General features: G+C 31.2%; 8 protein-coding genes across 11 annotated transcripts; 4 read left to right on the forward strand and 4 right to left on the reverse strand.

Annotated features, from left to right (window-relative positions):
• Positions 1-2,338: 2,338 nt before the first annotated feature.
• LOC112637792 (28S ribosomal protein S5, mitochondrial-like) lies at positions 2,339-5,490 on the forward strand. Of its 3 annotated transcripts, none has more exons than XR_003122750.1 (5): positions 2,339-2,474; positions 2,565-2,908; positions 3,052-3,278; positions 3,354-3,536; positions 5,451-5,490. XR_003122750.1 is itself a non-coding variant. In XM_025408325.1 (4 exons), the coding sequence occupies exons 2-4, from the start codon at positions 2,680-2,682 to the stop codon at positions 3,387-3,389; spliced, it is 492 nt and encodes a 163-aa protein (XP_025264110.1). In that variant the 5' UTR covers positions 2,339-2,474; positions 2,565-2,679; the 3' UTR covers positions 3,390-3,578. The 3 variants fall into 3 exon arrangements, 1 of the variants encoding a protein (XP_025264110.1); XR_003122751.1 differs by lacking the exon at positions 5,451-5,490 and adding an exon at positions 5,042-5,053; XM_025408325.1 differs by lacking the exon at positions 5,451-5,490 and having other exon boundaries at positions 3,354-3,578.
• A 9,164-nt stretch (positions 5,491-14,654) lies between these two features.
• LOC105250600 (ribonuclease P protein subunit p30) lies at positions 14,655-16,321 on the forward strand. The gene is made up of 7 exons (XM_025408300.1): positions 14,655-14,757; positions 14,840-14,964; positions 15,325-15,393; positions 15,500-15,700; positions 15,879-15,946; positions 16,082-16,161; positions 16,227-16,321. The coding sequence occupies exons 1-7, from the start codon at positions 14,655-14,657 to the stop codon at positions 16,319-16,321; spliced, it is 741 nt and encodes a 246-aa protein (XP_025264085.1).
• On the forward strand, positions 16,227-23,319 carry LOC105250601. The gene is made up of 6 exons (XM_011256788.3): positions 16,227-16,338; positions 16,982-17,289; positions 17,527-20,778; positions 21,201-22,051; positions 22,145-22,288; positions 22,537-23,319. Exons 2-6 carry the CDS (start codon positions 17,046-17,048, stop codon positions 22,765-22,767), a joined length of 4,722 nt encoding a protein of 1,573 aa, XP_011255090.1. The 5' UTR covers positions 16,227-16,338; positions 16,982-17,045; the 3' UTR covers positions 22,768-23,319.
• A 753-nt stretch (positions 23,320-24,072) lies between these two features.
• Positions 24,073-27,715, forward strand: LOC105250602 (ralBP1-associated Eps domain-containing protein 1). The gene is made up of 5 exons (XM_011256789.3): positions 24,073-24,246; positions 25,290-26,562; positions 26,648-26,712; positions 26,785-26,998; positions 27,317-27,715. The coding sequence occupies exons 1-5, from the start codon at positions 24,073-24,075 to the stop codon at positions 27,496-27,498; spliced, it is 1,908 nt and encodes a 635-aa protein (XP_011255091.1). The 3' UTR covers positions 27,499-27,715.
• A 3,410-nt stretch (positions 27,716-31,125) lies between these two features.
• On the reverse strand, positions 31,126-34,854 carry LOC105250599 (glyceraldehyde-3-phosphate dehydrogenase 1). The gene is made up of 5 exons (XM_011256783.3): positions 34,730-34,854; positions 32,711-32,807; positions 32,394-32,633; positions 32,055-32,309; positions 31,126-31,964 (listed from the first exon to the last, which is right to left on the reverse strand). Exons 2-5 carry the CDS (start codon positions 32,786-32,788, stop codon positions 31,536-31,538), a joined length of 1,002 nt encoding a protein of 333 aa, XP_011255085.1. The 5' UTR covers positions 32,789-32,807; positions 34,730-34,854; the 3' UTR covers positions 31,126-31,535.
• Positions 34,855-35,513: 659 nt separating this feature from the next.
• LOC105250604 (glyceraldehyde-3-phosphate dehydrogenase) lies at positions 35,514-38,089 on the reverse strand. Its single transcript, XM_025408333.1, has 7 exons — positions 38,012-38,089; positions 37,819-37,942; positions 37,337-37,452; positions 36,790-37,047; positions 36,330-36,505; positions 35,869-36,063; positions 35,514-35,631 (listed from the first exon to the last, which is right to left on the reverse strand). Exons 1-7 carry the CDS (start codon positions 38,087-38,089, stop codon positions 35,514-35,516), a joined length of 1,065 nt encoding a protein of 354 aa, XP_025264118.1.
• A 656-nt stretch (positions 38,090-38,745) lies between these two features.
• Positions 38,746-42,533, reverse strand: LOC105250598 (probable hydroxyacid-oxoacid transhydrogenase, mitochondrial). The gene is made up of 8 exons (XM_011256782.3): positions 42,481-42,533; positions 41,904-42,012; positions 41,134-41,397; positions 40,531-40,763; positions 40,176-40,409; positions 39,560-39,722; positions 39,038-39,319; positions 38,746-38,893 (listed from the first exon to the last, which is right to left on the reverse strand). Exons 1-8 carry the CDS (start codon positions 42,531-42,533, stop codon positions 38,810-38,812), a joined length of 1,422 nt encoding a protein of 473 aa, XP_011255084.1. The 3' UTR covers positions 38,746-38,809.
• A 1,533-nt stretch (positions 42,534-44,066) lies between these two features.
• On the reverse strand, positions 44,067-60,437 carry LOC105250597. 2 transcript variants are annotated; one of them, XM_011256779.3, is made up of 9 exons: positions 60,187-60,437; positions 48,693-48,961; positions 48,119-48,420; positions 46,985-47,574; positions 46,435-46,777; positions 45,983-46,348; positions 45,576-45,749; positions 45,242-45,455; positions 44,067-45,078 (listed from the first exon to the last, which is right to left on the reverse strand). In XM_011256779.3, exons 2-9 carry the CDS (start codon positions 48,945-48,947, stop codon positions 44,674-44,676), a joined length of 2,649 nt encoding a protein of 882 aa, XP_011255081.1. In that variant the 5' UTR covers positions 48,948-48,961; positions 60,187-60,437; the 3' UTR covers positions 44,067-44,673. The 2 variants fall into 2 exon arrangements, with proteins under 2 accessions (XP_011255081.1, XP_011255082.1); XM_011256780.3 differs by lacking the exon at positions 60,187-60,437 and adding an exon at positions 50,250-50,503.
• Positions 60,438-65,871: the final 5,434 nt, after the last annotated feature.

Genomic DNA, 65,871 nt, shown 5'->3' on the forward strand with positions numbered 1-65,871 from the left:
CGCCGTGTTATTGTTCGTTCGTCATATCGAAATATATTGTATTATATTATATTATATTATATTTTATATTATAATATAATATAATAAATACAGCAAATAATTTTTCGATATTGATCGCGATCGCGTCTAGAAAAGGATTTAACGGAGCGTCTTGTATACCACTACTTTACTCTTTGAGTGTCGACGCGCGAATAATAACAGAACCGAAAAAGTTAGTCCGAAAGACCGTGTTATTATTATTTTTTTATCGAAACATTTTTCAAGACTATAGCATATAAACATTAGCGCGCTATTACGGCACCAAGGTCGGTTATTGTTTGTTCGTTAGCGAAATATTTTACGTATTTTAATATATACATATATGTATATATGGAATATATTTAAGTATATAACAGTATTTTAGATTACATAGATTTTTTAATTATAGGATTATTTATTAAAAGATTGATATATGGAGTCTTTCATTATGTTTAGATTCATGATTCAATTATTTTATTGTGCGTTCTCACAATTCAAAATATTTCAATGATTGAAAAATAAAGCATCGCAGATATATTGTATTTGACTCTATAAATATCTATAAATACTAAAGAAATAATTTCTGCTCGTAAAAATCGATTTCATATCGAAATAATAATTTATTATTTTAGATTTCTGTTACTATAATTCTTAGTTGATTAAATGAATAAATTACGATTAAATGCGATAGAGAATTTTTGTCGCGATTTGTATATAGATATTAATTATGTGTTATTTATAAAAGTTAATTAATCATATAGTTATAATAAATAATTTTCGGTGTTGATCGCGATCGCATCTAGAAAAGAAATTTAACGGCGTATCATTATATTACTCATTAAAAAATATTAGACAATAACATATAAAATTATATAAATATGAATAAATATGAAATTATATAAATATGAATAAATATGAAATTATATAAATCGTTTCATAATCGGCATGCAGATATTACAAATGCTATCTGCATCTGATTTATATAATATTTCATATGTCATTGTCTAATATTTTCGAATGTGTAATAATATTAATGTCATGTTGAAGGTAGATTAAAAGATAATCCGAAACGTTCGTATTTATTGTATGTATTGTGACGAGTAATTTGAAATATACTAATAATTTGAAATATAATAATAATTAAAAGAGAAAAGATTTTTCTTGTGCTCCAGTTATCGCGCTTTTTATTGGCTCTTAGTTATCAATTGTTTAATTAATTTTTAATTATTATTATTTGAACCAATTTTTTATTTTAATTTTTAATTCTTATATTATTTAATATTTAAAAATAATATTTAAAAATAAACTAGAATATTTTTTGTTATAATTTATTTTCAATGATGAACCGTTGTGATAAAGATCACGTAAAAATGGCGGTGACGATGGTGATGATGGATGATGTGTGATTAATATATTTTATCAAGGAATATATTAATAATTAATTATATTATTAATACAGGGAGAGAAAGACCACCCAAAACTTTAGATTTGTATTAAAAATTTAGCGTTTTGCATTATCGATACTTGTGTTACTGACGGAACAATCCAAAATAATGTTACCTACTGAAAACATTCATGATTTAGCTTCGTAGTTCATGTCCACGTTTTTATTTCAGAGTATTGCCTTTAGGAATTACCCAAGTGATCTATGATGTTTCTTATTCTTCTTTCTGATTGAAATTAATTGAGGCAAATATTTTTTTAATTAAACGGTAGTATATATTAAATTACATATAATAATGGCGATGGTGGTGATAGATAATGTGTGATTAATATATAATATAATATAATATCGGGTAATATATTTTAATAATTAATATATTTTAATAACTTGATAGATAGATAGATAGATAGATAGATAAATAGATAGAGAGAGAGAGATCACAAAACTTATTTATATTACAAATTTATTTAATATATACAAACGTTTTGCATTACTTATGTTATCGACATTTCGTGTATGAGGCAACAATCAATGGAATACAATCCGAAATTATGTTACCCATTGAAAACATTTGTAGATTTAACTACGTAGTTCATATTTATATTTTTTTGTTTATAGGATGCATTGCTTTCAGAGATCGCATAAAAGCAGACTATGACAAAACAGAGGGAAAACTATGAACAATTTTGTTGTTTGTTTTATAGATTTTAAAAATGGCTTGTCGTATGCTACATATTTGTAAAGTTGTAAATAATTTGATAAAAATGTTCAATCTGTAAACAATGGTAACGCAAATGAAATATATCATTGTCTCTAAATCATTATATGTAATTAACATATAATATGTATTTAAAATTAATTTATCAATTTAATTCTAATAAAATTATGAAATTTTTTTCAGATATATATTATTGTTTAATATTGTTTAATTTATTGCTTGTCAGTCATTCACATTTATTAAAAATAGTCACTTTATTAAATAATGTGAGAAACTCTATGTTCTTTGCGAATAGTAAGTAGAACTTTTATGGATATAGCATTTTGATAATAGTTTATATTTACAGTAGAAAATAGTTTGTATTTCACTGCTTTTGTTCTATAGGACCTGAAGATGAATTATGAAAGGGTATGACAAGTATCAGTAATGCAGGAAGACACAGAGGCAGAGCAAGAAGAGTAGTGAAAAGAGAGACCTAAATAAGGAGCAAATTATTGGCATGGGAAAAATTCCGATACAATTTCCTGGTCTAAACACTCCTGTGTTTAGAGGAAAAAAATTAATTCAACAGCAAAAACTGTTTGTAAATCTTGAAAGAAAGCAAAAACTTATGGAATTACCACAAAGTCAGACCAGATCAATGCAAATAAAATTATCGCCATTGGAATGTGGTTGGACGAGTGTTACAATGGATGGCAGAAGCATTGAATCAGATCTTATTGGAAAAGGTTAATATTTATGCTATTATTGGATTATAATGGTTAAATCACACACATACAAAAATCATGTGATACGATGTCTATTTTCAATTTTTTTTTTGATGTTTCTAAATATTAGAATCTTATATAATTAATATCTTTGTTTTCTGCAGATACATTTGAAAGTTTTGAAACCTGGATTTTGGAAAACAAAATGATAACTTGTATGACTAGTAATTTAGCACGTAAGACTAGAATCAGTTCATTTATAGTAACTGGAAATGGAAATGGATTAGCTGGATTTGCGTTATCAAAAGCCAAAGCATCCCTAAAGACGGTTAAAAATAGGGTTGGTCAAAAACTAATGTATATTCCTACATATAAGGAATATACATTACTGGTAAGAAAATAATTGTCAATACTATATAATATAAAATTTATTTCTTCTCTTTTAATGTCACTTTGTATTTTTCAGTGTTACATGATTTCTTTACACAGTTTGAGAATATAAAAATATTTGTAAAGAAAATTCATGAAGGATAATGGGCTTGTTTGTCATCATGCCATAAAAGCGTGTTGCGAGATAATTGATAAAGGATATGTATGCCAAAGTACAAGGAGGAATGTAAAAGCATTCTTTATTGGTTTATTGCAACAGGTATGTATATAAAGTATTTAAAGGCATATTATACTTTTTATTTAATTTATATTAGAAAGAAACATTTTTTACTTATAAAAATATATACAGGGTTGGGCAAAAGTCCGGAAACGGTCAAATATCTCGAAAAGGATCAACTATAGCGAAAAATTGTAAATAGCAAACTTGTAGGGCTTAAAAAAATGTACCTAATGATGACTAAAAATTTTACTTTGAGTGGAGGACGAAGATCATATAAAAGTCAAATTGAATTTTTTAAATGGAACCCCCTATTTTTCATTGCATATTCTTGTAGCTTATCTCGAGAGCTTTCCAAAACACTATAATTAAGTACCTTTTTATTAAGTACTTTTTGAGTTATAAGGCTTGAAATAATTTCTTAATTTTACATAAACCATAAAATATCTAGTAAACCATTCATTTTTCGATTATCTTACCTTCATACTTTTATGTACAAAATAATGAGAGGAATCAATTGGTGTAAAGAAAACATACAGTTGTTTTTAAGAAAAAATATTTAATTTAAAACTGTATGTTTTCTTTACACCAATTGATTCCTCTCATTATTTTGTACATAAAAGTATGAAGGTAAGATAATCGAAAAATGAATGGTTTACTAGATATTTTATGGTTTATGTAAAATTAAGAAATTATTTCAAGCCTTATAACTCAAAAAGTACTTAATAAAAAGGTACTTAATTATAGTGTTTTGGAAAGCTCTCGAGATAAGCTACAAGAATATGCAATGAAAAATAGGGGGTTCCATTTAAAAAATTCAATTTGACTTTTATATGATCTTCGTCCTCCACTCAAAGTAAAATTTTTAGTCATCATTAGGTACATTTTTTTAAGCCCTACAAGTTTGCTATTTACAATTTTTCGCTATAGTTGATCCTTTTCGAGATATTTGACCGTTTCCGGACTTTTGCCCAACCCTGTATACATATATATATATGTATATATATGTTAGACATAAAGCTAAAAAAAAACGTGGATTGTGTCGATTAATTAATTAATTGTTTTGTTTAATTATCAATTTATATATGTATATTATTAACAATAATTTTTTGTTTACTTAAACTGTATAAGGTTGTACATAAGAAACAATCTTTTTTATTTAGTATTTCAAGCATATTTTCATAGAACTTTAATTTAATTATTATATTATTAAAAATATTGAACAAAATAAAGAATTAAAACTGGCTTTCTCATGGCAGATTACATCAGAAATCATACTTTAATTATTGCAATATATCATGAAACAAATCATTCTCAAAATAATGGAAATATTTGCAGAAATATCAAATATGTAATGTAAATATTTTAATTTTTTTGTATGCGATCTATTTTTTATTCTATCGATGTTTTCATAGTGATGCACCTTGATCACTTTGCTTCATATGTTTGCAATAAAAATATATTAAAGCAAATTATTTTGCAAATTTATTATTCTAATTTTTATTTAGAAAGACTAAGATTAAAACAGACGTATGCATTTTTTTCAGATATTTCTATTGAAAAAAACGCATCAGATAAAACTTTCCTGTACATTTTAAATGTGCCAAAAGATTTGCTCTTTATTCCACTTACTGCAATAATGTACACTAAAAATGATAGATCTATATTAAAAATGATAGATCTATATTTAGTAGTTGGAAAGAAAGAGAGGAGAAATGAAAAGTATATCTAGAGAATTTAAAAGAATAAAAATCTAAAAATAATAATACATAAAAATTAATTTATTATGTATTTTTTTCATGAGGAATGTGGGGCGCACATTTATGCATTTATTTATTTAGACGAGATTTACTTTAGAGCACATTCAGTATTCAACTTTAATTTTATTTTCTCTTTCTTATGATATATAAGTATAACATAATTACCTGCAAATGCTATCACTTTGTGTGCTTACAGTGATACAGAAGCAACATTACAAGTACTATATTTACAGATAATATCTATATAATAAAAAAAGCACCAAAAATCTAATGATGAAAAAAGGATAAATATTGTAGACCAGGATAAGTATCAACCAATTATTCCACTGCTCTGTTTCATTAGAGTTGCAATTTTCTTTTATATCATAAATATTATAAATAAGATAAAGATTTCCATACGTTTCAAATAAATTTATATATTTTATGTATGTAATACTGCGCACACATATTAAAAGGTGATAATATCGCAGTTATAATAAGATACGATCCTGGCAATGTAGTGATTTTTGGATCCTACTTAAAATAATTTAATTTGATTTATTTTTGAGAAATGCGCACAATACTTGAGAACAAATTAATTTTGTGCCATATATTACCTTTGTAAAATTCCACACACAGTATCATATTGTCTACGATATATGAAAAGCTTCATCGATGAAATATGATTGAGATATAAGAAAAGTAATATAGTACTTGTAATGAATAACGTTAATGTGGAATACATAAATATTTTATATTTTAATTTCATGTAATCGAGATGAGATAAGACACTCATAATTATTTTAAAAATGTGTCCACAAATATTATGTAACTTCAATAGCTGCACATTCGTCAAATTAATCCTATTACGTTAAATGAATCACAGCAGCTTGTTTTAATTTAATCTAACCTAACCAATTATATTATATGCTCCTCATTAAAATGTGTAAAACTGTACGTCGCACATTTAATACGATTAATATACTACGTAATGAAATGTAATATACTAATGAAATAATTAAATATTATTTTTGAAAGCATGATAAAATCCAGGGAACATACGCTTATATTTACATTCGATATCCAAAGACACTGAGAGATTAGGTTAGGTTAGGTTAGGTTAGGTTAGGTTAGATCAAACAAATTTATCGTTAACAGTTGGCAGCCCTACGAGATAGGCTGTGCAGCACTGCGCGCACGTACAAAATAAATTTGAAATCGCTTCTAGCATAACCATCTTCACGCGATCGACTTTATTTGAATTGCACCGAATCGAATTATGATGCCGATTTGTCCGAATGTAATTCGGGACATCGCGATGCTGTATAAGCGTCGAATGAGCACAAATTATCACGCAAATGTGATAAATCAAATCTACTCACCGGCTGTTCCACAGGCCGCTCCTCCTCGGGACAGTTCGCTCGCCTCGGGACGTCCTATTCCGATCTTGATGCACACAAATCCACACGATATCATCAACGCGAACGCACGACACTTTATTCGGCACTCCCGATATTCGCTCGCATCCGATAATCATCATCAAGGGCGCGAATAACGCGACGCAACTTCGCTCCATCTTCGCAATGACGCCATTACTGAATATCGTTAAAAATCGCTGTCGCGCGTTTCCATCGACACACTATAAAAGTCGCGCGATCATCCTTCGACACTCTCGACGCTCGTTCACTCGCGATATTCATTTAAAAACGGTTAAAAGATGCGAAAAATGCGGACGTACGACGATCCGTGTAACTGCGTATGACTCCGATCACGCACAAACATGGCGGCCGTATGACGCGTTTGACGTAGCAGTGACGTAGCAGTGACGAAGCAGTCACGCGCCAACATGGCGGCCGAACCAGTGCGCATTCGTTTCTGCGTATGGCCATTCCTGCGCGCAACTTTGATTTCTGAATATTGTCTACGGCTTTAATTAATAGCACATAATGATAAATATATAAAGATGGAATCAATTAATCATATTGGTCATATATGTAGACTTGCCCAAAGAAATAGAAAAAAAATTGAGATATATTTTTAATTTCTTTTTCTTTTAGTAAAGGATGGAAATGTCTATTCATAGGCTTGTTCTTTTTTTCCTCTTTCGCGCAATTTCGATTCAATATATAACGTAGAAAATTCATAGTATATTATGCTAATGATATGAATTAAGAATGATTCAATTGTTTTATCGCGCTTTTCCAAAGTCAAATCTTATAATATTTAGTTTTGCATTTTAAAAGACTGAGAGCGATTCATATACAGAGTTTGAAGAGATATCCAATGCACGACAAATTATACTTGCGTTGATTAGTATTCATCAATACCGAACTGTTAATCGCGAATACGTACAATACTTTCACACATTTTTTTCGCAAAGAACGATATACGAAATGCAATATTTCGCGCCTCGCGTTTCACTCATGCAGCCATCTTTCTTTGCTGTTTAGTATCGCCATCTGCATTCGCGTTAAACGCCAGAATTACGTAGTCCAGATACTTCGACTGCCGGTAAAGTCATCATTTTGTGCATGTCGGTAAATTGTTAGAATCGCGTCGCGCAAGCATGATTTTTTTATTTGTAACATAACAAAATATGTAATTAAAAGTTCATGTAAAACACGTGTTTTTAATCAAATTACATATACTTATTCCGTTACTCTAATACTTGTACGTTAACAGATTTAAGTTACACACATTGCATAAAGCTTCCAGAGAAAAATATCCAGAGGCACAAATATTTTATTATTTAAACGAAAACCATGCGAAGATGAAACAATAGATTAAAGAAGCCGTATAATCATTGTACTTTTATGTATAAACGTTTCACAAAATAAAATCTTTATAAATGAAGTGTTACATTAAAAATATTAGTATAAAATTAAATATCCATGTGAGATTTAAAATTTCTTGTCCTTTTTTTTCTTTAGAATTTTTTTATTTTTTTTTCTAAAGATTCTTTAAGCGAGAACTGCTTCTTTCACAAGACTATTGAACAATTTGAATATTTGATATTTTTTTAGTAGTTTAAATTTCGTGAAAAAATTCGAGAGAAAATTAGATTTTACCGTATTACTGCACATATCGATTAAATGCTATATCAAATATGTAGTGTAAATATTTTAATTTTTTTGTATACGATCTATTTTTTATTCTATCGATGTTTTCATAGTGATGCACCTTGAGCACTTTGCTTCATATGTTTGCACTAAAAATATATTAAAGCAAATTATTTTGCAAATTTATTATTCTAATTTTTATTTAGAAAGACTAAGATTAAAAAAGACGTATGAATTTTTTCAGATATTTCTATTGAAAAAAACGCATCAGATAAAACTGACTTTCCTGTACATTTTAAATGTGCCAAAAGATTTGCTCTTTATTCCACTTACTGCAATAATGTACATTAAAAATGACAGATCTATATTAAAAATGATAGATCTATATTTAGTAGTTGGAAAGAAAGAAAGAAGAAAAGTGCATCTAGAGAATTTAAAAGAATAAAAAACAAATCTAAAAATAATAATACATAAAGATTAATATTATGTATTTTTTTCATGAGAAATGTGAGGCGCACATTTATGCATTTATTTATTTAGATGAGATTTACTTTAGAGCACATTCAGTATTCAACTTTAATTTTATTTTCTCTTTCTTATGATATATAAGTATAACATAATTACTTGCAAATGCTATCATTTTTGTGTGCTTACAGTGATACAGAAACAACATTATGAGTACTATATTTACAGATAACATCTGTATAATAAAAAAAGCACCAGTCTAATGGTGAAAAAAGGGTAAATATTGTAGACCAGCATAAGTATCAACCAATTATTTCACCGCTCTGTTTCATTAGAGTTGCAATTTTCTTTTATAATATCATAAATATTATAAATAAGATAGAGATTTCCATACGTTTCAAATAAATTTATATATTTTATGTATGTAATACTGCGCACACATATTAAAAGGTGATAATATCGCAGTTATAATAAGATACAATCCTGGCAATGTAGCGATGTTTGGATTCTGAAAATAATTTAATTTGATTTATTTTTGAGAAATGCGCACAATACTTGAGAGCAAATTATTTTTGTGCCATGTATTACCTGTGTTTCCAAACTTCCACACACAGTATCATATTGTCTGCGGTATATGAAAAGCTTCATCGATGAAATAAATGGTTGAATATGATTGAGATATAAGAAAAGTACTTGTAATGTAGTAATATAGTACTTGCAATGAATAACGTTAATGTGGAATACATAAATATTTTATATTTTAATTTCATATAATCGAGATGAGATAAGACACTCATGATTACTTTAAAAATGTGTCCACAAATATCATGTAACTTCAATAACTGCACATTCGTCAAATTAATCCTATTACGTTAAATAAATCACAGCAGCTTGTTTTAATTTAATTTAACCTAACCAATTATATTATATGCTCTTCATTAAAATGTGTAAAACTGTAGGTCGCACATTTAATACGATTAATATACTACGTAATGAAATGTAATACACTAATGAAATAATTAAATATTATTTTTTAAAGCATGATACAATCCAGGCAGCATATGCTTGTGTTTACATTCGATATCCAAAGACACTGAGAGGTTAGGTTAGGTTAGATCAAACAAATTTATCGTTTAACAGTTGGCAGCCCTACGAGATAGGCTGCCCTACGAGATGTGCAGCACTGCGCGCGCGTACAAAATAAATTTGAAATCGCTTCTAGCCGAACCATCTTCACGCGATCGACTTTATTTGAATTGCACGGCATAGCATCAAATTATGATGCGGCGCCGATTTGTTCGAACGTAATTCGAGACATCGCGATGCTGTATAAGCGTCAAATGAGCATGAATTGTCACGCAAATATGATAAATCAAATCTACTCACCGTTCACCGGCTGTTCCACAGGCCGCTCCACTCGCTCGCCTCGGGACGTCCCATTCCGATCTTGATGCACACGATATCATCAACGCGAACGCGCGACACTTTATTCGGCACTCCCGATACTCGCTCGCATCCGATAATCATCAAGGACGCGAATAACGCGACGCAACTTCGCTCCATCTTCGCGATGACGCCATCACTGAATATCGTCAAAAATCGCTGTCGCGCGTTTCCATCGACACACTATAAAAGTCGCGCGATCATCCTTGGACACTTTCGACGCTCGTTCACTCGCGATATTCGTTTAAAAACGGTTAAAAGACGCGAAAAATGCGGACGTACGACGATCCGTGTAACTGCGTACGACTCCGAGTCACGTATGACGCCTATGACGTAGCAATGACGCGTATGACGTCACGCGTCAACATGGCGGCCGAACCACTGCGCATTCGTTTCTGCTCATGGCCATTCCTGCGCGCAACGTTCGCACAACTTTGATTTCTGAAATATTGTTTACGGCTTTAATTAATAGCACATAATGATAAATATATAAAGATGGAATCAATTAATCATATTGGTCATATATGTAGACTTGCCTGAAGGAAGAGTAAAAATTGAGAGATATTTTTAATTTTTTTTTTTAATAAAAAATGGAAATGTCTATTCATAGGCTTGTTCTTCTTTTTCTCTTTTGTGCAATTTCGATTCAATATATAACGTAGAAAATTCATAGTATATTGCATTTATTTTTATATATTCACAACTATAATATTCGCGCGATCATTTTTTGACATTTACAATACTCGTGTACCTTATTGTTCTCGATGTTCATTTTTAAAGGAATAAAGAGAATTATATATAAATGTAAATAAATTGTCCGAAGAGAGAAAAAATTGAGGGATATTTTTAGTTTTTTTAGTAAAGGTTGGAAATGTCTATTCATGATAGAAATGCAAAGAAAGAAAATTATTATGTTTAAAATAATAATTTCATATGAAATACAAAATTAAAAGTTACATTATAGGACTTTACTTTCTAAAAGCGTAATAAAACAATCAAATAGTAGACAGAGAAAAGACTAATTGTAAAAGAAAAAAAGTTGTTAACTTAACTAAGCCATTTAACTAAATTATTATCTTTTTAATTGGAATATTTAACTATTATAAATCTAACATAACATTTATTTAACTTAAATATTTCGATATTTCAATTAAAAAAAAAATAATTTAGTTAAACGGTTTAGTCGAGTTAACAACTTTTTTTCTCAGTGTACGTGAGTGTGTGTGTGTGTGTGTGTGTGTGTGTGTGTGTGTGTGTGTGTGTGTGTGTGTGTGACTTTAAAAATATACTTGTATATAAATACAATTCTCACATACGTCACAGTACGCGTTAAATATTTCGGCAGCGAGCTAACACGTCATTCGATCTTGTGACGTCATTTGGCCTTGTGACGTAGCGCGCTATTGTTTACATACGCGACGACCTCCCCTCATTCGCACGGCGACATTCCAACGGAGAAAGTAGCGATACGGACCGCTCCGTATTATCGAATTCTTTTCCTAAAGGTACGATCGCGATTAAATCGAAATATAATAATTCGACTATTACAAATGACAAATAATTAACTCTTATAATAAATGCAATTGTGGCGACGATAAATTCATCGAAACGCGATCTTTCATTATTGCAAATAAAAATTGAAGCGAAAGGGGCAAAAATTACAAATTTTCTCGCAATATTCTTTGATTATCGAACTTTACGAATAATAATTATTTCTTTAACATTGCGTAGAATGAAATTCGATTTCGCCCGATGTTTTAAACTTTCCTAAACTGCATGCATATATATCATATTAATTAAACGATTGCTGTATCATCAATTTACATTACTTTAATATTTTAATCTTATGATTCGCGTTATTATGCATATATTATAAAACATATATCAACAAATAGAAATAGTTAATTAGTGTAAGAATCGAATGGTGCATGATTTTGGCTTCGTTTAAAAATCGAGCGAATTATTGTAATTTTTGTATTCCTCTCTTGCAATAATAATAAAATAATAATAATATTATAAAAATACGTATCTCGTATGATTATTTTGCGATCGGGAGTGCCGTGCAAAGTGTCTCGCGATCGTTTCTGTATATGACTGAAATATAATTAACTGAAATATAATTGTTTGTTCGCGAGTGAATACGTGAGTGTTACGATGAAACAACAAAAGAAAAGGACATCTGGAAAAGTATCGGACAGTAAGAAAGCAGGGAGAGAGCCTGAAGCAGCCAGAGACATGCGGTGAGTAATTTATAAAAATTATTTATTATTTATTATTTATATACACTATTTTTAAAATAGATATATATTGCTTATTATTTTATTATCGTTTTATTTTTCGATCATTTAAATATATAATTCGGATTGAAATGCAGTAAAACAATCGAATCGTAGATCTAAATAATTAACTTAACAAAAAGATCCATAAAAGATATATTAATTCTTTTAATAAATAATATCGTATACTTAATCTATATAAAAATGAAATATTATCTATTTATTTCTAAATATTAAATACTATAAATTTAATAATTATATATTTTGTAAAATTTAATTAAAAGAATCTTTAAGATATTCCAAAAGAAATGAAAAACTTTTCTCAACGTAGAAAAAGTTAATTATAAACAAATTTATATTTAATTATTATAATTAATTTATATTTAATTTTATTGGAATTTTATTATTAATTTTATTGCATTGTCAAACTCTACGCGATCTCTGTAATGATAGCTATTCACGAAATAGGTACAGTGAAATAATCAATTATTATCGAAAAGAGGCAATCATATACTTTTAAATCTAATTTAAACTTTTGATAAACGATGTAAAATTTTTTTATTATGATGAGAAAATAAAAATGGAAATAACTTCACGAAGTATATTAATCGTTTAATAAATAATTAATCCGTGTGTACGTGTACGTGTGTGTGTGAATGTGACTTTAAAGATGTGTGTTTAATAAATTATTAATCCATGTGTACGTGTACGTGTGTGTGTGTGTGTGTGTGTGTGTGTGTGTGTGGTGTGTGGTGTGTGTGTGTGTGTGTGTGTGTGTGTGTGTGTGTGTGTGACTTTAAAGATATACTTGTATATAAATACACTTGTATATAACTTTAAAATATATATTTCTGTTATGTTAATTATCCGATTTTTATTCAATCGTTTTATTGCGCGTTCTGAATCAAATTATATTTAGATCAAATGATATCAGAGAGAATATTTATTTATATTAGAATTCTAAATGTGTGTGTGTGTGTGTGTGTGTGTGTACACATATATATTAGGATAGAAACGAAATAGAAATAGAAGAATAATCATTGCTCGTAAAGATTGCAACAAAGTAATAATTTATAATTTTGATTCCTATCGTATAATCGAGTATCGTATTTCGAGAGCAATCAACTATTTATTAATAATAAAATTGTATATAACTTACGAATATATTCCGGACTTATTCCGGACGTTAATATCGCGACAACGACGAATAAACTTTTCAAAAAAGTTTTTATATATGAGACAGTTCTACCAATCACTGATACAAAAAACTCGTCAATTGACCAGTTGGTGAAACTGTTTCAGTCCTGAGTATTTTCTTAAAAGAGCTGTTGGCGCACATACATGCGTGTATTATGTTTACGTGCATCACACGTTCGAACGAACCTTGACATTCTCGCGGGTAAAGTCACTAGATTAACAAAGTACCGCAATTTTGATCTCAATAAGATAAGATGGAGCAAAAATGGCGTTTGATAGTGCAGATAGTGCACACTTTGTGTAGCTATCTATACTAAGTGCAATTTTTCTAACCTTGATCCTGGTTTGTCCTGTGTCCTGTTGTGTGTGAGGTGAGAAAACTCCTTCTGTTGAGCAGAAAAGGAAGGAAATATCAAAAATACCAGGTTGTTGCGTGGAGAAATGCAACAATCGCAGCCTATCTATCTATCGGACGCCATTTTTGCTCCAGCTTATCTTATTGAGATCAAAATTGCGGTACTTTGTTAATCTAGTGACTTTAAGAGATCACCTAAAAGCAGGCCATGACATCTCTCAGTTTTCTCTGTGTTCATTACTTGCGCATCAGCTGATCCATATCTCTCGTACTGGATGGACATAATAATAGAAGATTATTGTATTTAGTATTTTTTCTCATTTTTTTGTGTACTATTAATATATATGTACGAATATATATACGAAAAAGGCTATTAACAAGAATTTAGTTATATCGATCGTTAATAAAAATTTTAAAATACTTGTAAAATATAATTAAGTATGCAACACGTGTGTTAACAAATTCTTCTATTATAAAAAAAAGACATGCTCACCACACTTCTTGTATTCTAATATTAGAGAATTTCTCCATAAAATATTTCTTCTTATAAGAGAAGTGCAATTACATTTTATTTTGTATTTAATATATCTTATATTGACATAATTCACGAATTTGTAAAGAGAAAGATGGATTTTAAACCAAGTGATGGATTTTTCGATTTGTGCATAAATGTACCAAACAACAATGAGAATCCTTTTTTATACGACATTTTATTAAAGTTATATCACAGTAAGTTAGTTACGAAATAAAAGATATAATACATTGATCTCAGAAAGTGTATCTTTATATTTATAAATTCATTTGTTTTCAGTGGGTTATAAAACAGTGATGTTAAATCAAACAATAGATGAAAGCACTATTGATAACGATAGAAAAAAGAAGAAGAAAGGTGAAGAAAGTAAATCTGTACCAAATATTGTGCCAGATCCAATTAATGTATGCAAATTAAATGAGAAATTTAAGGGAAAACTTTGCATACTTAATAGAATAACATTTATTTGTTCAGACCCTACAAAAACACATACATTGGTATAATTTTTGATAATATATTAATAAAATTTGTATTTAAGTTATTTGTTTTGGAAGAAATATATTTTTGGAACTTTTATATGTAATTTAGGTAAAATACTATTTATATATATATATATATATATATATATATATATATATATATGTTGAAAATAATCTTCATACAAAATCTTAAATATTTTTTAAGATAAAAGATTCATTTATATATTAAAGTGATACCACACCTATTGAGTAATAATATTATATCGAATAATTTTATTATTACAGGCACAATGTGCAAATTTGAAAAAATATAATTTATATGCTCTTGTTCCAACTAAACAAGATATGTTGGAGGTCAGAATATATTTATTTCTTAATATAAATTGTGATTTTTGAATGTATGTGTATATGTATTTTAATTTCCATATCTCATTTTTTTAATGATTTTTTTATTTTTTAGTTTGCTTGTTCTCAATTAAATGTAGATCTTATTACCCTAAGACCATCAATTTCTGGTATAAAAATGAAAAGAAAAATGTATCGGCAGGCAGTAGCAAGAGGTTTATGTTTTGAAATTCAATATGCAGATCTTTTGAATCGAAAAACACGCATAGCAACTATTCATTACTCTCATCTACTTTACATGTGTTATAAATGTACGGTAAGTGTGTATGATAAAGCAAATAATATAAATATGCATATATTGTTGAATTTTTACTAGTAAATATTTTTATAAAGAGTAAGATTATTGCTATGATAAATAAGAATATATATATATATATATATATATATATATATATATATATTTGTTTATTTTTATTTAATTATATATATTATAGAATGTAATCATATCAAGTGGTGCAAACAATCCCAATTTAATCAGGAGCCCTTATGATATTATAAATCTGTATCCTTGAAATTAATGTGATAATAACAAATAGTATAATAATAATGTTGCACTTAATTTTTTGCCAATTATTTTATTTAATATTGCTCGAATGATCTATATTATCCATAATTACTTCAGTTAATATTATGATAGTGGATCTATGCTGGGTTTAAGCGAAGTCAAATCAAAAGCAGCTATATTAAATCAGTGTCAACTTCTCCTTTTAAGAGCAGGTAAGTCATTAAAAACTTATATGTTTTACACAAAGCACTATAAAATTTTATTTTATTTATTCTAGAAAGACGTATATCTGGTAAAGCAATATTTACAGTGGAATTTACAGAAGAACCAGTAGAGGAAGATAATGAGGAAGATAATGAGGAAAATCATTGATAATAAAAAAATAAAAAGTAAATGTATAAAAATTAATACTACATAAAATTAAAATTTTACAATTTCATAAAAAATTTTTATAAAAAAATATTTTTTAAACTAAATTGAAAGAAAATATTTTTTATTTTTTTTTATGTATATTTCACAGTATATTATTCACAATATTGTATAATTGCATAATATAATCTGGAAGCATAATATTATACTTTACATTATAATTAGACGTTAATTACTCTGCAATATATTGTGAAATAAAAATAATGATTTTTTTAAGACTGTGCATGATTCTTAACAAGAAGTTAGATGAGTTTCAACAGCTGATTCGACAGCTATATTCATCTCACTTAGATAAACGACTATCACTATAAGTTCAAATAAGGATTCTTTTAAATAACATTACTTTAACTTTATTACATTTAATGTGGGATGCATTTTGCTTGCAATATATATTATTATAATGGCGTTATGGTCCTAATCAAGTAAATAATTTTTTCTAATAAAATTAAATATATAATGAAATATCAACGTAATTATTAACGAAAAATAATTTGACGTACGAATAACGTAACCAATTGCATTTCTGAAATAATTTGCAATGATATTAAAAATTCGGAATAATAATGGATATCGATAAACATGACAGATTTTGTCATCTAATAGAAGCTGCTAACATCGACTCGGAAACGGTGAAGGATTCAATTCTGATCTAAAAATCAAGCGGATCATGCGCCCAACAGCTGCACGATCAAATCGATCATCTGTACATCACCCTCGATCATCCCCGACTCCAAGTCCATCGACAACGTCCGTTTGTCATCAGCCACAACAGCAACAAATTCTATATGCTCCCATCAGTAATCCAATGGTGACTCTTCAATCATGTGGAACAGTGCTTCATCCTGCGTGCGTTTATCCGAACGTTCAATCTTATGTTGGTTCACCGAATTTCTCTACTTTACATCTTCAAGGTGAAAAAGAAACTGTATTCTCAATTAATATTATAAAATTTATTTTATTTTATTTCTATCCTTGGTTTTTTTCTCGAAATTATTTTGTAAAACAATTTTCCAAATTCGCGATAAACGTTATATTAAGTATAAATTATTTTATAAGATAATAAATAATTTTATAAGATTGTAAATTTTTTTTATAATTTTCTATTCTACATTTGCGAAAATGACAGTTACTCTTTTGCATATATATAGGTAAGAATAATCGATGGCATTCCAAGAACAAACCATCCCGTGGTCAACTATACTATCAACAACAACAGCCGCTTTCTTGCAATTCGAAACCTGTGATGCTCCTTGATCAACCGTCTTCTAGCATCGCTCCGATTCCATCGTCGACTACGTCCTTTTTAGTAGCTTCGTCTACATTTGCTGGACCGTTATCCAGCGAACATTACAACAATAATTCCAGAATGACGCATCTGTCACCGCAATCGTTCAACTTTAAGCCGTCAAACGTACAGGCCTTCTGCCTTATCCAGGACCGACAAAACGCCCAGCAACAGCAGCAGCATCCGATTCAAGCTTCTTATTACAATATTTCGGCCACAAACACCTGCAGTCTGCAAACTGTCAACGCCAACTCATCCTTCCCGCTTCCGAGCCTCAATCCTTATACTAATCCTTATACTAATCTAACCACCTTTAATACCAATCAATTCCCTACGATGATGCAATCTTCTCCGTTCTGCGGAGATTCGTCTGCTGGTCTAGTCCTCGCTCCAACGCGAAAGGACAAGTCTTTGTCCTCGTCTGATTTTTCTTCGTTCAAGAATAACGCGAGCAAGATACCACCAAGCATCTGTGAATCTCAAATTGTTCCTGTCACTCATAGCGACAACTTTAACGGCTGGCCGTCTCAGATCGAAACATCTCCCAAGAATTCGTGCGACGCACATACGGCAGGTAACAACAAGAGTCTTAAATCTGCTGATCGCGTTTCGCAAAAACCTATTTCCGTGAAGACCGATGAAGAGCATTATTCCGATGAATCTTCGATCAGCTTTGACTTCACCATCGAGGCCGAGAAGATGGTCTCTGCTCTATGCAATACCACATCCTCCAACGATTTAGGTAAAGAGGAATTGAAGCCCGATAATAAAACTGACTCTGCGCCATTTAGTGGCGCCGGCGACAATGTTCCTAACAAGGCGAATTGGTTCACCGATTTTTGCTCCAAGTATGAAAATGGAACGTCGATAGGTGTTCAAACAGATACCTATTCGTGTATCGATAGATCACAATATCCAGAGTTAATCCGAAAGACGGTTTACTGGGGATGCACGGAAGCAGAGATCGTGCTCGGCTCCATCGATTCGCAAGCGGATTCTAAACAAAACTGGTTAACGTGTCTATCATCCGCCACCAGAACAGCAATCACCAAGTCTTCGACTTGTATCCCGGTCTTCGCGGGAGATCGAACTCTCGCTAATGATCTTATAAACGCTCTTCTGCGTATCAGCAATGGATGGCTGAGTCTCGATAACTACTTGAACAAACAACACTTTCCCAATTTATTTGATAGATTGGAGCCCGAGTTAATCACATGCTTTCATATATGGGAAGAGAACACGTGTGAACTATTAAAACAAATAGTGCGGACCTTTCAGAAATTCGGGGAGAATAACGAAATGACAGATCGAAAATATAATACGATTTGCGGACCTTCCTCATTTCCAGGCGACGTATCGCTCTATACAAATTATAATCTCTTCGCTCAACCTTCTTCGAGTTCCTCTGCTCAGCAAAACACAATTAGAAAAGCTTCTCAATGCGACGTCGAAAATCCACCCACTGCGACGTCGAGGAGCAATTTACATAATTTTCAACACAATTCCAGTCAACAAGAGCAACAATCGGCTGCTCAGAAAGAAAGTAAATTACGGAGCAAGTGGACGATTACCGAGAATTTATCGTCCGCGATTAATACCACCAAGTCCGTGCCTAACGTGCATATGACTGATATTGGTGGTCTGGCGAAGCTCCGTACGAAAAACGCATCCTCTACATCCCGGAAGCGTGATTCCACTCAAAAATCGCTGAATGCCGAATTCTGTCAACTGAGGAACAAAGTGATGGAGACGAGCACGAATGCGACGAAGGACAGGAAACACGACTTGAAATCAGAACATAAACTTGTAGTATCACATAATTCATCCGATCAGTCCTTCCGACTGCAGCGTCCAGCGAAAAGCACTCCTTTAACTTACAGTGGACTGTATGCGCAGAACTGTCTATCCTTCACATTTCCTTTGCCCGGTAATCCAAGCTCTTCGTATCCCGTGTCCAATCCGGGAATCTTAACTTACGGCGGTTATCTCTCTTCTGGATATTCTTGTCCGATTACCGATGTTAATTCGAGTAGTAAAAATCTCGAGCAAAATTATGGAACTAAGAACGTCCATTCGACTTACGTCAGCAAATCGCAAACCGATCGAATGGAGTTCCCGGCTGTGCCCAGGAATAAGATGACTCTGCTCAGCCAAATCGAACCGAGAACATTCGACAAGGAGTCCAAAGAAATGGCTGCCAATCTGTCGGCCTGGTTCGCCAGCATGCGAAACGCGCAACCTCCGGCGACCACGGCCAATTTCGAGGAGTCAAAGAATGAGAATTCGGGATCGCGATTATTCGCTCAACAAGAGATGCCAAAGTACTCGAGCGTGCCCAAACAGCCACCGATCGATGCAACTCGACAGTTTCAAGCGTTGCAAAATCTGCCAAATATTCAGAGCACTCCGTGGGCTGCTGGCAACTTCATCAATCGTTATCAGACGCATCACGCGCCAGAAGAGTACGATAGCTCCGAGGATGTGCGGGTATATATGAAGCCAGGAAGCTATAACGTCCCGAGGAAGAGGCATCAAAGAAGATCCAATCGTCGATCAGACAACAGCAATACGTCACGTAACGTGCATGTAACAAGCAGTCATCACAATGTGTGTGGCAGTAAAGGGAAGAATATATTTGCATCATCGACACCTTTATCGCACACAAACGCGCCGACTGCCAACATCAGTAACGCTACGCTAATAAAGACGTCGTTCCCGCCAGCTTCGCAGCTACCTGCTCCTCTGTTCAATCTCGAGAACTCACCTAGGATCTTAAAGCGCGCGGAATCTTTATCGCAGGATGCGCATCAGGATGTTACGTGGAAAGCTGCGTGCGCTTCAGCTGAGATACTTCTCGAGGCTCTTAACGTAAAGGATTGTGACAATGCATGCAGAAAGATCGATTGCATTGATAATATCAAGAAAGATGATCAGAACAAAGAGAATGCAGAGATATTACCAATGACGTCGCAGAGTGATCTGAAATTACAAAAGCGCAATAACGTCGATTATGCCTCGTCCTATGAAGCCTCAGAAGATGACTCGGGGTCCACATGTAGATTATCGCCCACTACAAGCGTCTTATCAGTATCCCAATTGCACGAGGAAGAGAATGGTAAAGATAATAAGTTTATCACGATTAATTCTCGAGTCCATTAATAAATAGTAAATGTAATATTATGTGTAAAGCATTTTGTAATATATTTCTTAAACATATATTCAATAATATCGTCACAAAATTTATTAATTACTGTGAACTGTGATTTTATTGTCGCGCTGATTAAAATAAATATAAAAGATTTTATCATGTCAAATTTTTTATAAGAACTAGAATTATAGATCTTTATAAGAAAAAACTTAGATCAATAGTAAACCAAGAATTCTAAGCCTTACCGAAATAATAAATCTTCTCGAGGAAACTTAGCGCATTTCACTACTCAAGATTATTAAAATTACTAAAAAATATCTCGCGATCTCTTTGCAGGTGGTACCTAGTAATAAGCAAATCAAACCTTTTCTAAAAAGCATATTCAACAGCTCTCGGCATCAAGACCAACGTGAAAACGGACTCCTGGCTGATCAGGACTCTCAATAATGCGAGTGTCGTCGGCAAACAGAAGCGACACAAGGACGACGTAGATCCAGGAAGTTTGGAATCTTCGAATAACTCGGAGATTGCCGATGTAAAACTAGATCAGTTCGCAACGTCGTCAACTGCGGATGCAGATACGAAAATTCTTGCGACAATCGTCGACAGTGAATATCCAGCAATCTTCTCCCGCGAGCATATCTCTGGATTTTTCTCGAGAAACGACGAAACACCGAAAGAATCAGAAAGTTATATTGGACGAGCTACGTACTCCGAGACGGTGCGAAGATCTATAAAATCGAACAACGTGCATTTGGAGAGAAAAGAGACATGCAAGCCATGTACGACTACCTCGTCGATGGCTACTGTAATACCAATTCCTGGCCGCAAGTGTCAGAGAAAAGATTCTGAACAATCTTATCAGCTCTTACATAAATCGCGAAGATCATCTGATAAGAAAATAATAAAAAGTGCGGGCGGCAACGATCTCCAACTAGAGGAAGGATCGTGCACAAAAGTCAGCGATGTTAAGTCGAATAGTGTAATACCAAAATTGTCAATCACTTCGAAAGCTTATGGAAAAAAAGATTTGGAACACTCGAAAGACAAATGTATCAAATCGAGCGATCATGGCTGGTCAGTGTGGTACAGTTCCAGGAGAAAACAGAGCCTCAGTCCTCTTGCGCTTAGTAAGCTGGAAACGATTCATCAAACTATCTGCCAAATGGACGAAGCAAAGATCTTCAAGTATCCACTGTCATGCGATAATAAAGATGGTCAATCTCTGTCCGCAGGAACAGTTAGTTTCCTATTAAAAAAAATAATATTATAGATATATTTACATTTTTTTTTCAGATAATATTTGGTAAAAATATTCTTTTTCGATTTACAGGTGGAAGATCATTGCAAGGTTGTTAAAAGCCCAATGTTTCTCGAGATTGTCGAATATAAGCTGAAAAATCGGATTTATCACAAAGTTGAACATGCCATAAAAGATTTCCGCCGCATTATTCATAATGCGAGACTATATCATCAGGTTTGTAAAAAAAAAATCAATAGTATATAATAAATCTAACTCTTTTAACTGATTTTATCATTTAAAATTTTGGATTATTTATTCTTTATATATTTGAATCATATAATTTTGATATATAAATCAAAGATTAACATAATATCTCAATATTATAACGTTATTTGAAAAAAATTTAATTTCTCTTGATTCTCCTTAATTCATATCGTGTTAGATTCAAGAATTTTATTTTTAGAAAGTCGTTTTGTTTACAGCATGACGTTGAGCGACAAAGAAAGATCGAGGTGCTCTCGAAGAAATTGGAAGACTTACTCGAGGAACATTTTCACAATTGGGATTTTGAAAATATCATCGGCAGTCCGAGAGAAGATCCATCGATGCAGCTGCGATTGAAAACGATTGGACAGAAATCAAACGCGGGACGTTGCGATAGCGCAAAAAAGAGCGCTTCGTTGGCCAACGTGGAGAATTCTTCATTCCACTGACTGTTTCCATATAAATATCATATAAACTCCAAATCAATCGATTTAATTTCCTGCTAACAAAACTAGCATTATCATTACATCGACCGAGGAAGTATTATATGTAATAATTTCTTCTAATCACGCGAATCATATTTTGTACGATTAATTAATAATGTCGTTTCTTTCCATTTTCGAAAATCGATATCAATGTTCGACGACTAGTAAACACTTTGTTGAACTTTTATGTCTCGATTTTCGATGAGACGAAATTTTAGACGATTTCATTAATTTTGAAATGTGCACGGATATATTTTGCCCATTGATCCCATATAGTGATTTCTTTACGAAAAAAAAATCTGTATTAAACATCGTAAATGTATGAATCGACTGATATTGAATTTATTAGAAGAACAAAAAATAGTGCAATGATAGTAAGAGGTATCAACAATAATGTAATTTCCACGTTTATTGTATGTGTTATGGCTCTATTACTAATGAATGATTTTGATTTTTTAACTTCGATACTTTTGTTGAGGTGTCGTTAATAAGAATCAGAATAATATGAAAAAAATCATGAAATATATTATATTGATCAATCTACTCTCGTTTCTCTAAATTATTTTATTTTAGCATATTTTGTATGCACAAATATGTTAAAAAATTTACATTTAACAGTAGTCACTCATTCAATCGAACCGTTGTAATAATAATTAATATATAATTGTATTATGATATTAATATGATTATTAATAATCGAGGTAAAATCAGGAGAAATAGAGATAGATAGATAAATAGATGGAGAATAATATACAGACATTGGGAAGAAAGAGAAAAAGGCAGAAAAATTGCAAGAAAATACATAATACGCAAGTGAAAGGAATCGATCTATCGCTTCGTATTCTAATCACGTTATCAATTTATTTCGAGTTTTCCGCCAATCACCTGGGCGACCGATACTAGCGACCAGAGAGTTACCACGCATAGATCGTCCGGAGGATGCACGAGGGAGTTAGCCTACACGGATTATGGTAATGTCAAACTTGTGCCAGCCAGTCAGCCGGAGATAGCGATCATCCGATAATCGCGCACGGGGGTGTAAGCTGTAAATGTACGTTTCTTGCGTTCCCGCGGGATTCCCCGAAATTCGCGCGACGAGATGTGACCGCACAGATTGCGGCCACGACGTAAAGAAGTAGACCGTGTCGTTTCGGAACCGACGAAAAGGAGCAGGAAAAGAACGGAACGTTAGAGAAGACGGATAGATTCGCGACAGAGAGACCCGGGGACGCATTCTCGGCATTTCTCGGACGCCCTCGACCGTTCAAGATGGATTGGGAGCTGATGACGATGGCGAGTCTCCATCTGACAGCGACCGAGCATCGCTACTACGGTGACATATTCATATATTGCTGCGAAAATGCGGACAGTGATAGCGTGCCCGTTATCAAAGTCGCCGAGTTGTTGCGCTCGGCTAATTTACCCAGGGATGTCACAATGAAGGTGAGTTTGACGGCTGATTTGAGTCGAGAATTTTTGCCTCTCATTATCGCGAATAGAATTCATCTGATCCTGGAGAGAGTCGCTTTTTAATATCGAGGTTAAATATGTACGTATTAAATGGTTGAAATGTCAAGCTTGTTGTGGAGGTTATGTCATATCAGCTGAATCAATTAATCTGCTAGTAGGAGTATCTATGTTATCATTTCCGTAGCTTTTAACATGATCTAGGACAATACGAGATTAAGTGTTTACATTGTGAAAAATGTACATTATTTTTGGCATAAAAACAGTTTGCGATCATTAGAATGATAATTATGAAATCATTAATATTTTGAAGGAAAGAAAATAAAAATTGATTGACTTGTTAAGACATTGATTCAATTAAATTAATTTGCAATGCACACAGGAATTGAAGCATTATATAGAAATATTGTGTCAAATGTACATTATTTTTGGCGCAAAAACAGTTTGCGATCATTAGAATGATAATTATGAAATCATTAATATTTTGAAGGAAAGAAAATAAAAATTGATTGACTTGTTAAGACATTGATTCAATTAAATTAATTTGCAATGCACACAGGAATTGAAGCATTATATAGAAATATTGTGTCAAATGTACATTATTTTTGGCGCAAAAACAGTTTGCTATCATTAGAATGATAATTATGAAATCATTAATATTTTGAAGGAAAGAAAATAAAAATTGATTGACTTGTTAAGACATCTGATTCGATTAAATTAATTTGCAATGCACACAGGAATTGAAGCATTATATAGAAATATTGTGTTAAATGTACATTATTTTTGGCGCAAAAACAGTTTGCTATCATTAGAATGATGATTATGAAATCATTAATATTTTGAAGGAAAGAAAATAAAAATTGATTGACTTGTTGAGATATCTGATTCAATTAAATTAATTTGCAATGTATATAAGAATTGAAACATTATATAAAAATATATCAATTATGTATTGGATACACACACACACACACAGACAGATATATATTGTTAATGACAAATGATTCTTTCAATTTTAGATATTGGACATTTGTATGGGAACTAAAAATAACACACATCTAGGCAAGAAGCAATTTTATGCGGTATTAAAACTGATAGCGGTTCATCAGGCTGGCTTAGAAATCTCTAGAGACATGATAACTGGATCTTCGGATGTTATTACTTTACCAAGATTTACGTGGCCAACCTCCGGTGATGAGGATGGCAGAAGGAGTTTAGATTTAACTAGAGGAATAAAAGGTAGACATCATCCTCCAGAAAGTACTACAGAAAGTGAAAGTGAAGCAGAATCTCCACGCGAGACTGGTGGCAGCACAGATTCTCCTACGCCAACAAACAGTGTGACTCAAGAAAGAAATGATGGTATATTGGGTGGTGAGACGATTCTCGATTCTGTTTCTGGAGGTTGGCAAGGTTTATTGGTTTCGGAAGAGCAGAGACAACTGTTGGGTACAGAGGAGGAGAGTTCAGAACGTCATAGCAGTGACGAAGGTGAAGGGGAAGGCGATGGTTCAGGTTTCCCGCCGGAAGAAGTATGGATTATCAGTGATGAGCAACGTGATTATTATGCTGCGCAATTTGCACAGCTGCAACCTGATCCTGAAGGTCTTCTAGCAGGACCTGTGGCCAGAACATTTTTTGAAAAATCGCGACTTCCTGTTTCCGAGTTAAGACGTATTTGGCAGCTTGCAGATGTCACGAGGGACGGAGCACTCAGTTTACAAGAATTTTATGTGGCTATGCATCTTGTTGTACTGAGGAGAAATCATGTGCCTCTACCGGACGTTTTACCTCCGTCCTTGTCAATTCCATTAGTCATGCAAACAACTGCCGCATCACAAATCCCATTGGCAACAACAGTTCAAAAATCACCGCCGAATTCCGCGAATGCTCGTGAAAAGAATAGGGAATGGACTAAATTTGTAGATTCACCGACTGGAGCGAGTAGTTCGGTTACCAGCCCAGGATTGCAGCTAGTTAGTTTCGATTTCCAAAAATCAGCCGTCGAACGAGATCCGAAAATTTTGCATCCAGTGCCGTTGCGATTAACACCCGAAGCAGCAATTCTCGCTTCTGGCGCTAATGGCAGCAGTAGCAGTTGTACTACCTTAGTAGATGATGATTTGCAACATTCTGCAGCATCATTAGTGCAACGACCTCTTACAAAGAAACCCTCTGCTGCTCCTGAAGATGCCGTAATCGTGACTCCCAAGAAGGAACCACCGCCTCCACCACCACCCAGACCATATAGAACACATGCGCGCAGTTCTAGTCTCGATCTTAATAAATTAGGTATGTTGTTAATAATTCGCGAAACATTTTTGCGATTATAAAATCAGTCATATGTTTTGTATCACACATATACACATTCTTGTAGGTAAAAATGGTCAAAGTTTTCTTGGGGCACCACCATTAGTACCACCTAGAATCTCACCAGGAATCGTAAGTTCTTTATATATATTTTTTTTATTTTTAGAGAAAAACGAAAGATGTAATAATGTATTTTTATTACAGACTTCGCCTCGTAAATTGGTCGGACAGAGAAGCGAAGGCGAGGGACAAAGAACATTAAGTGAAAGTCAAGGTTTTGTTGCAGACTTCTCTCATTTTTCACCCAAGAGTGAACTACCTGAGACTACAATACTATCTATAGAAAATACAGTGCCACAATCTCAACAATTTACTGGAGTTTGCGGAGCGTTTCATATTTATAGAAAACCCAGTCCAAGTAAAATAATCTTTTCATTATTTATTTTCTCAAAACAATATTTAGCATTTTCTCTTTAATTATATTTATTATAGCTGTTTTTTTCTATGTAAACTTTTTATAAAATTGAAGAATATTATATTTAAGCCAAAATATTTAATTCCTTTTTGATAAAAATGAACTACATAAAATGAATTTGTGAATATATTTAAAAACATTTTTTATTTTTTCAAACGCAGGCATTTTAAATTATTTTTAAATATCATAAATTATTTTTTAATATCATATTTTTGTTTTTTCTAATTATACTGATAATAAAAATGTAATTTTTTATTATAGAACGAGATGGTGGCGAAGAAGATAATAAAGACGAATCAGAAGACGGGAAACAATTAACCTTGCAAGAATTAAGGGAGAAAAATGCTGAATTACGCTTAGTCTGTGAAGAACTGACACGGGAATTAGCCAGCGCACTCCAAGAACGTATAAATCTGCGTGCTAAGCTCCTGCTCTTGACTTGATGTGATTATTATTCGCTTTCATTCATTCGATCAAAGCCACATGAGGTATTATATTATATATATCCTCAATTCATTGTAAACATATGTATTTAATATGTTATGCTCTAGTCTAAAATTATTCTTTTCCCAACGATATATTCATCCATATTCATAATAATCAATGTAGGTGGATAAATATGGCAAGGAAAATTCACAAAAAAGATTATTTCTAGATATTTTACTTGAGAACGAAAAAAAAAAAGAATATGATATATAAATTATAAATTGTGTATATACAAAATTAATTGTGCATGATTTCTATATATTGAGATTTACAAATATTTATGAATTTGCTTTTGTCAAGTTTATGAGCTATTATTCGGATTTATATGCAAGAAAAAGTGTTAAGAAATTTGCTCAAGTTTAAAGTTTCATATTATCATTTTCTTGTGATTTATCGCGTGTTATATTTTGCATAATAACTTCCTTTCACCTCTTGCTACATAGATTTATATATATTTTCAAGATTGACAAGACTAGTGGATAAGAAGTATATGTTATCAAGCTTGACAATCTGAAAGGGACTCGTAAGTCACTTTTTGTAACACATTTTTTTTTTTATAAAATCAGTATTAATCAATTGGTTCTGATATCTATTTTTATAGTCTTTCATCAATTGGTTCTAATATCTATTTTTATAATCTTTCTGAAAAAGAATTAATATATTGCATATTATTGTCGTCAATACTATTTTAGTATCTGCTTTTTGCTTAGAAGAATTATCCTGAAACATTAAAAACCACATTGATTACCTGCTTTCATCAAAATTCTATTAATAGAACTTGAAATAATTTGACAATCTGATAAATGACATTCAATGAGAAAGGGAGAGAATAGTCATATTGTACAACTAAGTACATTACATATTCTACAATTTTTTTTGTTATATTTTTATGCAGAAAATAAAAAAAGATATTCAAGATCTTTTTCAGATCCATTCCAATTGTGAAAGTTTAAAAACAAAGCTTGAGTGCTCTGATATTGAATTTTCAAACATAAACGGGCTAATTGACAGCCAGACGTGATGCGCAAATTCTATTTCTTCACATATGATTTCGAATATGATAATTATTCAAAATTATACATCTCTTAGACCTATTAACAGCTGTCAAACAATAATATAGTAATAATATAATAAAGCGTGGAAAGATGTAAAAGTTCATCTAAATAATCAAATTCATATAGTAATGTTTAGGAAGTATCGTTGAAATACTCGTCACACACATTGGAAGTTTTTTTTCTAAATGTTTTACTCATGTCTCCAGTAATATACTTATGCATAATTATAAGATAAGAGATTGAAATGTGTGTGTGTGTGTGTGTGTGTATGTGTGTGTGTGTGTGTGTGTGTGTGTGTGTGTGGATAGGTCGTTATAGAATATTTGTCATTCAGGAAATCCAAGTTCGATTTTTTTCCTGGTCCTGTACGTGGGAATTGAGGAATTTTAAGCGAAAATTACATTACAACAACAAAAACTTAAAAAATTAAGTAAAAGATATTAAAGGATGGAAATTCATAAAAAGTATTTTCCTCATACAATCAAATTAATCTCTTATTTCTTGATCACTTGCGTTAATCATACAATTGCTAATTCTTCTACTTAAAATTCCTCATTTATATACAAGATGGCAAAAAAACTTCTAATGTAATTTTAGTACGAAAATATTTTTTCATAATTTATTTTTAATATCTGCAATCGTAATATATATGCGCGCACAAAATTCTTGGATATAGCAGCATATAATTTTTTAAATCTTGTCTTTCCATGTATGAATATTCATATAAACTCCTTTTAAAATAATTCATAATATAAAAACTTTTTTATAATATGAATACTTGGGCTGTTGTTGCAAAGATGCGCATTGTGTGTGCATATTATAACAACATTTCTGCTTTCCTTACAGAACGAGATTTTTGCCATACTTGTCGCATTATTGTTATTATTGTTATTCAAAAAATATTTTTTGCTACGAAAATATTGCTCGTAGAACAGTATTCTAACGATGTGTAAAATTTTATCTATTGCTTTTTACTATTTTACATTGATCTAAATCTCTCTCTTGCATATATCTTTTTTTGCATACGTAAACATAATTTTCATGACTAGGTCATGTCCCAATAAAATTGAAGTTTAGCAAACTTGCTACTGAGCTTTGCCAAGAAAAAGAGCTTTGCACACTGATGCCTTACAAGTCGCACGAGTTTGCACATCTAATTTTTGGTTCTTTCCATTATTATTTCGAAAGATTTGCATGCTCACATTTTTGATTGTATTTTCATATAATTATATCAAATTTTCATATAAAAAATAACTGAGAAACAAAATAATCAAGACTCTGTTACTTTGTAATATATATAAAATACATATTAAATGTTAAAAAAAAGATATAAAATAAAAAAATGAAATCTGCAGGAACAGAATACTTTAGAAAAAAATTTATATAGATATATATATGATGCTCAGAATCAATTCGCATTAAATACATCGAGTTTAATATATTAATTCATTGAAATGATTATATCGATTTATGTTATATTGTAGATTTGAAGAAATATGCATATTATTCGAAGCATGAGAAGAATATAGTTCAAAGCCATAAAAGCGATACAACAATTTATATTTTTTCTAACTATTCATATAAATATTTTCAATAGCGTTGTGATTGATTGCTCACATATGATTGTCAATAAATAATGAGCAAAGTTATTTATAAATTAAATAATATTTTCAAATTCTTTTTTTTTTTTTTTTTTTGAAAATTTAGCTTTTATGTGGCATAGTTTTCTATCTCAGCGCTCCTCCTAAATCGCTATTTCTCTACAAATCTATATATTAATCCGTGATTATATAACGTAAAAGAAATTCGCGTTCATAAATACTTTTACTTTTTTGTTTATTATATAAATAGCAGATGAATAAATTTGCCAAGTAATTGTTGTTATTAAACTAATAATTCTTTGTGCCATATAACGCGAAATTTTAAAGTTTATATTACTATCATCAACAAGATGAGATTAACAGTATTGTCTTGTTAAATCCAAATCACGGAACTATTTAGAGTGATAAAAACTACATAATGAATTATGGGACAAAATAGATCTTTTGTAATTGTTTAGATACTGTGTAAAAATTGTATAAGATTAATGCTTATACTAGAATTATCTTCGACTTATTCTCCGTCTGCGATCTTGTAAAAACATATAATGATGTAGAATATTCATATATGCAAAAATGTCTGTCAAATAAAGGAACTATTTTAGTTTCATAAGAACTTTTATTGACGTTATTGTATGAATGAAAAATAATGTTAATCATACACAAGAAAATCACAAGTACTTATAATATATCTCTAGTGTACGAATGAACGAGTGATGAAAGACGAGTATATATATATATGCTTATAATTCTATCATGGTAGAATTTAAGTATAGCAAACTTCCGTACTCGTGACAAAAAAAAATTGTGATGCAACTATTCTTCATTTTCTGACAAATAAAATAGCTCGAGTTTATTGTGACTTTAATAGAATGAAATTTAACTGCAATACTATTGTCATACATTTCTTTCTATTTTTATTTCATCTCAATTTTACGCATAAATTTCGCGATTATAATTACTGTTACATAATATTTATGCGACAATATTCACATTTATATTTATGATTCGTAGCTGAATCAACTCCGATACAATATAATCAGATATATAGATTTTCAAATACGATGAACACTAGAGCTTGTCTTGTTTTATATTCCAATTAGTGACAAACATACCGCTTTATCTACAACTCTATCAACTGTGTGAGAAAGAATGTATTGTGCTACACGCTTTGTTTTATTTCGTGTATATCGCTGCTACAAATTAGTAATGGCAGATTAAATACGGTGTGTTTTTACAGCAGCTTTTTTGTAATGATATGCACCATACAGCGATTAATTCGCCATACGACGAGACCGGAACTATAAGTTTGCGGATGAATAATCGAGTTGCGAAAAGTGTTTAGTTGTCTTTGCTTTGCATGAACTTGATTAAATCAATAACTCGACTGGAATAACCAAACTCATTGTCGTACCACGAGATCAGCTTTACAAAGTTGTCATTGAGAGATATGCCAGCCTTGGCATCGAAGATGCTGGAGTGGTTGTCGCCGATGAAATCAGATGAGACAACGTCGTCCTCGGTATAGCCCAAAATACCCTTCAGAGGACCCTCAGAAGCTTCCTTTACTTTAGCTTTGATAGCTTCGTATGTTGCGGGCTTGGCAAGCCGAACAGTCAAATCAACCACGGACACATTGTGTACGGGTACGCGGAAAGCCATGCCAGTAAGTTTTCCGTTAAGAGCTGGAATAACTTTGCCGACTGCTTTGGCAGCACCAGTTGCAGCGGGAATAATGTTTTGCGCTGCACCACGACCATCGCGCCATAACTGTCATCAGAGAAACATAGTAAACAATGTTATATAACAGCATGACTTTCATCTTAATGATTTCTCTTGCTATATAGCTATGTGTCATACCTTGCCAGAAGGCCCATCGACGGTCTTCTGAGTAGCTGTAATCGCATGTACAGTCGTCATGAGACCCTCGACAATCTCGAAGTTGTCATGAACCACTTTGGCAAGGGGCGCTAAGCAATTAGTTGTGCAGGAGGCGTTAGAGACTACCTTGAAGCTCGGATCGTAAGCTTCCAAGTTTACACCGACAACGAACATTGGTGCATCAGCAGAGGGAGCAGAGATGATAACCTTCTTGGCACCGCCTTCCAAGTGAGCCTGCAAATACGCCAAAAGACATTGAACTCAATAATGTTGAAGAACCAATGAAATAGATATATGAATCTTATTCTTAGAACATACAGATGCTTTCTCGATGGTCGTGAACACGCCAGTGGACTCGACGACATAATCGGCACCGACCTTCGCCCAAGGAATCGCCTTCGGTTCGCGTTCGCTGAAAACGGCAATCTTATTTCCGTTGACAACGAGGTAGTTATCTTCGGCCTTGACTTCTCCCTTGAACTTGCCGTGGGTGGAGTCATACTTGAACATGTAGACCATGTAATCGAGACCGATGAAAGGATCATTGATGGCGACGACCTAGTTGACAGAGATCTCGAATTAGTAAACCGATCGCGATTCGATCTGATTCATAAATTGGTAGCTTTTCAAGGTACCTGGCCACCACGTTCCAAGGAAGCCCTCAGTACCAGACGGCCGATGCGGCCAAATCCGTTAATTCCGATTTTGCTCATGTTGTTTTCTTGATAGCAACTAGAAAATAGACGAACGAGGGTATTATAAAGTGCTGCATGACAGCCATGTGTTTTCTGCGCGATTGCGATCAGTGACAGCGGCGCGGTCACGGGAAAGAGACGTGAGAAAATAAATCTCATCGTCTCGTTATTAGACAGGTTAGGCTGATGTGTGCGATTTATGGTGATGGCAACGCATTATTTATTTCTTCATTATTCTCGGGATACTGATTGCTCCATATTTCAAGGATACTGATGAATATCGCATAAATTAAAATTGATATTATCGATGCTGTTATTTGTATCGCATATATACGATTCATAGATGCACTGAAAATTGTAAATTTTGCACATCACTGTGCTTATAGAGATCTTGTTTTAAGCGAAGAGATTGCATTTAAAGCGAATTTCTTACAAGATTACTGTTGTATTCGTGACAAATTCTATGTAAATAGATATATTTTTTTCAATCTTAATATTGATCGTGTCCTAAAAATACGATTGATAATATTAAAATAATATTAAATAATTTAATTATTCAAAAGATTTGTTTATAACCGCTTATGTAATGCAAAATTGTTCAATGTTATTTAATCTTGACTTCATGACTCGACTACGAAAGCAGCTATGACAGCAATATCTTGGCACCTTGTTACAATGTTGGATTGGACGAGCATATCTTGGAGGTCAGGCAAGGTTAAAGGGGATATGTTCAAGTTTTTCTAACAGCTCAGTATCCTTGAAGATCATAATCTATCGTGCATGAAATTATTGAACAATATATGATAAAATTAAAAGAAATAAATCGCACATAATATCGGCATCATACAATGCTTACAATTCGACGTATTGATGTAATCTTACGAGTCTATCTCATGTAATTTGCAGCAAGTTAAACTGTTTAGATTTTCAATCAAATTGTATGTAGGCGATAAAAAATATTAAAACATAAACATAATTAGTTTCTCGTGAGCACGATAAATTTTGTTGTAATTATTATTATATTTTAATAATTTTAGTACTAATCTGATATCAAAAAATTATAGAGCATCAAATTAATTAAATTAAACGATTTTATTTTTACAAACCCAATCTTTCTATTATAAATATTAATTGAAAATTCATGTCTTATTTTCATCATAATTAGTTGAATCACAAAACAATTTCTTAAATTTTTTTCTTTAAATATTTGAAATACAAACAATTACATAGATGAAAATAATCAAGTATAAAAAGCAGATAAATAAGAAATTATTAAATTGCAAGAAAATATTGTCTCGTATGATATTATATTGAAAAAATATCGTTATCAATACATCTAATCAATATATCTAAAATGACTTACATTATTGCATAAAAAAATCTTTAATATAAAAATTGTCAGTGAAATAATCAATATGCTAATATTAAGTGATGCAATGTAACAACGATAATCTCAATATGCAAACTATATTTTAAACGACTAGCAATATCCGATCGATGAAGGCTTGCGACATGGTACGCCAAATATCGATTCTATTAATAACCATATATAATTGTTGAGCAATTAATATTGATCGCGTAAGGACCATCTAACGATCGTCATCTATACACAACCGGATAGCATTTCTCGCGAATCAATTATCGCGGCCGGCGAGAAGATATCTCGTCTCATCGTTACATCATTGCGGCACGTCGCGTTTCTCGAAAGCTCTCCTATGGGATGTAAAAAATTGATCGCCTCGCGTGATCATGAGACTACCCGTTCATCGACGTCACGAGAATGGCCGGCCGCACGAAATGGGAGACGCCGACATTCGTACGTTCGATAGAAACGAATTCCATGCAACGGATGAATGAACGACTGGCAACGATGATTCATCGTAATATGTAGTTCAGTCAGGAACATAAAATTATGAGATACGTGTCAAAATTGAGAGAGAGAGAGAGGAGGATACTCACCACGTAAGAGAGTTGAGTTCCGTCCGTGGCGGTTACTAACGAAGTAGTGTCATTTGAAGGGCACGGATCGCTAATATAAACCGCACCCGCTTGCGCTGGCGCGCGACCGACGCCGCCTCGTGCGAAATCGTTGACACTCGGCGCCACGTGACCTGTCAACGCCGCCGCTCGGCGTCACGTGGTCACGTGACGTGTTATCGACGCGCGCCGCGAAGTTGCACGGACGCCGATGCCGATTCAAAGTTTGATTATTATCGTTTTCTTTTTGATCCATTTGAAAAGTGCCAGTTTGTGAAGTGTCGAGTACTCCAACATTTTCAAGTAATTACTCCTTGAAAATGTTGGAGTAATAAGTATTTGGTGTGTTATAAGCTCGATGCGTTTATTTCGCAGATCGCGGGAGTGAAAGCGCAACAAGTGTGCTTAACGGAAGGTGAGGACATTTTCTTTTTTCAAAAGTACTTGATTCTTTGAGGTAATTGTTTAGCAAAATATCAGTGAAGACACTTCTTAATAATCTCGATATACAATATATAGTTATATGAATATCATTTTTACATTTTTTAGTTTTCCAGTTTTAATAGTATCTTATATATGTGTAAAAGCGAATGCTATAACCTCACTTATAGAGGTCTAATTTTTCACTTTCTACTCATATCTTGAAGACATTTACTTCGAATTTAATATCAGCGGAAATATTTATTCTACTTTATTTATGTAAAAAATACATGAGTGTGTATCTATAAAATAAATTTTTAAATATTATTATTAAATAATAATCTCTTTAAAAATCACCATGCTCGATAGCTTGTCCAGTTACAGGAATATTACCGCGATCGGCGTTGTACATGTATTGAATCAGGTCGGCTATACGAAATGCATAACCGTATTCATTATCATACCTGTAAAAAAATCGAAACTATCAGTATTAATGTACAATGTTTCCATTTAAAAAATTATAAATCTCCCGCATGTAATTTTTATACATTGAACATGGATTGCATATTTTGTGAATATTATGAATTAAATAATTTATATTTATTTATATATATATATATATATATATATATATATATATTATATTTATAGATTTTTTGGCAGAAAATTTTATATGCATATTTTATGAATAATATTGTTACCAGGCAACAATCTTGATAAAAGTACTAGTCTGCGGAATGCCTGCTTTAGCATCGAACACACAGGAATAGGTAGTGTGATTGAAATCCGACGACACACAATCATCTTCCGTGTATCCCAGCACATTTTCTAGCTGTCCTTTGGATGCCTCTCTCATCGCTTCTTTCACTTCTTCATACGTTGTCGGCTTATTAACTCTAAAAAGAAGAAAGAGAAATCGCGGAAAATCAGAAACAGTTTTCAAGCACAAGAATATTGGCTCATAACTCGCACAATTAATATTATGTATGGTCGTTTAAACGTCTCATCAAATGTAACATTAATGTCAAGGAAATCCTGGTTATTGTCTCAAATCCATTGTTATATTAACGTAACCGAAACGTTAAGTATATGTCATTGTCAGATTTTATAGGTCAGTTATAGTCAGTTGTTCGATAAACTTGTAGCAAGCCTGCATCCTTACCTGAATGTCATGTCGCATAATGAAACGTTAGAGATCGGTACTCTAAACGCTATGGCTGAGATTTTGCCCTTGAGTTCGGGAATAATTTTGGCTAATGACTTGGCGGCGCCGGTTGCAGTCGGAATGATATTCTGGAGAGCGCCTCTGCCGTCTCTCCATAATGTGGTAGACCGACACTAAAGCAAAAATAATCGCACGAAATAGTTTGCTTTGATAATTTTTTTATATTTTTATTTCTCTTATTTTAATTTAATTAAGCTACAAATAAAAATTGTGATATTTTCTCCGAAGACAAATGAAAAATTATTAAAGAAACTTGAAAATATGATATTGTGGGATAAATATAATAATTAAATAATCAAAAAAGCATACATTTTTAGCGTCTTTTTTGGATCTTGCAATATTTTTTTGTACGCAAGAAATATTATTAGCATTAAAATTTTACATTAGATTGAATAACCTTCTCTATTGGACCATCCAAGGTATTTTGAGATGCTGTCACCGCGTGTATACTAGTTATCATTGCATCGAGAATTTCAAAGTTGTCGTGCATAATTTTGACAATTGGAGCTGCACAGTTTGTAGTGCAGGATGTAGCAGAAACGATTTCGTCATCCTTAGGGTTGTAGCACATATGATTGACTCCAAAAACGAGCATTGGTGCATTAGATGACGGCGCAGTGATAATAACTTTTTTTGCGCCACCTTCGATATGGAACTGATATGTATTTTTAAGATATAATTGGATTATAATTTTTTGAATATAATTTTTTAAATATATATATATATATATATATATATATATTTATAAACGAATAATATATCTCAAGGATTTCACAGAGTTTGAATAAATATTCAAATCTGCGATCGCAAAATTAATGTAAATCTGATAACTTGATGAAAATAAATTCTTTTTTTTTCAGAGTTTTGCAAGAAGAGCTAGCCGTTTTATCCATTAACACATCCTGTTAGTGAGTACAAAGAAAAACATCGATTTTTAAGCTTACTTTTGCGTTTTCTACTGTTATAAATGCTCCGCTAGCCTCTATTACATATATTACTCCCATTTTTTTCCACGGTATTTTCTTCGGGTGCTTTTCTTGCGATGTAGCAATTCTTATCTCTCATTAAACGATCCAGCAATAATTTTTTATAAATTTATAATTTTTTATAAATAGAAAATATTATTAATATGTAAAATATTATTATTAAAAATCATCTTTTTAAGTGTTAGATAGCAAGTGTTAGATAACAAGAATAATTGGAACATTTTTGAAAGTCTAGAAAAACTGAAATTTATTGTTGTAGAAAAATTTTCCCATTGATTACAAATAAAATATGTGATTATTTTAATTTTATAAATTATTAAATTTATATCAAAGTTTATAATATTTTTAATATATGATTTATACAGAATAGAATAAACTTATTTTATTCAGAGTTTTTTTATATTTCATTTTTCAAGCATGAAAATTATAATTATATTTACCACCGATAACTATAAACTCTTCATCACATTCCAAAGGTAGACGATACGATCCGTGAGTAGAATCGTATTTAAAAAGATATATCATATGTTCGGTTGTAAGGAATGGATCGTTGATTAATTTTACCTATGATATTTATATAAATATATTATTAACTAATATTCATATTTATATTATGCATAATCGGAGATTTACCTCAATGCGCTTTTCTAAGCAAGCGCGAAGACACATTCTTCCTATTCTACCAAATCCATTAATTCCTACAACTGCCATGACTCGTGTGCGAAATTGTTATTTTAGCTAATATTTGATAATTCTTATTCAGAGGGAAAAGGATTTAAGAATATCGAATGACATTATCTCAAATGGTAAACAGTGTGAAACTTATTACGAAACTCTACGAGAGAAGTTGTATACACGCGTCACAGTTTTATTATTTAACATGTTATAAATTTAATTAGAAAAAAAAGAAAAAGTACATATTTACTCCACATTATTTCTTATCTATAAATATCACACATGCGAAGTAATTTGTTAGAAATTATACATGCAAGAATAGATGAAGTTAATTAAAATTCATTATTTTATTAAAATTAAATTGTTATAAAAATTAATTGTAATAGTTTTATCAAAAATAAACAAATTAAGTAAAAATAAATTTAAAAAAAGCAAATCTATAGGATGGTAGTTAACTGATAATTTTGCATTATTAAATTAATGACATTAGTATAATATTATATCTTATGATTATCACATTAATAATAATTTATTAAATAAAGTAATTAAAAATAATATTATAAATTACAAAGAACATATTCATCCTCATTTTTTTAACATAAACTATTAAGATAAAAGAATAAATAAGGTTACGTAGAATCTAACAATAAATAAAATTAATATATTTTTTGATAAATTCTACTTTTCATCGTATAAAAAATAGAATCTTTATTACATAATCTTCTGATAATATATACAATCAAAAAATATTAAGTTTCAATAAATGCTAAATGAATTTTCAAATAATTGTGCGAGGTCCTCTTCCGATTGTTCTCGAGGCGCTAATTTCGTAATGCGATGCTAAAAAAAATAAAGTTTAGTATGTATTCTGGAAATAAAAGCTATGTAACATTAATCAATTATATCGGTTATACTTGTCATATTTTTTCCTTGATAAAAAGACATCGAAAAAATATTCCTTGTTAAATATAATACATTATTTACCTGAGGCAATGTTCCTTGAACCAGAGTAGGAATGTCTTCTTTCTTGAAACCGAGCTCTGTCAAACCGTTTTCGATTTTCATAACGTGCATATATTCTTTTACTATATCGGCTAGAATTTTTCCAGCGTCGGCCCGTTTGGCATTTTTAACATCTGCACCAAGTAATTCTGCAGCTTCCAGGTGCTTCTCTGGACACGCGCTTCCGATAAAGGAAAAGACAGCTGGAGCGGAAATCACTACGGATAAACCGTGAGGAACTATGGGATGATCGTTGCTGTATCCCTTAAATAAAATAACAGTGAGTACATTCCAGCTGGAAAATTATGGAAAAATTTTAAAAACATGCAAACAATATAATGTAAAATACAGAAATAATTTTATAAAAATTTTATATAAATTATATACTATAAATTTATATAAAATTACAATTAATAATTTTCTATAAATTTATAATATATACATTTGAGTTATACATTTAAGTTTACGTAGTTTATAATAAGTACAGCAATTTAAGTTTTTTACTTTTGGTTGGAAATTTCGAACATTTCCGCTGATGGGATACGAAAGTCCATGACAAAGATGGACACCGGCGTTTCCAAAACCAACACCTGCCATTGTACTCGCTAAATGCATAGAACTTCTCGCTTCCAAATCATTTGAGTTGTAAACTGCTCGCTTAAAGTATCTGCAAGAAATTATTTTATTTATATATGTTTTTATGCCAATCTAGTTTTAGAAAGTATGTTTCAAAAAATGCGTATTTTCTTTAATGAATTTAAAGCCATCAATCATTTTTTTGTATGAAAACTCGTAAATAAAATTTTTCAATTTCTATAAATTTTATTTATAAATTAAATTTACTTACAAACCAATTCGATTTACAAATTGAAATTGATTGAAAATCTAGAAAAATCAAATTTTGTTATTTATTCAAAAAGGATATTTTTAATATTACATAACTTTGAAATATTATATTTAAATATTATGTATTTCTAGCTTGATAAAAACATTAATCAAAATATTGAATTTGATTTCAAATATCGATTTTGTATTTTAATTTGATTTCAAAATCTCCGTCATTTCAAGTAAATACGCAGACCTTAGGACACTTTGTATAAGCAATTGATTGATTCATTACTTGCGCATAATTTGTAGAGCATATCGCGCCCAGACATCGCTGATAGGATTGCTGCCTTGGTAGGCTGGTCTCAGAATCGGATTTGACGGGCATGGCGTCCTCTCTGTATAGGGTATTGCTGTGAAGGATTCTAAGGCATGACAGAGCACATCGAAACCAGAATACGCACACACTTTCTCCGGTAAAGTCAAGGTATGTTGGGGATCGATGAGTCCTAATATTGGACGTAGAGCTCTGTGATGGAACCATTAACGAATTAATTTAATTAATTACTTAATTAAATTAATAATATTAATTTTATTAGTATTAAATTAATTTCTGTATATCTTTTTCAATGATACGTGATAATTATTACCTGTTCGCGATTCCCGTTTTGGCCTTTAACGGTCGATAATCGAAAATAGCTACTCCAGTTGTCTCAGAACCGGTACCAGAAGTCGTTGGAACAGCGACAAGCGGTTTCAGAGGAATCTGAATAGGTTTTCCTTTCCCGATCGGCGCGTTCACGTAATCCAAAAATTCGGCGTCTGGATTGCAACTGTACAGATTAGCCGCTTTGCAGGTGTCCATCACGGAACCACCGCCAACCTGTAGCACTTAAATTAATAATTTACGAACTTATCTTACATATAGATAATTCTTTTTTTTTTTTAATGTTATATAAAAATTGTATCTCATAAAAAAACTTTTGCATTTCTTATATGCATGAGAGAAAAGATTTAATATAAAATTATTTAAAACATCTAGCTTAATTATTTTTTTTATATAATCAAACTTTATTATTCTGACGATATTATATCAACCGCGATATGAAAAGAGATAGGTAACTATTGATGAGATAACTGTTGATAGGTAACTATTGATTATTTAGCTGAGAATTGATTATCAAGATATTAAATTTAGTCAAGATTGTCGATGAAAACGAAGCGTAATATAATTGTGTTTTTTGCATATGTACCGCTACAAAAGCGTCGAAATTTCCACGTTTGGCGAATTCAATCGATTCCTGTAAACTTTGTTCTGTTGGTTCCACCCGTACTTTATCGTATATCTCGAATTGTATACCATATTTGACGAGACTATCAATAGCAGTTTTTACAGGAGATAAAGTCACCAAATTAGAATCAGTCATTAGACATGTTCTCTTCGCTCCTAAATTTTGCATGTCCATTCCCAATTCTCTTGTTACTCCTATTCCATATCTTACGGAAGAGCAGGCCATCTAAAATTTAACGTAATTTTTATAAATTTATGTAAATAACTAATGTATATATTATCTAAAATTATATTACAATATTATCTATTGTAATTTGTCTTATTATTTAAAATTACAAATGCAAATTATTTCGAACTCTTTATAAGAACAAACTATTGAAAATCTAGTTCTTTTTCAATATTTTTCAAATATTTTTCTTTTGCACTATTTAAATTTACTACTTATTTCTTCTTGTCTTACGTATTACTTCGTATAATAAATTTTTTAAACAGTTTTATTAGAGCAATTACACCAATTGCATCTGATATAGTTCGATGTAATGTTCCGATTATTATCAGAAAGTTAGAAACATGTGGCAAACAAATACAATGATTTAAAAATAATTCTTATCTGAATACAACACACATCTTTGATTTAATAGTCTGTGTTATAATCATTTAAAAAACGAATTATCATATCTAATGATAAATGGCTTCGTTTACCATTTAGTATAGTAAATTTTTTTGATTTACCTCGAATGCGTACTCCTTGTCGGGCAAAATGTTTGTCGCAGTGCTCCATGTTTTTCCGTGTTCCCATACGTTGGTAATTCCTGGATTTCCGTGTGCCGGACATCTGCATCTAAAAAATACGAGTCAAAATAATTGCATCTAAAATTTTTATATTTATTTTACACGTTTACCGTAAAAAAATTTCCTTTCGTCACTAATTGGCATTGATATCATACTAATATACGATGTTTTAATGAATATTACGCATATAGATTTCTTTGACAGATGGCCTACTTGATATTGTTACAGCCTCCCTTTATATTTTTGTACAATTATATATTATTTAATATCTTCACAAAGTTGACGCGACTTGTTTTTATAACGATTTTAACGAAATAAAATGCGAAAATGTTATCTCAATTATCGTACTTGGTGTCTATATTGATGTTATTAGATAAGATGTAGTGTACTTTTCCATTAAATTTATCATTATTATACTAATCTGTATTCTCGGGTGAAAATACATGTCATTTGACATAATATCGCTGCTCATATTTTTTTCCATATAAAATTTTCGATAAACATTTGATTTACTTACGATTGAGTTGAGATAACTTGCAAAAGATCAATGACACGTCGTCTCGGCAGCATTTTATATGCAATATATATATTAAGATCACACAAATATTGATTGGAGAAAATTAGAACAAGTGTTTTCAATCGGAAATATTACGAAGTAATGTTTTCGACGAACTCTCATGCTTCACTAAGCCACATAGTCACCTTGATACCACGACCAGTTCATTCCCCCTCTTTTTATTCCAGCTTATTTACTTAAGTTTGTGACGAGGTCACTTAGTTGCATGTGTTCGTATAGACAGGGCTGTACCGATAGAATTTTATCATGTATGTTTTATGCTGCTGCCTGCTCTTTATCGCGTTTGAATAGTTAGAAAACAATTCCTGAAGTTTCGTTTTATGAAATTGAAATTTTAAATTTTAAATACAATGCTACGCAAACGATTTGAAAATTTTACATTTCTATTGCTTAAATTTTTTTGCTCTTAGAAGAACACTTTACTGCATACCATTATTGAATGTGATTTTACATTCATTTTAATTATTTATTTCAAGGCTGACAAGTGAAGATTGATTACGTAGATGTTTAATTTAATTTTTTTATAAGCATTATAAGCAAAATATGTAGTACATACTTAAAATATATTTAATTTACTAAATGAAATGTATATATATCCGGATAATTTTTTTGCTTATAGAACTTGTCAATAATATAAATTTTGTATCTATAAAGTTATTACTCGATTACGTCAATAATTCTAATCTGATTTTGATCAGTTATTCTTATTTTGCATAATTTTATCGCATCGGTTCTTGTTATGATAGAAGTTATTCAATCGAGCTCGTTCAATTCACGTCATTTATCTCTATAGATATATTAGTTGTTGTATAAATTTTGTTTTTGTATTCAATCTTCAAGGAATATTATAAGCGTATATGTAAAAACGTGAAGCTAACGAAACATTTTTCGGTCCTCTCATCTAAATCACACGTTTCTAACGTTTTTATATTTCTTTTTTTAATATCTATATATTCTTCTCTTTAAGATTTTCATTTTTGTAACTCGGTTGAAACAGAAAGCAAACATTACTTTGATTTTATTTAAAATTTTATTAAAACGATATATTTTTATTATTACAAATGTTATTTACAGCATATATATAGTAATGTATAATAGTATTTGCAGCGACACAATACTTTACTTTGCAAATGTTAATGCCGCGCGTAAATTTATGGATCTCCGCTGGATAAGAATATTGTCTCCATAAGTCAATTATTAAATAATTATTAAATAAAAATTATATTTAATAATTATGAAAATTATACTTATTTATTGTTGTGGTACTGTGTTGGCATATATTATTTTGATTGGACATCTTACAAAAAGCTCTCTTTTATCTCTATTTTGTATACAATTTTGCATCTGTCATACATTCATTCATCCATCATCGATCACTAATTGATATGTTTTTGTCCAAATTTTTTATATTAATTTTTAATATCAATATTATTAAAAAAGAGAATTATCAATTATTATTCGATCATTAAAAAGAGAATTATAGATTATTATTCAATCTTTATAATTTCTAAATTATATATATATATATATATTTTTCTATAAACAAGCAGTACTGTTTAAAAAAACTTAAGCTTCGAAATTCGCCCAGCCGCTTATCAAAATAAGTTGTAAGCTTAAAATTGTAAGTTTAAATAATACCTATAAATAATAAGTACTTTGCTATCATTTCCAGGCTTTGCTACCATTATCAGGCATCATTTTTGAATTATAATAATAACGATAATAAACGCACTTATATATTAATCGCTCTCTTTGTGTAAACTTTGAAAATGTGACAAAGCTCAAAAAACGAGGTGTATTTCAATAAATTGCATATATTTTTATAATATTTAATTAAATGATAATAGTTATATCTTTCAATAGAAATAATAAAAAACTTGCCAATCATACGTATTGTTGGCTATGATCAAATAAAGAAGAGTTTGTTTAAATGTTCTAATTGGAAATTATAATTAACGCATTTTCGCGAGAACAGTTATTCTAGCATGCACTCGCTTTCTCTTTTATCGGCTCCGTTGTTCAACCAATAACAATTTGTGAAGAATTTCTCTTGATTTGCGAAAGCGTAGACGTAAAGTGGTCACGATCAATCAGTCGGCCCAGTCGATCAGTTGATCAAAAAATAAATTTTCTCTATACACTCTCTGGTACAATTTTATCGTAATGGAAGGTGCTGCTTGAGTAGAAGCTACCTCGTTTTGGCATGTGAGGTGTGGCTATTTCTTCCTGCAGGGGTTTGTAGACTAAACCGCAATTCTTATTGTCGACCAGACCTTGACGAAGGATCATAGGTGGCCTGAGAACCGGACCACGTCCTCGTTTATTTGCCAAACAACAGGCAATGCGCGCTGCCAAGAGAAACATGACCAGAACGAATAAAACGGTGCCGGAAACTAGCCAGATTTTGAAAGTAGGCCTCAAATTGTACCAAGAATGGTATTCTGTGGTGATCGTGAAGTCTTCGTCATATTCTTGATCTTCCATGAGTCGCGGATCATCGGCATGTATACCGTGATCGATATTCAGTTTGAGAAGCTCCTACAACAAATGCATTTGACATTATTGTGTCATCATGTCGCGATAATATTGTCGAGATTAAAACATTATAATATCTCGAGAGAAATTGAAGATAATTAAAGTATATAAGGGATATTTTTTTTTTAACAAACATGTTGCCGAAAATTATTTGCTATCATCTTACCTCGTCCTTATCGAGCTCGTTTCTTTCTAGTAGAGAATCGGAATCCTCTGAGTCATCGAGAAAATCGTTCTTCGGAACTATATTTTTACTAGGAAATCGTCTCGGTGGTGGTCCATCGTCGATTCCATCGCAAGCTATCTTCGCTAAATCTGTCCATTGACTGATGCCCTTCGAATCGGTGTCGTCATCAATGTTAGCAAAATCATTGAAATATCTATAAAAAGCATTATGAGATATGAAAGAATTCTTGTGCGATGTACAAGATGGATATATATATATATATATATATATATATATATATATATATATAGAATTTGAATATTTATTTACTCACTTAACCATTTCTGTCGGTGTAATACCACGATCGGTGAGCCATTGCAGAGCTTGATTAAATTCTTCATCACAATCTAGAGGATTGTGCGACAAATCTAGACCCGACAGTTTTGGCATAGCTCTAAGTTCTTCGATAGTGATTCGTCGTAAAAGATTAGCTCGAACCGACAAGAATCTGAAACGAAGGCATGAAATACATCGATCAATGAATATATTATATTAGTTTATATTTATTATATTAATGTCTTGTGTTTATTAAATATGAATTTTGCTATAGCAAAACTTCTGTTTTGGAAGAAAACTTAAAATAACCCTTAAATTAAAGATAAAATTTATACAAAATTGTATAAAAGAAGAAGTTGTGTGAAAGAAAATGATATGAAAGAAAATTTTTATTTTAAATCTCACCGAAGACTTCTCAACGGTGTTCTAGCTTCGCTCCAAACACGTTCGAGATTGCAACGACTCACGTCCAGTTTCACGAGTCCTGGTGTATCCAAAAACGGCGTTACTTGCAATGTAGTCAATGGATTATTCGCAAGACTCAGTTTGGTCAAACTCTCGGCACCGTGGAACATCCCAGGTTGCAGAGTACGGATGTAATTATTGGAAAGATCCAGATCTCGTAGAGATGAGAGACGGTCCAAGAGTCCAATAGGCAAACCAGTTAGGTGATTTGTTGCAAGATTCAACCGAGCTAACGCCGGCATTTCGTTAAATGTGTCTGGTTGAAGAGTGTCCAGACCACAATTCGCGCATTCAAAACGATAAATGCTGTTAAATTACGATAGTTATTGATATAAAATGATTTGCTTACTTCTTATATTTTTTAAATATAACGATAAGCTGAGATATTTTACCTGAATGTATCGTATACCAAACCATAAGTTTTGAAAACTGGTAATGTTTGTAAAGTAGGATTATCATTCATCAGCAGAATCTGTAATCTTGGGTTAGATTTGAAATGATGCTCCGTTAATGAAGAGAGCTTATTATCACTGATGTCAAGATTTCGCAATTGGTCGAGGTCGCTGAAAGCATGTTGGTGAATTCTTTTCAGATTATTCGACTTGATGTATAGTGCCTCTAATAATGGAACACCATTCAGATCCTCTTTGGCGAATACTTTAATCTTATTTCTCGAAGCGTCAAGCGTCGTCAGTTTTGAGGCACTTACGGTAGCCAACGACGATATATTATTTCCTGAAAATAATTTCTTCTATATTAATCAATGTTTTTCTCAACAATAACATAATTATCTGAATTTAATTTATACATCGGCAATAGGTCGATAAAATAAAAATGTGCTCAATTATTTCCCTGTTAATTTCAATAATCGCACACACATTTCGTCTTGTGCTTATTTTCTAATTTAAATTACATCGCATTTAAATATGACCATTTTCTTACCAGCGATACGAAGAACTTGTACTTCTTTGTTAGTAAATAGATCGAGTGGGAGGTCATTCAGGATATTATCCGAAAGGTCCACTTCCACGAGCGAATCCAGCGAGTCGAAGATTGCGTTATCGATCTCCCTCAATCTGTTGCCACGCAAATTGATGTAACTGAGGCTGTGCATCTTGGAGAAAGCGGTGCGTTTCAGTCGCAGCATTCCATTGTTCGAGAAATCAAAATCAGTGATCGATGATGCGTGCAACAGGTAGTGCTTTGTCGGTTTCGTATGCGTGTCGTGCATGTGCCTCAACATGTTACCGGAGATTGTGAGCAAACTGAGCTGTGTATTGTTCTGGAAGGTATTCGGATGAATATCGTGAAGACCATTGCGCGTCAAATTCACCGCGAACAGATATAGGAGGCCGTTAAATGCAGTGCGATCTAACTCGACTATCTGTGTGTCGACAATGGCGATGGATTCCAATTGGTGGAGCCCGCGAGCTCGTAGGACATTTGGTCCCAATTGAATCGGGGGAGCATTTTCAATTCGCAGATGCGCGATGCCTGGTCCGAAGGCTTGTTCATCAACTAATTTGGTGCATCTACCGAAATAAAAAGAGAAAAAAATAATTGTTGGAAAAAGTTAGATATTGATACTCTTTATCTCTGTGTGATAAAAATTAATTAATCGAGATTTAATCAAAAGATTGTCATGCAGTTTTATTATTTTTATATCTGAAACTAAATACGGGAATGATGAATTAATTCTTAGGACGACTTGAAAAATATAAAAAGACCTCTAGAACATGATAGAATCAAATTCAAATATGCCGTAACGTCGTAATTTTTTAATTATCTCTTTTATTATGTATTCATACGTATCTTCGAGTAAATTGTGTAAACAATAACATTCCAACAATTAAAATATGTCATATGCATAAAACAAAAATGGAGCATTTATTTGATTACGCGAACAATTTTTTGTGTTGATATAAAGAAATATATATAGAAATATATATGTCATAATTATTCTCTGTCTCTGAGCAGGAAATGGTCTATCAGCGAACTTTTTATCTGCCACTTCACTAAGGAATATGTTGTTATTGCATTATATAATGATTCGATTAGAAAAGCTGTGAAACATACGTTGCAGTCGTTGCAGCGGCGTATTGTCCTGTGCATTTGCAATAATCAGGACACTGCGTCATGACTTCTTCGTCGTCATCAAGATCTGGATCCTCGTCTTCTTCGTAGTACTCCTCTTCGTCATTTTCATTATCCTCTTCATCATATGGCGTATCATCAAATTTCTTAAATTCCATACTTTCCGCCGCAGATTTCACTTTCTTTGTTATTGACTTGATCGGTTTATCAGTCGTTTTGATTCGCAAATCCGTGCGGTCTCTTTGCGCTTCGGCTTTTAAAGTCTCTGCTACTTCTTCTTGAATCTGTATAATCGTTTTTAATTGTATTTAAAAACACAAAATTAGATTAAGATTAATCAGAATATCACATTTGACTTTTAAAATTATATTTGATAAAATAATTTTAATTCCTCAACATAAATGTATTAATTTAAAATCTTAATGATTCACGTAATAAAAAAATATTTGTGAATTAAATTTTTCTTTTAATGAAAAAATATAAGAGACACTGATTCACTATAATTTTATTAGATGATTAAAAATATTACGTGTCTTTCATGTAATTAAACACTGACCTTGGCATCAGAAACGTCTTTATCTAAAGTGCGAATTTCTTGCATCAATATATCCTTCATATTCGAGAAAGGTCTGGTATAATCTATAAATTTGTCCTGCGTTGACACTTTCGCAGATTCAATAGTTGTATTTATTTCATTGCGAACAAATTCCGTGGAACTAGATAAAGACGAATCAGAAGAAGTGGGCACACTATCCGTGACAGTAGTGGCCGCTAAGAAGATGGTCAGCAGCCAAGCTGCCGAGATTTCCATTGTTGCAACTTATTCTGAAAATGATCCAACTTTATCATTCGACGGATAAAAATATTTTACGAGGTTGAGGTATACGTATTAATATATATGTCGATAGTTCCCATAAATGCTATAAAAATGCTATTAATATGATGAACTTTTTTGTTATTAGAATTGTCATTACAGTGAATAGCTTTATTATATATTGAGTGTGGCTATAAATATTTGCAGTTATTTTGTAGCATTAACTAACCGTTGTTAGTGAACAATATACAGAATGGAATAAATTTAATATGTTTTATTACAATATAAATAATTATAATAATTTTTAGGGAATAAATTTAATATTCATATAATTCATATAATAATTATATTCATATAATTATTATATGAATTATATTGAATTATATTCATATAATTATTATATGAATTATATGATATTCATATAATAATTATAATAATTCTTAGGGAATAAATTTAATATTCATTCACAATTTTTGTAAATTTAAAAATATTTTACAGAATTATTATCCTTTATGTTTTCAATAAATAATTAAATATTTTAATAATATATATAATATATATAATAATTAAATATTTTTTTTAGCATGTAGTTTCTAAATTCTATGGTCCATAGAAATACACCATTTTCGAGCCATTTTGTGTAACATGAAACTTTCTCTTACTCTTTCTTCAGTAACATCTGGTGGCCAGTTTGTTTGTCGAGGCAAATGCTTTGTTAGACTTCTCGAAACATTACTGAATGATAGATTGAAAAATGGGTAGAAATTTTAAGGATATATTAAAGAAATTAATGTTATTAATTTATATGACTGTTTATGTGCCTGCACAATTTGTAACGTTACAAATATGCTTTTATATTTCCCATGCAATATGACAAATCTATCAAAGTTCTAAGAATTTGATTGCTACCTAGAAGTATCATATCGACGCTATCAGATACTAGAGAACGAAAGTTCTTAACAGTCCAAATAAATAAGATAACATTTTTTTAAAACAAAATTTGCATTTATTATTATGATGCTTCTCTTGACACTCTTTAAAAAAATATAAATAAATAAATAAATAGATAAAACATTAATAAATAAGTAAATAAATAAATAAATAAAATAGAGTTTATAATCAATTTTTATCGTGCTATATAAGTATGATATAAAAATATATAAATATTAATTCTTCCTACAGTCTATAATGCAGTCTATGTTTCCCGGAATTCCGTGGAACTATCGAACTATCAAACATTCATTAAATAGTCATAATAAATTAATTCTATCATTCGTGAATATATATGCCTTTATATACCTTTATTCCAAGAGAGACTGTTGTTCGAGGAACAATGCAAACTGCGCTCCGTTCGCGGTATCAGAGATTTTAGCAGACGCGGTTGCACTCGGTACAGCTCGTGCAAGCGTTACTACAACGTTGCAAACGTTACTTCACGATGCCCCACCTACGAACGCTGACGTTAGATAACCGTGACGGTTTGCAGACCGGCGTGACTTCTGGCACATACGTGGATAGATCGGATTCGATACTTTTCGACAGAGATGATAAAAACTCACTACGAATCCTCATTTGACGACTGCAGAAAGTATTTGAGAGAAACATCAAAAATATTCCGCGTCAGTGATAGTAATTGTTATCAAGAAATTGAGCGATACAATTCGACAATCATTGTTTTTTCTATAATATTTTTCTAATGTTAGATAAGATGGGGGAAAGTATTTTACTTGGAAAATAAATATAATATAGATAACTGTATAATTTATAAAATCATATATTGTCCTTGATATATTATACGTTTCATTATTTTATATTTTAATGTCGAGATATCAATTATTAAATTACTCTATTTATAGTTATATTTATGTCAAGAGCGCTATCCCTTTGTAAAAGAAAATGGAGAAATCCTTCTCTTAGAAAAAGGACTTGCTATTATAATTATTATTACAATAAGAATTATGATAATGTCGTTACATATCAAATGTTTATCATTATTATCGTGAAAACATGAAATGATATTATCTTCAAAATCTATTCAGTCTTCGAAATCTATTCAGCTTTTGCAAAATATTATCATATATACAATGTATAATCTTAGCAAAGAATTTTAATTTTGTAAATAATGAATGATAGAAGAAGAGAGAAGAGATTTGCAATTTAACACTTAATGTTTAACATTTTTGGCTAAATTTCATTCATTTTTATCTAAGTTTCATTCATTTATTTCAAAACCATTATAAAGCGAGTGACACAAATATTGCACAATGATGTCAAATATCATTTTTATCACTTTTTTTATCTAGAGTTAGATATATAAGTCTTTAGATAGAGGGGTCGATTTTCTGATTCACTTTTATCAGTCATGATTCTTTTTGTTAATCGCTCGTAAGTTATATCATGTTAGCTGAAAAATTTCTTCAACGAAATTTCGTAAGTATGCACAAGTACAAAAATTCACAAAATAATTAGAAGTTGTTAGATGAACATAGATTAGAATTGCGTAGGATGAGTAAAAAAAATGAAAATTCTTGCAACTTTGTAACTTTATAAAGCCTTTATAAAACTTATAGAACAATTGATTTTTAAAAACCAATATATATGTTCCATCCGTTTCATTTATACAGGATTTCTTTACATAACTCTACTACTAAAACCAGTTATCATAAATATAAAATTTGACAACTTTTATTTATACAGATGTGCATCCAATAGTTAATAATATAAACATATTATATATTATTATAAAATTTTAATAAAATTTTAAAATACGGATGTATTTCAGAATTTACTTTGTTATCGCGCTCGCTTAGATATCGAACAGATTTATTTATATCGTGTTTTAGTTTTTGTATTCCTTTGGCTGATCTAATTGAGCACAGATTAAATATACATTAATTTCTGAAGTGGAATTTACACGAGTTACTACGTCATCCTTATGCTCTTTTCAGCGTAAATAATTTCTTGGCGCGGACAAATTATTCAAATGCAAGTGTGCAAAGAATAGTTATCACCGATTCATACAACCTACGTAAGAATATAGCCTACGTTAGTATGCAGTAGAAGAACGTCACAGTGATATGCAAATGCTAAAATCGGAATTATTTTCGCACATCGGAAATACACGGAGTAATAATTCTGAAGTTTTTAATTAGAATGCAATTAAAACCGAAAAGTAGCAGCGCGATAAGTTAGACGATATTTACTAGATGATATTATCAGCATATTTGAGTGAAAATCGCGCAACTTAATTATTTTATTTCTCGGGAAATTTACAATACGCGTTTTAATCAACACGCTGCGCAATAACTCGAGATGTTTCTCCTCTCTTGAGGACAATGGAATTATCTTACATTGATGACTCTTGTGTTTATCTCACTCGGCAACATGATCGAAGATCGAGGTACATGTGATTTCATGAGAACCCTCCATGAGTTGATATTTATTCACGTTATTCAGTATTTTTTTAAATTAGATGATGATTGAACAAAGAATAGGATTTAAAATTCCTTTCCATTCCTTCTAAAGGATAGGATTTACTGGACTGGAATATCATTTTAAATCTCGATCTCCAAATTAAGAGATTCTTCGTACTTGACATCTTCGTCAGATATTTCTTGTCATCTCGGTTACTTTGTAACACGTTCCTTTGAGATAAATCGAAAGAAAATATTTAGGAAACGTTTCTTTCATAAAAGTTCAGCTTCCTTCTTTTTAGCGTCATATGGAGCTTTTCTTTGTTGAAAGTTTTTTGAAGAAATTGCTCAAAAAAAATTGATCCGTTGGAACACAAAACTCCAGAAGATCGAATCCGTAAAGTGAACAAACATACGTGTGAATGTGAGTTTAAGAGACGGAAGCTAAGTATAGGGTCCGCGAGTTCCATCTGGAGTTCTTTGTTCGATCTCTGAAAGATAACTCGGCAGTTCCTCGGCGAAGTTTGGACCAGGTAGTGTTACTTGCTCCGAGCAAGCGCAGGTGGTCGGGACCCTCTCTTTAAGTCCTAAATTGTCGGTGGGTCTCCCCTTTCCCTGTCCCGCAAAAGCGCGGAGCGAAAGATCAACCTGATTCGAAAGAGGATCTCAATAAATCTCGAAATAAGCTGACATTTTTTTTCAAATAAGATAGCAAATTATATAGATAAGAAGAATGCATTGCGTGGAAATAACATCAATAGAGAATTAAAATTATGGGAAAATATATTTCTTCGAAGAATTTTAAAGCGGAAGTTAAAAATAAAACTTGGAAGTTTAAAAGAATCTTAACTTTTAACTAAGCAAGCAAAAAATACTGATTATTTTTATTAAACTTAAAAAAATATTTATATAGATAAGTTATTGTTGTACAAATAAACTCCTGTGCTTGAACATAATTTTTTGATAAAGAAACTATATACATTATAGAGTGATATATAAATATTATATTGTTATTAAATCAGCAATAAAATAGCAAAATCAGCAATAAAATAAGATATAAACTTTTTTATGGTTTATTAAGTATATTAAATATTAAATAAATAGTTCTTAACAATTCTATTTTTTAATTACAATTTTATTTCTGCAAATATTTTAATCATCAAATCAAATTATATCCTGTTCTCTCTATCGACAAAGTTGCTACGCCTTATTGAGATATGTAGTACGATTGGCCGATGGCTATATTGCATTGATTAATCTTTCCCTCCTTATAACAATAATTTGTAATTACGTGGCGCGGGTAATTTTGAGATTGCAACATGATTGTCATAAATCACGCGGTTTAATCCTACATGCGGAAAAATATCGAGTTAAAACACGTTTGCTTTTGCAGTCTGATATTTTTTGCGATTATCCATACCATTTAATCACATTCCGTCGAACGTACGCAAACGTGTATTGCACACTCCCGTATGTTTATGTACGACATGAATACGATAATTCTCGAGGAAGCGTACTTTGCTTTCTAAATACGAATTGTAATATAGGAAAAATTATTTGACGCTTCATTGTGAACGATTGTAATTCACGCAGGGAGCTAGCAAACACTTTTAACTTGACAATATTCTATATGTTTATTAAATAATAATTTCTCGTGCAATTTTAATCCGCATTTGTGGATTAAAAATAACAAGTTTAAAAGAATGTTATAACTAAATATCAATATAATAGTAATAAATTATTATATGTATATTATATACATTTTTTTAGAAACTTATATATATGGATCTGTTTTTCATTAGTAGCACTTTACAAAGAATTTTTTGAGCCTGCATTAGAAATCCCAGATTGAAATCGCAGATATTAAGTATAAGAGTATATTTCCGGTTTTTTTTTTTTGCGAAAAGCTGATTCTATTTTTCCTGTAATCGCGATGCTCTTGTTTTGTCACATAAATCGTAATTGTTTCTCACATAATTGAAACTTATTTATTTATTTACACCAACTCTTGCAATTATATATTAGTAACGCAAATATTACAATGACAAATTGCGTGTCTGGTCCATTCAATGGCTGTGTGTAAAACAAGTGTTAGATATATAATAGACTGGCAGTACGTATGGTCATGTATACTTTTTTGTATTTAAGTTTTTTTAACTATCATAATGTGGTGAATATATATTGCACAATTATCCGGTGCTAGTGTTGCAAATTAGTTTGTACCAGTCACTCTTGCTTATATATTATTTAAAATATTAATGTTTCTTGTCCTAATTGTAATTCATATTTAATTGCAATTTTTTAGATCTCAATTATTATATAGCTAATCCATATGCAATGCAGTTATTAAAAAATTAACAATTCAAAAAGAATTATACGACATACGTTTTGTAATTAAAATGAAAATAAAATGCGAAAATAATATTTCTTCATGGACATTACAGAATCATAAGATAAATATATTTTTGAACTTCTGGACTCTTAAACTCTTATTATCAATTCAAAAATAACAATAAATATATTTTTGAACTTCTGGACTCTTAAACTCTTATTATCAATTCATTTTAAAACTCTAGAGAGAAAGTTCCACGTGTAAATTAATTTCTTAATTAAATATTTCTTATCCTCTCATATATATATAGCTACATCATTTAAAAAATTTTAAAAACAGCTCCGCAATTTTCTTTTTTATCGTGAAAGATACCATAGTGTTTTATCTCCTCGTGATATCGGTATATTTATCTCTCGTACTCTGTACTCGAAGAACATATTTGTTTTGTCTCCGGCTGCGTTATTGCCTGTTGTAATTTAGTACATGGTTAATAAATGGTATATGTGTATGTACGTACATGTGCATGTGCGCGTTTATGTATATATTCAAATAACGAACAGTTGCATGCGTATATGTCAGATCTTTCAAATTTTGTTTTGAACTTCCTTGAACTTTTTCCCTCTCTTTCTCTCTCTTTTTCTCACCTTTTCGAAAATCGTCTTTCTCGGCTTTAAATTATTAAATATTAAGTAAAATTATTTTGAAAATATCGTATTTCAATTTTAATTTACTACATTTGCGAATTTAATTCTTCTAGAAATTATCATATATTGAAAATACCGTATTTTAATTTTTCTTCTAGAAATTATCATATATTGAAAATACCGTATTTTAATTTTAATTTACTATATTTGCGGCTTTAATTTTTAGAAATCATCAATTTATGATGGTAATATCTCGCCAGTATCCCCAGGTTATTTGTGTTTCTCTATGACAAAGCTTTTTCATGTCAATAACCGTCGGTCCGCCGGAGGTCAATCCACGTCGTTGACCCTTTAGGTCTACGTGATTCGGCAGAAGAGAAAGAGAAATGAAAGTAGTGTGAATGATACGGCCACACGTATCGATAGTTTGTATTCGATACAGACGGAAGATATGAAACTGTCCGCTTATGAATTATGCGAACCAAGGACAAAAGACATAAACGTACTTTACTTGAATGTAAATGCGACATTGAGATGATATTTTCATATGTTTCATATGTTCACAGAATGCAAAAAAACATAGAGTTACTGAAATCGCGATTTTACAGAATATCTCTCGAATATCAGATCGTTCATTTGTCTTTACACTTTAATTTATTTAGTTAATTGATCTATTTGTTGGTAAAAATTAGATTTTTTTTTTTAAATCTATGATTCAGATATATATGCAACGGCTTTATAAAGGGTTATAAAGAACAATTCCATAATGGTTATAAAGAACAATTCCATATGCATACATCAGTATCTACATTCATTACTTGATCTAACAATGGGTAATTTTCTCATAAATCTCGTCAAATCTCTTAAATCTTTTGTATGGACATTTGTAACGTACATACGTATTAATACAATTCACATGATAATCTAATCCTAATCGTCTGCAATTATGTATATTGCAGATTAGTTTATTGCCAATTAGTGTAACATTGTGATAAAAGGAATTTATCGTTTTAGATTCCCTCATCTCTCGATATTATCTAGAGATCGGAACATAAGGAAATATGTAATAATATATAATAATCTATTAAGGAAAAACGATATATGATTTCTGATAAATTTTTAATAAATCCTCGTGATAAAATAAGTAATACGATTATTTTTTACTTTGATGCGATGGTGACAAAGTTGGCATATTATCTTTCTTGTCATTAAAACAAGTATATATAAACTACTTCATGTTTTCGAAATATCGACATTGTCCCATCATCGTGCGGCCTCGTAATCACATGGCATTGAGAAGATCGTTCCTATTCAAAGATTATTCATGTGTCGTGGATCGAAAGCACGTTTGTTGCCACATAGCCTTTTATAGTTGCATCGCACATGAATTGAGTCGCGATATCTTCCGGGTGTAGCTTATAAACATTCTTTGTTAATAATATTGGAATCATTACTGAAGATAATTAAGTCCGAGTTTCATTGAATTACCATTTCGGTCAAAGAAAAATTAAACCAAAAAAAATGAGAATATTTAATCGTAAAAATCATAAAAACGATATTGAATAATTTATAATAATTAAATGAAAAACATATTTCTTTAAGTATTTGCAAAATATAGAGCTCATAACACAATAATTTCAAATTACGTATACATATTAATTGACGTTTGATAATTGATGATTTAAGATGGTGATTTCTCTCTAGTGATTTCATTGCACATACAAGCTAATATAAAGAACATGAGGAAAACGTGTTCGAAAAAAAAATGTATGTATATTCCATCGCTCTCGAGTAATTTTTTTCAGTAAATGTTAATAATTGTTTTCTCGATTAGTAGATCGATTCTTGAATTTAAATTAATATTTTCAGTTGATATAATGATTATATTCTTTTTTTTGATTAGTAGATCGATTCTTGAATTTAAATTGGTACTCTCGAATTAATAATAATTATATTTTTCTTCATTATTTATAAGTGATAATAGCATTCACAAAGCGTATAAGTGATAAAAACATTCACAATCCATTAAAAAAATAACTTTAAACATATATCACGTAATATAAATGAATTTTTAAATGATCTTAAATGATTTTTAAATTTTTAAATTATAATCTATTTTTTCCCTCAAGTTACTTTGTTTACCAGTGAAATCCTAAAATTCAATACATGATGAGCGACACGTATTAATCATTTATCTCCTTTATCGCACCGCATTATTCATCGCGATAAAAAGGAGCGCTTGCATGGAACATCGTATACGTTTTCCTCTTTGCTTGATTTGAATTTAAAAAAAAGGAAATGGTAAAAAAATGAATCGATACATTTAGCTCTTCTATTCATGTATCCGGGATCAATTCAAATGCATCGTGACAATGAAAAGATTCTGAACTTACTGTTAGCAGCGAGATAATACTATTGAAAAGTATTTTAAATTATTAATTTTTATAAATATTTTTATAAATATATACAAATTATATAAATATCTACAACATTTTTTTTTCAAATACACACATAAGTAACGTTATAACAATTAATTTGAAGATATTACAGAGAAGTAATATTAACAGAAATCTGTGATGCAATGTCAATAACACTTTATGTATATTTATAACTTTAGAATATAAAATATAAAATATAAAAAATTTCAAGAGTAAAAATTGAATTATAAATTATAAATTTCTATAAATTAAATGAATATTTTAGGGACGTATATTCATTATTTTAAATAATAGCATTTAATATGAGATGTGCAGCATGATGATTTGACATATTTTGCCGCTATAGAATAGCAGTTTTACTCGCACCTTGACCGTCATCAGATATTCGCCGGCTTTCACAACCAGATTCGATAGAGGCGCAATAGATCACATGGTTCTTACATACAAAAATAGATCATCTGGGTGGACACTGACCTTGCTATTGCGTAAAGGCGCGATTCTCAAAGGCACATAATAATAATAGAGTCAATAATAATAGAGTCGAAATACTCCGCATACATTGTAGTGAACGAGATCACGAGACTTTAGATTCTGTATGGATAAGAATTTTTTTCTTAAATCAAAGACGTAAGAATTAAAGAGTTAAAAATTGACGACATTTTGGAAAACATAATGTTTATATTTAGAGTCATTAAAGAAGTCTTTTTCTTTTTTCAGTTATTTATTATTACATCTAACACATATTGCTTTTTTTTAATTTGCTATTTTTTATAAACTTGCTATTTTTTAAATTCTTTACAGAATCGACTTTCTAAATTCTTTACTCATTTTTTATCGATTTCACTTAGATAGGGATACGTTTGCAAAAGAATTTAAATATTTATCGAGTAGCTAAAAGCAGACTGAGTAGTATATTATTTAACTTTTATATCCGGTTGTATATTTGAAATAGTAGAAGCTTTTCCTTTTTTTTCTGGTTTATATATACATTTTAAAAATATGATAAAATTCTATACATGCAAGTTATATATATCTGCTAAAAATAAGATAATATTAATTGTATATTAATTATGAAATTAGAGTGTTAAATAAGATAAATTTCAAAACTCTAATATAACTCTCAATTCCCAACAATTCTCTTTTAACAAAATTTTCACGTGCGACTAAATTAAGTTTATTTTCTCATCCATTTATTTATATTCTTGAATTTTGTATCTAAGATAATTCAGAAAAATAAAAAAGATTATGCGATGTTTTCAAGATATTATGCTTTGTTTACGCGAAAAAGTAGATTTGATAGCGCGAAGGATTTTCCCACTCGATGTATCTTCACAAGTAAACCTTATGGAAAGTTTCGTGAAAGTCAATGAAGGAAGCCGGCCTAAAATCGAGAGTCTCGATCGAATTCGTGAATTCGAGATTCGCGCATATATGACGTCTAAAAATATACGATGAGATCATGTGTACACGCGACATGTCAACAACCACGTTGCGCTACGAGCGAGCAAAATGTGAATTTTCATCGATGGTATCGTCGATGCGCAAATACTTTGAGTAACAAGCTTCAAAAGAATTTCGCGATCGTTCGCGACAGTCGACATCTTCGCGATTGAAATTTGCAGAAATTTCCAGGTCATACTGACGTACGAATGAAGAATCAGAAAGAATGACTCGAGAAGACAATGCATCGGAATGTCAATTATTGTAAGGCGAAGATAATGAGAATCAGTAATAATTTATATTCACAATCCGTGACGTGTCAGTCCAGCTGATAAAAAGTTTTTAAATCAATTAATCACTTTCGAATTCGAATTAAATAATAATTTTAATTTACAAAATTTTTCCATTTATTTGAACATATCACACTCTTTGGTTTTTGTAGAATTCCCAACATTTGAAGTTGTTATTATTCAGCATTAGTTAGTTTTTCGTGGATGAGAAAAATGCTGACTTGACAAGAAAATGCGTGCCTCAAAATTCTTCAGAAATCATGCATATTTTATTTTCCTGATGTAAATTTATTCCCATAATACTTCAAAAAATATCAAATAACAAATAAAAATAATAAGTATTAAAATCAGTTTGCGAAGTACTCCGAAATGTTGGCAATTAAAATAATTTCGAGGAGGAAAGGAAGTAGTTTCTCAAAAATTTGGCAAGTAAAGGGACCAGGAAGTACAAGCAGATATTGCGATGATTGTGCAACGCAAATAGTTCACGGTGATAAGATAACGTTCCTGAAGTAGAGTGATCAACGTCATATCCTAACTTGATAGATCGGATATAGAAGCATCCTTGGATAGATCGGAGCCATTTTGAGATCGATTGCGTTGCCGATCATCGATTTTATCATCGTAGTTACATCGGAAGAGACCCGCGAGTCCGTCTTGTGATGCGATGAGCACTCACCTGGTCTGCGGGTTTGTTGTGTACGGTTCCAGAAGGGTCGAGAGGGGTCCGCTCGTACGACTTTACGGCGGAATATGTGCAAGTAGGAAGGACCGGTTCACGTTTCGTTTATCGTTCTCACTTTATATCGCGTACGACGGAATTTCTGAACTAAAGCGCCTGTCGGAGCCGAGCGAACTATTCGAGGCGTACCTTCGAAGAGACGGAACAGTCACGCAGAGCGTGGGGCCCCAGGGTCGGACACGCCGATTGGTTGGTCTGATCCCCTGGACTTGTTGGTGGGTCTTAGGTAAAAATTATGCTGACAGGTGAGCACCGATGCGCCACCTGGAAAGAGCTCGGTCTCTTGGGAGAATGGGCTGAAATGGAGTGAAAGAGAGAAAGAAAGAGAAAGAGAGAGAGAGATTGTTGGAGAACGGCTTCGGTTGCTGATCGACTGCGTGGGTGTCGATGCGACAGCAAGAGACTGAGATCCAGTTAAAAGGAAGTGCGTGGACAAAAACGAGTACAGACCCTAAAAACTATTAACAAGAGATTAAAGAAAGATATTAGCAACATAATTACGCAAGCATAGAGATTGGGCTACTACTGTAATTAATGATATAATCAATAATTTTTTAAGTCTGAGGGTTAAAGAAAAATTAAGGGTAAAAAAACAAATCAATTGATGGATTTGTTTTAAAAAATAAATCTTTTAAAAATGGCTCGAGATAATAATCGAGAGAATAAAAACTGCAACTTTTACATAATTATAATTATATACAAACGTAGTTTAAAGTCGAAGGCGGCACATAAACAGTGATAATACATAAATTCTGAAAATATTATAAAGATAAGATAATAATATAGTAGAGAGAACTTATAAGGTGCAAATTACGATGTATGTTGCAATCCGTAAAAAATAATGACAATCACAAAAATGATGAAATATTAAAAAAAGTTTAGCGTTGTTCTTTTTCTAATTGCATAAATAGATTATATATTAATTCACAAATATTATTAATCGGCATAATATATTAAAAGTTTCTTAGATATTTGGAGCTAAGACATATGCGAATATTTTGAGAGAAGCAAGAAAATATTAAATTAAGTTAGAATGTTAAGTTTATATTGCATATATGCAACTGGAATAAAATACATCCTAAATATTAAATATCGCCATTGTTTTTTTTTCAAAATTGTCTTCATTTTTTTACGTTAAATGTTATGGACGTAGTCAGTATTTGTACATGATATGGTAACGTAAGCTTAAAATAGGTCAGATAAGATAATAATTTTGCAGTTATCACGAATAAAACTGCTATGCTGTTTAATGATATAGTTTCTATTCAACATAATATTAAAAAGCGCTGTTTTAATCAAAAAACATAAAATAAACTATCTTCTTTCCGCATACTTTTATATGAAAAAAGAAATAAAAGAAAATAATAAAAATGATAAAAATAATAAAAATTGAAATTTGATGAGATAGAGCCAAGATGGAAGACCAAATTTTTTATACACTTTTTTAATGAAATTTTTACTGATTATATTTTCACTTTAAATTTTCATAAATTTTATACATTAAATATTGATTATTAAATGTTAAAAAATATTGATATATATGATATTAATTTAAATAAAAATCTATAAGAATAATTAATGTAGAGCTGAAATACTTATGTGTGTGTGAAATATAAATTAATAATTATAATTATATTTTAATTATTTAAATACGCGGTGATATCTGATATATCATTTTTTTTATATATAACTTCTATATATAACTATAGAATATTTATATATTTATACTGGATATTGAATATAATATTTATTGATAATTTTTTGAGAAATTTACGAATAATTTATTAATAATAATTGTGATTACTGCACAAATAAATTTACCTGTGAAACTGCTTTAGTATGCCATCTAGTATTTAAACTCTGTAAGATGTGTCGTACGTACATTGTTGGTTATTTTAATTTCTATAAATTTTCTAAGTATTTCTTTTTTTTTTAATTAAACTAGTTTAAAAAATCAGATTGTCAGAGCATCAAGATCCTTTCCTTTCGACGAACAATAGATTTTTGGGAAAAAAAGAGATTTCTTTAACAAAATATAAGTAGAGATACATTACTGTAAAATTAAAAAACTAATAATGTTATCTATAAGAAGTGTCAGTTTTAAAAATGCAATTTCGTTTTACGTTGCATAGGCAATTACTTATAATAACTTAATACTTTAAATATTCGAAAAAGAATAAGGTCATTGCACATTGTATTTGCAGATACTTCTATAGATACTGTCATTTATTGACAGCTGATCGCATAAATCTCTTCTTTAGAATTTAAGGATTATTAAGGTATGCTAAAACAATGCACACATAAAATATGAACTCATCAGTGATGAAATATGCAAAATGCATACGGTAATCTTGAACAATTTGCAATATGTATTTATCTGTCGATAGGATGGAGATCTGTAATCATTGTAGAATACAAAGTGAATGCTGTCCTCTGTAGAAAATTGATAGACTGTAGTCTAGTCACAAACAAGAACATTCTCACCGGGAATAAGTTAGCGTTGAAAGTTCATATTTCTTAATCAAGCGACGCGGTAGCGTCGCGACGCCAAGTACATAAAAAACTGAAAAAGAAATACCCTATATTTAAATCATATAGTTTCAAATAGGAAAAAGCTAGGTTTTTGATGGGTCCAATATATAAAATTTAAAATTATACTACGCGCACGCGCGTAGTTAAATTTCAAACATATATATCTTGTCTCCTCTGTATTACCTGGAGATCACCACATAGAAATTAGGCAAAGTGAAATCTCTTTTTTTATGAGTTTTTTTTCTTTTCTCTGCAAGTAAAGTTTGATTGTTGTAAGCCGAATTGAAAAGCTTCGCAGGTCGTTTCTGGCCCATAGGTTGCCTGTTGCATATTCGTAGTTTAAAGCTTATTTTATAAAAATGTAAATTGTACTTACTAAATGAAAGGATTAACAAATATATATTGTATATTTGTATATTGTATAATCAATTTTTTATTTTATTCAAGATATGTAATCGAAGGGGGAGGGGGCACATCAAGTTTTCATATCTTACTTCGACCTGAAGGTCTTTTATGCGATTTAGAATTTGTGTAAAACTTTTTTAAATTATATACATCATATAAAAAATGCTTTAGGAATTAAAGTAATTTTAATTCATTTAGTATCAATTACGAAATAATATCACATAATTTATTGTATTTGGATAATAGAATTGATTTCATATCGGTTTTTAAATATTTTATTTTTATCACTCTTTTAGATTTTTTAATTTTCTTATGTACTTGGCGTATATTTTTACCTTTATAAGGTTTTTTTTAGGAGTAAATTATAGCTCAAACGATTGCTCCTTAATTGCTCCGTACGAATCCACAATTGCTTCCCACCGGAAATAAGCCACATCGCCGTTTTTGATGGAACGCTTTTACTACGTCATTCATTAGTGGCGTGTGCATCCATTTTTGAGTGAAAATCATAAATTTTACTTTTTTAACAAATATTAAAAAAACTATTGATTTTAAAAGAGGAGCAATTGTAGATTCGAACGGAGCAATTAAGGAGCAATTGTTTGAGCAATAGTTTATTAAAAAATATGAACTTTTAGCGCTAACTTATTTCCGATGTATGTATATTGATTGTAAAATTTATGGATATTTTCATCTACTTTTCCAACTGCCAGTAATACAAGGCGCTTGCTGACGAATGATATTCTTAATATAAACTTACAGAATACAAGATTAAAAATCATTTTTCCTTTTATATTTGTGTCCTTTTATATTTTTGGTACGAAAAAGTTATATATTTTCTACGTAAACATAGAAACATTCCACGTCTTCTTTTCTCTGCCGCCTGCTTCTCTTTCCTATACATTTCATATTCTTTACTGTCTGTCGGCAATTCGTATTGGCAAACTGGACACAAATTGTCCTAAAAATACATATAATTTTAAATATAAAATATTATATGCACAGCAAACATATATTTATACACATCAAATTTGTTTAATTTTTATTTCATTTTTTTATTTATTTCATTTTAATGTAATTGAAAATAGTTTTTTGAATATTAACTATTCATATATTACAAAATTGATTATACTTTTTCTAACCAGGATAAAATACACGCTTGATGAAATACGTGATAGCAGGGCATCGATTTCGCTTTATTGTTCTCCTTGAATTCTTTCAAGCAAATTGGACACTGTTCAGTCTTCTGGGTTTAATCTCAGATTCTGGCAAAGTTTCCACTGCATTTTTTGACGCTGGCAATGGACGTTTTTTGTGTACTCCGAGTATTTCCCAAAAGAGATAATCTCGTTGGTACTATGCCATTGCAAGCAGAGCCTTTTCACTCGGCGCCTCTCCGTCAGGTACACTGAGAAAAAATAACCGGTGAAAAGTAACGAACGGATATTATCCGATTATTAACCGATCACTTTAATCGGAAAAAAAAGAAACCGATCAGATATTCAATCAGAAAATATCAATGGATCGGATATCTGATCAGAAAGTTCAAAATTCGGAACTTTCCAATCAGATATCCGATGAAAGTAATTGGTTAATAATCGGATAATATCCGTTCGTTACCTTTTCATTGGTTATTTTTTTCAGTGTAAAGATAACCAACCCATTTCCTCAAAATAATCAAGCGAAAGAGTGATTTTTTTTGACATATCGTCGAAATTATAACAGAAACTGCTGTGCACGTGAAACTATAAATTCCTATTCACACTTTCAGCAGAGAGAAGTCTGAGAAGGACTACTATGAAGATTATAAACCAGGAGACCTATCTAGGCTTGATGAAGTGAAACCGAAATCAATACATCTATGTACCAAATGCGGCGCTGGTGACAATTAAGTGCCGGAAATATAATCTAATAGCGTTTTCGATTTCAATAGGGTTCAATCGTTCCGGGGTAGTTTACTAGACGTTATTGACCAATCGCAGTCATTCTTCTGAAAAATATATGGTTACATTCTTCAAAAGAATGGCTGTGATTGGACAATAATGTCTAGTAAACTACCCCAGAGCGATAGAACCTGACTAGTCGAAAACGCTATAATGTTTGATGCAGTCGCAGACCAAGACTCGCACGTCTATACAACACCTTTTGGACGTGTAAAGACATTGTACGTATTGCTTATAATGAGACAACTATTATTGTTCTAAAATGCTGCTATTTACAAAGCACATTTTACAGTCTTTTTTGAATGATCTTCATATTTTGAAGTTATTATAAACCAGCTACTTCGTGACTCACGTATTGTTTCCGGTACTTTAAAGTAGCCAGCGCTACAAGTGGGCAAATTTGAACGTGCTCTATTCAGGCCTAGTTCGGTTTCCTGGTTCTAGTCTTCATAGAGGCCACGCTGTTGTTTTTGATGGAACTTTTACTATGTTCATTAACGTTCATTAACGGTGCGTCCATTTTACACCGTCTGGAATTACTTGGCCATATCTACTTTTCGGTGCCATGATAAAACGTTCAATTGTGCTACATCACAATTTATAAATCAGAAATACATCTCGCATAAACATAATTAATAATAAATTTCATTAGCGCGATTTCTCTTTTCCATTCAACGTTACCAACTATCGGCCTCCGCCTATCTCTTGTTAAAACTGAGAAGTGACGTAACTATTTACAATC

The sequence above is a fragment of the Camponotus floridanus genome, unplaced genomic scaffold (genome assembly GCF_003227725.1).
Source record: "Camponotus floridanus strain SB8 unplaced genomic scaffold, Cflo_v7.5 scaffold20, whole genome shotgun sequence".
Lineage (NCBI taxonomy): Eukaryota > Metazoa > Arthropoda > Insecta > Hymenoptera > Formicidae > Camponotus > Camponotus floridanus.

What these genes read in the sequence shown, in the direction of transcription:
- LOC112637792 (XM_025408325.1), top strand. Translation starts at nt 2,680, where the DNA reads ATGGGAAAAATTCCGATACAATTTCCTGGTCTAAACACTCCTGTGTTT. An exon ending in ATCAGATCTTATTGGAAAAG is followed by an intron (nt 2,909 to 3,051) that starts GTTAATATTTAT and finishes TGTTTTCTGCAG; the next exon opens with ATACATTTGAAAGTTTTGAA. An exon ending in ATAAGGAATATACATTACTG is followed by an intron (nt 3,279 to 3,353) that starts GTAAGAAAATAA and finishes TGTATTTTTCAG; the next exon opens with TGTTACATGATTTCTTTACA.
- LOC105250600 (XM_025408300.1), top strand. Translation starts at nt 14,655, where the DNA reads ATGGATTTTAAACCAAGTGATGGATTTTTCGATTTGTGCATAAATGTA. An exon ending in TTGTGCCAGATCCAATTAAT is followed by an intron (nt 14,965 to 15,324) that starts GTATGCAAATTA and finishes TTATTATTACAG; the next exon opens with GCACAATGTGCAAATTTGAA. An exon ending in ACTTCTCCTTTTAAGAGCAG is followed by an intron (nt 16,162 to 16,226) that starts GTAAGTCATTAA and finishes TATTTATTCTAG; the next exon opens with AAAGACGTATATCTGGTAAA.
- LOC105250601 (XM_011256788.3), top strand. Translation starts at nt 17,046, where the DNA reads ATGCGCCCAACAGCTGCACGATCAAATCGATCATCTGTACATCACCCT. An exon ending in AATCTCTGTCCGCAGGAACA is followed by an intron (nt 22,052 to 22,144) that starts GTTAGTTTCCTA and finishes TTCGATTTACAG; the next exon opens with GTGGAAGATCATTGCAAGGT. An exon ending in ATGCGAGACTATATCATCAG is followed by an intron (nt 22,289 to 22,536) that starts GTTTGTAAAAAA and finishes TTTTGTTTACAG; the next exon opens with CATGACGTTGAGCGACAAAG.
- LOC105250602 (XM_011256789.3), top strand. Translation starts at nt 24,073, where the DNA reads ATGGATTGGGAGCTGATGACGATGGCGAGTCTCCATCTGACAGCGACC. An exon ending in CTAGAATCTCACCAGGAATC is followed by an intron (nt 26,713 to 26,784) that starts GTAAGTTCTTTA and finishes TTTTTATTACAG; the next exon opens with ACTTCGCCTCGTAAATTGGT. An exon ending in TTATAGAAAACCCAGTCCAA is followed by an intron (nt 26,999 to 27,316) that starts GTAAAATAATCT and finishes TTTTTATTATAG; the next exon opens with AACGAGATGGTGGCGAAGAA.
- LOC105250599 (XM_011256783.3), bottom strand. Translation starts at nt 32,788, where the DNA reads ATGAGCAAAATCGGAATTAACGGATTTGGCCGCATCGGCCGTCTGGTA. An exon ending in CGACCATCGAGAAAGCATCT is followed by an intron (nt 32,310 to 32,393) that starts GTATGTTCTAAG and finishes GCGTATTTGCAG; the next exon opens with GCTCACTTGGAAGGCGGTGC. An exon ending in TCGATGGGCCTTCTGGCAAG is followed by an intron (nt 31,965 to 32,054) that starts GTATGACACATA and finishes CTCTGATGACAG; the next exon opens with TTATGGCGCGATGGTCGTGG.
- LOC105250604 (XM_025408333.1), bottom strand. Translation starts at nt 38,089, where the DNA reads ATGGCAGTTGTAGGAATTAATGGATTTGGTAGAATAGGAAGAATGTGT. An exon ending in TAACAGTAGAAAACGCAAAA is followed by an intron (nt 37,048 to 37,336) that starts GTAAGCTTAAAA and finishes AATACATATCAG; the next exon opens with TTCCATATCGAAGGTGGCGC. An exon ending in TTATGCGACATGACATTCAG is followed by an intron (nt 36,064 to 36,329) that starts GTAAGGATGCAG and finishes TCTTCTTTTTAG; the next exon opens with AGTTAATAAGCCGACAACGT.
- LOC105250598 (XM_011256782.3), bottom strand. Translation starts at nt 42,533, where the DNA reads ATGCTGCCGAGACGACGTGTCATTGATCTTTTGCAAGTTATCTCAACT. An exon ending in AAAACGGGAATCGCGAACAG is followed by an intron (nt 40,410 to 40,530) that starts GTAATAATTATC and finishes GTTCCATCACAG; the next exon opens with AGCTCTACGTCCAATATTAG. An exon ending in GCTCTACAAATTATGCGCAA is followed by an intron (nt 39,723 to 40,175) that starts GTAATGAATCAA and finishes AATTTCTTGCAG; the next exon opens with ATACTTTAAGCGAGCAGTTT.
- LOC105250597 (XM_011256779.3), bottom strand. Translation starts at nt 48,947, where the DNA reads ATGGAAATCTCGGCAGCTTGGCTGCTGACCATCTTCTTAGCGGCCACT. An exon ending in GCCGCTGCAACGACTGCAAC is followed by an intron (nt 47,575 to 48,118) that starts GTATGTTTCACA and finishes TTATTTCGGTAG; the next exon opens with ATGCACCAAATTAGTTGATG. An exon ending in TTGGTATACGATACATTCAG is followed by an intron (nt 46,349 to 46,434) that starts GTAAAATATCTC and finishes GTAATTTAACAG; the next exon opens with CATTTATCGTTTTGAATGCG.